Source organism: Hyaena hyaena, unplaced genomic scaffold, assembly GCF_003009895.1.
Source record: "Hyaena hyaena isolate Hyena2069 unplaced genomic scaffold, ASM300989v1 scaffold_1025, whole genome shotgun sequence".
NCBI lineage: Eukaryota > Metazoa > Chordata > Mammalia > Carnivora > Hyaenidae > Hyaena > Hyaena hyaena.
Genome location: NW_024081659.1, coordinates 17,717 through 89,805, shown reverse-complemented (window position 1 = coordinate 89,805; position 72,089 = coordinate 17,717). Strand labels below are relative to the sequence as shown.

The 72,089-nt window shown below is 39.2% G+C and overlaps 1 protein-coding gene, 1 non-coding gene and 1 pseudogene across 4 annotated transcripts; 2 read left to right on the top strand and 1 right to left on the bottom strand.

Annotated features, from left to right (window-relative positions):
* The first annotated feature begins 23,868 nt into the window (after positions 1-23,868).
* Positions 23,869-24,172, top strand: LOC120223642 (annotated as a pseudogene).
* Positions 24,173-26,385: 2,213 nt separating this feature from the next.
* On the top strand, positions 26,386-64,502 carry ZNF326 (zinc finger protein 326). Of its 3 annotated transcripts, XM_039221832.1 has the most exons (12): positions 26,386-26,548; positions 29,048-29,092; positions 37,483-37,518; positions 37,614-37,725; positions 39,863-40,268; positions 42,653-42,851; positions 47,992-48,103; positions 53,064-53,211; positions 54,285-54,384; positions 56,498-56,628; positions 57,593-57,688; positions 63,599-64,502. In XM_039221832.1, exons 1-12 carry the CDS (start codon positions 26,533-26,535, stop codon positions 63,971-63,973), a joined length of 1,776 nt encoding a protein of 591 aa, XP_039077763.1. In that variant the 5' UTR covers positions 26,386-26,532; the 3' UTR covers positions 63,974-64,502. The 3 variants fall into 3 exon arrangements, with proteins under 3 accessions (XP_039077763.1, XP_039077764.1, XP_039077765.1); XM_039221833.1 differs by lacking the exons at positions 37,614-37,725; positions 39,863-40,268 and having other exon boundaries at positions 26,530-26,548; positions 37,483-37,572; XM_039221834.1 differs by lacking the exons at positions 26,386-26,548; positions 29,048-29,092; positions 37,483-37,518; positions 39,863-40,268 and having other exon boundaries at positions 37,662-37,725.
* On the bottom strand, positions 48,336-48,442 carry LOC120223652. The gene has a single exon (XR_005526352.1). It is a non-coding gene; the product is annotated as a U6 spliceosomal RNA (small nuclear RNA).
* Positions 64,503-72,089: the final 7,587 nt, after the last annotated feature.

Below are 72,089 nucleotides of genomic sequence, written 5' to 3'. Positions count from 1 at the left end.
CCTCTAAATAGGTGTTTTTGGCCTCTTTATTTTCCTTTTTAACCTTTTTAACACTTCTTTGGACTGCCATGGACTAGGTAACCGACTTCTTGGCCCGTGGCTCCAGCTCTCCTCCTGTTTCACTCCTTCATAAATTAATAGCTCAGGTCCCTCCGAGGAATGAAAAGACATACGGTTCCTGGGTATTTGATGCTAAGTATGTGAGCAGTTATTTACTCCGCATCTTTTTTTTTTTTTTTTTATTTCTAGGAGAGAGAGAGAGAGACAGCGTGAGCAGGGGAGGGTCAGAGAGAGAGGGAGATACAGACTCTGAAACAGGCTCCAGGCTCTGAGCTGGCAGTCAGCACAGAGCCCGACGCAGGGCTCGAACCCACGAACCGCGAGATCATGACCTAAGCGAAAGTCGGACGCTTAACCGACTAAGCCACCCAGGCACCCCACATCTTTTTTTTTTTTTTTTAATGTTTACTTATTTTTGAAAGAGCCTGTGCTTGAGCACGGGAGGGGCAGAGAGAGGGGGGGACAGAGAATCCAAAGTGAGCTCTGTACTTTCAGCACAGAGCCTGATGTAGGACTTGAACTCACAGACTGTGTAACTAAAGTCGGACGCTTAATGGAATGAGCTGGTCTTAACATGTCCATGTCATGAAAGGTTCTCCTTCTCCTGCCTTAGCTGTAGCAAGGGGAGATGCCAGAGGCTAGACTGGAAGATCTCATGGTCGGCCTTCTAGTTCTAAGGTCTATTCAAACTAGATCAGTTTTAAATTGAAGCCACATCTGTGTTGGTTTAACAATCACACTAGTCACTCACTGAGTCAGTGTTTACTTAGGATCTTAGTGCCTGGTCCTCTTTTAGAGGCTGGTAACAGACCAGTGAGCAAGACAGACAAGGTGCCTGGGGAAAAAGAGACAATAAACAAGTAGACAAGACAAAAGAACCAGACCATTGCTGTGAATGATATAAACAAGGTTATGTGATAGGGTATATGAAGGGATAAAGTTTATAACTTTAGATAGGTGGCTATGAAAAGTTCTCTGATAAAGGACCTTCAGAGTTAAGACATAAACGATTAGGAGCCACTGGAAAAGGATATTCCAAGTAGAGGGAGTAGAAACTCTAAGGCTCTCAGACTGGAGTAAGTTTGGGATGTTTAAGAAATAGAATAAAGCTGGGATGATTACCATTCATTGAGTGGTTACTATGGCCCAGACATTGTGCTATGCACTTCCATATAGTATCTCATTTTAATTAATCACAGGAGCCCACAGGGTAACTGTTATCTCCAGCCTACCAAACCTAGCTCTTTGGTTCTGTTGGTACTAGAGGTTCCATTGCCTCCATGATGGCACCCTAGAGAAGTGGGTCTCAACTGGGGCTATGTGAAAATTCAAGACTGGGCTCTGCTAGCCTAGTAGGCAGTGACCAGGGAGGAGGGACACATTTCAATAAGTAAGACGTCCCACACAACAAAGAATTGTCCCTCATTACACATGATTCTCAAATATACCACCAGATCAAGGCAATTTCTTAACTGGTAAAAGCACTAGGAACATCTTTTGTTCTAATAGTTAGTCTTTGACCTTGGTTTCTCACACAGAACTCCCAAATTCCTTGGGATTTCTTATGTGATAGGAGTATCGTTTGTTCTAATGAAGTGACTCTTGGTGGGTGGGTTCCTGGATAGCTTTAGAAGATGGGGGCTGGTCACACATGATTAGAAGCTTGGAACTTTCAGCTACATTCCTGGTCTTCTGGGAAGGGAAGAAGGCCTAGAGACTGAGTTAATGATTGATGATGCCTCCATAAAAATTCCATAAGTACAAAGTTTGGAGAGCTTGTAGGTGAACCCATAGAGATGCCATGTAGAGTGGTGTGCCGTGAGAGCACGTCGAAGCTCCATGCCCCTTCTCACATGCATTACCGTGTGTATCTCTTCAGCTGGCTGTTCATCGATATCCTTTATCAAGTCCTTAATTATATAATAGACTAGTAAACGTAAGTAAGTGTTTCTCTGAGTTCTGTGAGCTGTTCTGGAAAATGATCTAATCCAAGGAGGGGTTGCTGGCGAACCTCTGATTTGCTGCCAACTCAGACAGAAATACAGGTAACCTGGGAACCTACTTCTTGTGACTGGCATCTTAAGGTGGTGGGGTGTTGTGGGACTGAACCCTTAATGTGTGAGGTCTGTGCTGACTTCAGTTAGTGTCAGAATTGAATAGAATTGCAGGATAACCAGGTGTCTTTGGAGAATTGGTTGGTGCCGGAGGGAGAACCATTTGGGATTTCAGTCCGCAACTAAATGAAGGGAAGATCCTACTTACTGTATTTGGAACTTTATCAATAAATGTTCCCCATTGCAGAAAATCATGCCACCTACCGCAGTGCTGTTCATGGTATTTGATTCTCTAGAATGATACAACCCAGCCATATCAGCCTGCCTTTGTAACTGTCGTGTGCAAATATGTAACAGAGGAGACCTGATACTCCTTGCAATTAAATTAAAAGTAAACCTTTTTAAGAATGAAAATTCAACTTTTTTATCAACAGAGAGGCATAAAATGCATTCTTATTTCTTAACGTATGCATTATAAGTTAAGTCAACTGACTACTTCAGTGGAAATTCTCACGTAATGTGCCCCAAGCAAAGGCTTCTAATACATGTCATTTTTAGTTACTTTATTTCTTACATATATGATAATAAAGAATTAGTGCTGCAAAATCCAGTGTCCCAGAAAGTTCTCCAGCCCCAGATAAACCAGGACTGTCGACCACCCTAGGTAGTTTTTTTTTCCCCCTGAAATTAGGTGTTGGTAGATTCTATTATCTAGGGATTTAATTCCATGATGGCAAAGGAAGTGTTATGAAATATGTGTTGTAAGAAAGGAGTGTTAGGTCTGGTGGGGTGGAGAACCATGCCCTGGAGAAAGCCCTGAGTCATGGCAGTTTAAGAACAGGATCTGTTTCCACAGGCTGTCCAGAATGGGGAACTCCCAGGGCTGAGTCCAGCCCTTCCTGCATAGATAAGAGTTTCACCCCCACCACTGGGCCAGTGTGTTGGGGGGGAGGGGGGTAAATCCCAGGGCATTTGACAGCTCTGTTCCTTGCACGGCAGCCTCCAGCAACGTGTCCAAATTAATGCACACAGTTATGATTTTTATTTTTGGCAAATTGTAGAGTGGGAGGAGTTTGTTTTTGCGTCCCTCTTGCCTCTTTTGACACTCCTGTTCTTGTGCTCTCTACGTCCTTGTGTTGAAAACTGTCCCCACACAGTAGCACAGTGGGCTCTGGCCTCAGACACACTTTGATTTCGATCCCTGCTCTGACCTGATCGTTCTGTGTGTAAGCTTCCTCCACTGTCCAATGAGGATGATGGTAATATATCTGCTGCATCGAGTTAATGTGAGGAATGAACAGAAGGGCTAATGTCGCTCATTCTTAGCATGACACATAGTACATGTTAATAAGTTGCATTTATTATTATCCCTTGGCCTACCTACCTTTGCCCTTCCCAGTAGCAACTTGTGAGCCAAATTACTTCTTTCTCATTCTTGCACCTCATCTCTCCCCTGTGTCACTGATTGCACATGGTTAGTTGGAGAGCATTCCATTTAATGAAGCAATTCATATTAAGGTGAAGGGTGCCTGCATTTTAAAGCTTACTTACCTCCACTGGAGGATTGTATATGAGCTATTTTTAGAATTGAGAGAGGAGTGGTAACAGATTTTCCAGGGCTCCCTGTTATGGGCTGAATTGTGTCCTCCCCAAATTCATATGTTGAAGCCCTAACCTTACCCTGACACCTCCGAATGGGACTGTTATTTGTAGGTCGGGTCTTTGATGTGGTAATTAAGGTTAAATGAGGTCACTGGGATGCACCCGAATCCCACGTGACTTTTGTCCTTATAAGAAGAGGAGGTTAGGACACAGACGTGCACAGAGAGAAGACCATGTGATGACACAGAGAGGACTTTTAACCATCTACAAGACAAGGAGAGAAGCCTCAGATGAAACTAACGCTGCTGACACCTTGGTCTTAGACTTCTAGCCTCTAGAACTGTAAGGAATTAAATTTCTGTCTTTAAGCCACCCACTCTGTGGTCAGCAGCCCTAGCAGATTGTCACACCCCCTTTTCCTGTCACAGATTAAAATTCCTGGCTCCAAATCCCAGATAAGTTCCTTGAATTCCCTGTTCTCTTTTTTTCATCCTTATGGCAAACCCTGGAGACTCAGTCTATGGTCACAATGGGGAGGAAAGGAATTGATATTTTTGGTTTCTACATGTGCCAGGTACTTAATCATGATGATGACTTACTAGTGGTTATTATTACAGATTAGGAAACTGAGGGTCAGAGAGGGTGCATATTCATTCCTTCATTCAGCAGGTATTTATGGAACACATATACCCCTACCAATATACCAGGCAATATGAAAGAGGTTGGAGATACATTAGTGAATCAAACTGACTTCCTCCTTGCTCTCAAAGGGCTAATAGGTAAGTGGAGAAACAGATTTTAAACAAATAATCCCATGGGGTGGCTGGCTGGCTCAGGTATGCTCAGGTGGAGCATATGACTCTTGATCTCAGGGTTATAAGTTCGAGCCCTTGGTTGTGAGTTGAGGATACAGTTTACTTAAAAAGATAATCACACAAATAACTATATCATTACAAATGTGATAACTTCCAAAGGAGCACAACACAGTAGGAGAGCCAGATCAGTTTAATTCCATTTAATAAAAATTTACTGAGCATCTATCATATGCCAGATGTTGTGCTAAGTGCTTGGGGACTATCAGTGAACATGACAGATATGGACTCTATCCTCTTAGTACTTGCATGTCTAGTGGGAAAAGAAGACATCAAACAAGCCTTACAAAAGAGAGAGAGAGAGAGATGTTATGAGAGATGACTTCAAGGTTACCTGGGGGCATAGCAAAAGCATATCATTCATTATAAGAAATCAAGGTAGGCTTTCTGGAGGAATTTGTCTTCTTACTGGAACGAAGAATCAGGTCACAGTTAGCCAAGCATGCAAAACTTTCTCCGGTCAGATCATCTCTGGTTCAGATAGTACCTTTCTCTCCATAGACTTTCTCAGAAGGTATCTTTTCTCTGCCTGATCATACATAAGTTGTTCAGATAGAACATCGGGCAGTAACCGAGAGCTATTTCCACAGTCTTGTTTAGAAAGGGACATTCACCTTTGAGGGTAAACCTAGGAAATTCTCATTTCAGTGGGTGACTTTAGGGTACTTTCTTTCCTCTACTATGTCTTCTGTGGCAGACACTGGGGTTTGGCATCCTGAAAGCCTTTTCCTATTGCCCTCTGCTATACAAGCCAGAAAATGAAAATATTTATTTACCCAGACTCCGTTGCTGGAATGTTTGATCATGTGGGCCGGTTCTAGCCAATAAGCAGAAATTACTGGGCGAGCTTTAGGGACGAACTTTTAAATTCCTTTTCCTTTTTTTTTTTTTAAGATTTTATTTTTAAGTAATCTCTACTTTTTAAGTAATCTTCCCAACATGGGCTCACACTTACAACCCCAAGATCAAGAGTCACATGAGCCAGAAACTTACAACCCCAAGATCAAGAGTCATATGAACCAGCCAGGTGCCCTAAGGGAAGAAATTCTTTAGTTTTTTTTAATGTTTATTTCAGACAGAGCGTGAGTGGGGGAGGGGCAGAGAGAGACAGAGACATAGAACAGGAAGCAGGCTCTAGGCTCTGAGCTGTCAGCACAGAGCCCAATGCAGGGCTTGCACCCACAAACACTGCTGTGAGATCATGACCTGAGCTAAAGTGCTTTAGGCGGTTCCCCCGTGCTGTTCTTATTTGCTACATCAACACACCCCTAACTGATTTACCCACTGCCCTCTCTCCCTGGCAAGAAAAAATAGGGGCATGGACATTCCGACCCTAGCTTTGAAGGATTGTAGATATTTTCTATATTCTGCTCCATGTCAGGATGTACCTGGTCGGGAAATTCTAGGTACTACCACAAATTCAAGCCGAATCACATTTGTTTAGACACCTGGATTCTGGACGACAGAGCCAGCCACCTTCTGAAGTTCCTGCTTTAAACACCTGGGCACTTGTATTTGAGTGCTTCGTGTCAAAACAGGTAAAAAGTATTTAGGGAGTGGCTCCTCTCCAAAGTCTGAACACAATAAAAATGATGCACATTAACTTTGCAAAAAGTTATAGCTGAAGGCAAAGATGGAAAAGGAAAAACTGAAGAGAAAAAAAAAAAAAAAGGCAAGAGTATAGACCAGTGTGGTGTAGGAGATCAGATTATCTTCCCTTTTGTGAGATCTAGATGAGTGGAAATATATCCTCCCAAAGAAAGTCTTTCTTTGAGGTAGAAAACTACTCCGGACATCTCCCTTCATCCAAACGTTACATCTTTTAGTTATAGAGAAGTATTTACAAAACAGATTTTCTAAAGCATCATTCTGCTTTGCAGTATAATTTCAAAAGCATTTTTCTTAATGAAAAAAAAAAAACAAAAAAAAAAAACCCCTGTCCTTTTGTTTATAAGAATCTTTCCCCTTGGAACACAGCCTCAGAATTGTAAATCAAAACTACATGTTTACCTTATTGTAAATTACCTTCTCTGATTCAGAAGTTTTGATCTTTGTGGAGCTGGTCTTCAAAGAACCAGACTAGCCACCTGGTCTCAGTGGTATGTTCTGTGTGCCATTGGCCTCACCAGATGAACTGAGGCAACTGCAGGGAGCTGTGTTTATTGACTTGGCTGGATGAGTGCCTTGTGGGTAGAGGGAAAGGAGAATAGCAGAAAATCTGGAAATAAGACCATCCACCTCACATAGCGGGATTGAGAGACCCATTTACCCCACTTCTCCTTTTGGGTACCTGATAGGGGCTAGTGCTTTGGGCTAAGTCAGCAAAGAACACTACAAGGTGGAAAGTGGAAAGTCTCCCTTGGTTTCAAAGAGCAGAGAAACACTGAACTAATCTAGGAAAGAAGATTTATCACAGTTATAAAACTGGAACCAGAAAGCTGATCAGGGGTCAAGGCAGCGCAAGGGACTGACTTCTCCTGGTCTCTCCCATGGCGTGTACTTTCTCCCTCTTGTGTTCTCTCTGCCTTTCCTCTAAAACATGTCTGCCCCATTTTCCTCTATTTATTAATGGACCGATTCTTCAATCCAAATGCCAAAAAGAGCTAGTCCTAATGACTTGGCTTAATCACATTGTTCCTTTGGGTAGAGCTCTTTGCCCCAGGCATCTTCATGAGCCATTAGCCAGCTGATGGACAGACTGCCTCAGGCCAGGTGTCCACCTCTAGTCCACTCTAGATCACTGATGCACAGACATCAGCCCGATCTGACTTTCCCCATCCAGCAGGCCGAGGACAGGGCAGTTTATACTAGAAGCAAGTGTCAGATAACACAGTCCCTGGGACTTTCATTTAGACCAAGACCCAATGCTATCACATGCCTACTTTGCTTGGCTCAGATTTCCTTTTCTGTAAATAGGGGATAACAATGAAACCTATTTCACAGGATTGTGGTGAAACTTAAATAGGATAGTGTATAGGAGAAAGGGCTTTGTAAATGGTTAAATATTATACTCATGGCATTGTTATCAGAAAGAGATAACCTCAAGCCATTGTGACCCATTTTGGCTTCTCAGAAAGGTTAATGGTCCTTGTAGAAAGAGAACAGTGACAGGAAACAAGGAGTGGTGAGTGTTGGGGTGGGGGGGTGCCGAAATCCCCTACTAGTGTGAGTTAAGGGGTATCCAGAGTTAGCTAACCACAGCCCTGGTCCTCACAGTCTCACAAGGCTCTGCATGCTTCATATATATGTGCTTGTGAGCGCGCGTGTGTGTGTGTGTGTGTGTGTGTGTAAAACAAGTGAGAATAGAGAACCCTCTTCTATGTCTTCAGAGCCTCTCTTCTCTTTAAAGAAGTTCCCCTTCTCTTTAAAGAATATTTTATTTTATTTTACTTTATTTTATTTATTTCTGAAACAGTGAGAGCAGGGGAGGAGTGAAGAGGGAGGGGGACAGAGGATCTAAAGCGGGCTCCATTGCTGATAGCAGTGAGCCAATATGTGGCTCAAACTCACCAACCGCGAGATCACCACCTGAGCCAAAGTTGGACACTCAACTGACTGAGCCACCCAGGTGCCCCAAGACACTTTATTTTTAAGTAATCTCTACACTCAGTGTGGGGCGCAAACCCACAGTTGCAAAATCGAAAGTAACACTCCACCAACTCAGCTGACCAGCTCCATCCCCACCACGATGGTTCCCTTTTTGCCATTAACCTCTCCAAATTTCTTTAAAGACCAGGAGAAAAGCAAACAGGAAATTAAAATATGAGAGTTGAAAAGAGAGAGGTGACAGTGAAGAGGCAGAAGTCATATGATATCGAGCACGAGTTCCCCAAAAGGGCTGGGACGTTCAGCTCACAGAACCAAACTGTGGGGGAATTCTGGCTCATAACGAAACATCCTGTAAATGCCAGTAAGTATCAAGCCCATTGTATGAAAAGCGGCCTTGACCTTGGGCAGAGTGACATCTGGACACCCCTGGAACTCCCTGACTCACTGCTGAGGTAGCTGAATGAGGGTGTGGTACTGCCAAGTGCTGTGGCCTTCCTGCTGAGCTCCCTGGGTCCCTCCTTAAAGCACAGGAGAAAAGGTAGGGGGAACGGCCTGCTGAGGTCCTTCTTCAGCAGGCCTCGTGTCCTAGATGGGAAGCCTGGCCCCTGCTTGAGGAGGCTCAGGTGGCTCACGGTCAAACTGTCATGTAAAAAGGTACTGAGGCATAGAGGAAACATTCAAAATTCATTCACAGAAGCAAAGCTCTCCAAACACACTGTAAGCTGGACTGTCACGGTCCAGCAGACTATCTACAGAATTCTGCTGGCTGAGGTGGGCCTGCGCAGGGCCTCGTGGGGCAGGAAGGTTAACTAGGGGACCAGGAAAAGTAGAAGCGAAGTTTTGATATGTTCCTTGGAGAAGCATAGAGGAAGGGCAAACAAGGGGAGATAGGGAAGTGAAGAAAGAGGTGAATCATTCTCCCCTACATTTGGCTAATTCCCTCATCGGCATTGGCGGCTCTGACCGCTGAATCGAAGTCCTGGGGTCCTTGTTTTCTTCTCCTAGGGCTTTTCGCTCGCTGTTAATTGGGACATTGGAGAAACTGTCATGATAATTATAGTGTCTAGACTTGGGGAACTATGGGAAGCAGTACGTGAATATTTAATTGCAGAGTTGAGAAGGCACATGTAGAGGAAAGTATTTTGAAAGTCTCTTCTGAGAACAATACTGCTCTGATCTGTATTTCTTGGGATTGCCTTGACATTGCCAAGTATATACGGGGACTGTTGGATGTTTCGTCTGAGCATTTAGGGTTATCAAAATTTTCATTTCCTCAAGAAGATTCCAAGGATCTGCAGAAAAGGCTGTGTTGTAGTGCTCTGATCTTTATCAGTTTTACCCTCAGAGAGTGTCGTCATGAGGTGTGGTACAGGCAGATGCTCCCAGTTTGTTTCCCAGACTAGAAGACACTGACTGATCCTCTTGGAGAGATAGGTCAGGTGATTAGGATGGAAACCCCCCACCTTGCCAAGTTTGATCATCATATTTTCCCTCCCACAAATTTAGTGACACACTTTCTTCAGCCCATCAGTGGAAGAATGGAGCTGAAGTTTTCCTTTGCAACATGGATTTTGCATCCATGCTTATTGGATTAGAAATCCCCATTATTCAGCATTTCCCACTCGGGGAGGACAAAAAGATTGGCGTTCATTGTGATGCCTGGAAGGTTCCTGGAAGGTTCCAACTGCCTTGTACTTTTCCGTTTGGAAATATCACTACTGTTTCTGCCAATTATGCACGTAAGATTGGATTATTGTAAAGGTTCAACGTTGAAAAATGGAAAGGTGAAAAATCTCTTTGTAAATGTCTCACCCCATGGTTAGCCTTCCAGGTAAATATCCTATAAACTAGTATAGATCCCTTGGAAATGTCCAATGTATATAAATATACACATGTATATAGAATGTGTTTATGCAAATGAGAGCATACTATGCATAGTGTTATGTAACCTAGCTTTCCACTTTATAGGTCAAAAACATCTATATCAAACATATAGAACTACTTCAATCTTTTTAATGGTTGCACTGTATTTAGTAATACAGATTCATCATAATTGATTTTACTATGTATCTGTTAATGAGTACTTAGATGGCTTCCTTTCCTTTGCTATTAAAACTAATTCTGCAATGACATTTTAGCAGTTCTCTATTTTTTAAAGATAAACTATTATTAAAAAAGATAAACTGTATTGCTCCTTTTAAAAAATTAATTGAAATGTAGTTTAAACAAATCAACTGAACTCATTAAAAGTGTATAGTTCCGTGAGTCCTGACAAAAGTACACACCCGTGTAACTGATCCCATAGATAAGGTCTACGTTTCCTTCACCTCAGCAATTTCCTCATGCCCATTTACAGTCACTCGTGCCTGGCCCCAGGCAACTGTTGTTCTCTTTTCTGTCACTGTAGATTAGTTTACAATTTCTATAATTTCACGGAATTATATAGTATGTGCTTTTTTGAGTCTGACTTCTTCCACTTAACATAATGTTTTTGAAAATTCGTCCACATAATTGCTTGCATCAGGAGTTCATTTCGTTGAATCGCTGAGTACTATTCCATCATATGGGTATGCCACGCTTTGTTTATCCATTCACTTGCTGATGAAAATGTGGACTGTTTCCAATTTGTGGCTATTATGAATGATGGTGCTATGAAAATTTGTGTAGAAGTCATTATGTAGACATATGTTTTCGTGTCTGTTACGTATGAACTTTATAAGAAACTGCCCAACTCTTTTCCAAAGGAGGTGTTTACTTTCCTGCCAGCAGTGTGGCAAAGTTCCAGCTACTCTATATATTTTCTCAATATTTGAATTGTTAGTCTTTCTAATTAGAGCCATTGTATTGGCTGCACAATAGTACATCATCTTTATCGCTTTAATTTGTCTTTTCCTGGCAAAAAAGAGCGTTGAGCATCTTTTCGTAAGTTTTTGGCCATTTGTATATCTTTATGAGGCACCTGTTGAAATATATTGCCCATTTACAAAAATTAGGTTATTTTCTTATTACTTCTTATTTATTCTAGATACAACTCCTTTGTCAGATGTGTGCATTGCAAGTATTTTCTCCCAATCTGTGGCTTGCCATTTTCTTTTCTTAATGGTGTTTTCCAAAGAGCAAAAGATTTAAATTTTAATAAAGCCCATGAATTATTTCTTTGAAACATAAAAAAAAGAAGAGATTCAAGAGTGGTTAGTGTAGTTTTTGCCCTGAGTGCATACAATTTCCTTGGAAACTGTCAACTGTGTGTTAGAGTATTGGATTAATCAAAACACCCCTTTTTCTTATTGCCTTGGGTAACAGAATTGGCTATGTACATGTATGCCCTCATGCAGTGACTCTGAATTTATATGTCATCTTAAGTTTCTTTCCCCTTTTAAAGTAGCTTAATTGGGCAGTGTAGAGAAAAAGGAATACAGCAGATCTCTGCTGACCATTTATACCAGAATACTTTTTCCCTAAATGAGTAATCTATACAAGTCCGTCAAGAGTAATAATAAAAGGAAATGTCAAGTGCTTACTATGTGTCAGGCACTGTGCTCAATGGATTCTTTCATTTAATCCTTACAACAGTGACTCTATCAATTGGTCACCATTGTTATTTCCGCTTTATAAAGAAACTTTTCAAGTTCACTGAACTGAATGCAGAGCTAGGATCAAACCACAGCTATATATGTGCCTATATGCTTCAACTGCCACCCACACTTTACTCATCCTGTGAGTTTTCTTTGGTGCATTAAAAGATACATATTATATGTCAATCATACAATTAACTATGAGCAATGTAGCTAATTAACAATTAGCAATGTAACTAAACTGTTGCACCCTAAGATTATTTACTACCCAATCTGTATTCTGATTTCCCAACATGTCTCCCCATATTTCTCAACACCGATATTTAGCCCGTATCAATATCATGTTTCATACTATTCATAGGCCTATAATAACCAGCTATTATATCTCAACCATATATTTTTATTTTCAAATAGCTTTTATAGGCTGTCTCATCATCCTTAAATAGGCATTTGTTGGTTTTGAGATTTTTGAATATTTAATTTCAGCCCCACAATACATTTTTTTCAATGTAGTGACTTCATTTTTATTTATTTAATTTTTTAATGTTTTTTAATGTTAATTTTTTATTTTTGAGAGACAGAGAGAGTGTGTGAGCAGGGGAGGCACAGAGAGAGAGGGAGACACAGAATCCGAAGCAGGCTCCAGGCTCTGAGCTGTCAGCACAGAGCCCAATGTGGGACCCATACTCACAAACCGTGAGATCACGACCTGAGCCCAAGTTGGATGCTTAACCAACTGAGCCACTCAGGCACCCCAAGACTTCATTTTTATTTTATTTTATTTTTTATTTTTTTTTAATGTTTTTATTTATTTCTAGGAGAGAGAGAGAGAGACAGCGTGAGCAGGGGAGGGTCAGAGAGAGAGGGAGTCACAGACTGAAACTGGCTCCAGGCTCTGAGCTGGCAGTCAGTACAGAGCCTGACGCGGGGCTTGAACCCACGAACCGCGAGATCATGACCTAAGCAAAAGTCGGACGCTTAACCGACTAAGCCACCCAGGTGCCCCTCCAAGACCTCATTTTTAAACTCACACTTGCAGGGGCTCCTGGGTGGCTCAGTCGGTTAAGCGTCTGACTTTGGCTCAGGTCATGATCTCGCAGCTGGGGAGTTCGAGCCCTGCGTCGGGCTCTGTGCTTGCAGTTCAGAGGCGGGAGCCTGCTTCGGATTCTGTGCCTCCCTTTCTCTCTGCCCCTCACCCCCCCCCCCACAAAAGTAGATAAACATTAACAAAATTAAAGTCACACTTGCCAATATTCTTAAGTAAAAAAATGAGAAGATTCTAGTATGGAAACTTCTAACTCTCTGGCAAGGTACAGCTCAAAAGACATGAATCTGGAAGGCTAGAAAGAAGTTGCTAAGAGAGACGAAGGCTGTCCCTCATAAATAAGAAAAGTTGCTGAGTCACAACTATCCTTCTTCATTTCCAGAGAAATTAATGAGAACTAGTGGAGGCATGCAGAGGCGAGGTCTCTGTGCATCACGGAGCTGACATCTAGGAAGGCGTGGTACATTTTCATCATGGGGTCCAGAGGAATGGTATTGCACATTAGCGCCTTGCCACCATGCTTCTTGATGATGGAATACGGCTTAGCTGTGAAGTTCTGCAGTTCCATCCTGCACAGGTATTCTACTGGTTGTCCCGGCGGAAACTGTCTGAGTAGAGTTATGGCGGACAATTGCAGGATGTGCGGAAGGACCTCTTCCTTGTTACTTTGTGCTTTAGAAATGAAATAAAGTCAGGCATACTGCGAACATTGTTCTTTCTCCTCTTCAGTTTCCTGAAGGAAACAAAACAAAACAACAAAGAAATTTAACGGTATTAGAAAAATGCCTCTGTCATATATTAATTACTAAACTATACCTCATAACATTATGACCTTTCTTCCCTTAATAATTTGTATCCGTGGGAGGATTTAGGTCCTAAAACAACTTTTGGGAGAATGGCGTACTCTGTACACAGGACATCGCTACCTTCTGTAAGAGCATCATTAATTTCTAGGGCCAGAACACATATTTTGTCAAAAGGACCGGAGCCAACCCACGCCATCTGTATTCTACTTCTCCCAGGCAGCTTTGGAGTAAGAGGGGGCGGGAAGGAAGAAGGGTGTGTCCCGGGAGTTAGTAACTTTGCCCACTGATCCCAGCCAGGGCAAGGAGATCCCTGGGAACAAAAACGAGACAGACCCCTGCTCAGCTACAGCCCTCTTATCTTCCTACTCCATCCTCCCCTTCTCTGCACACCTCTTTTTAGAGTTCCTGAAAGGATGTGGTTGGAGGGGAGGAAATTGTAGTGAAGGGAGTGGAAAACAGCTCTTCAAGACGCAGCATGAGCTGTGTGTCAGAAAGCTCCTTGGGTTACTCTCACTCGTTTTCTAGTCTTATTGCTTTCACTTGTTCGTTAAGTGACCTTGGAGAAGTAAGTACCCCTTGTCCTCATCTGAGAAGTCAAAGGTTTGGATTAGAGCTCCATGATCTTCAAATTCCTCTTAAGACTTGATGGCTAGGACTCTCTTCTGTAATTCTTTGGGACTGCTTACACTTGCTTCATCCAACACAATGTGAAGCAGCATGTGCTTTTTCTAGGGGTCTGTGTAAAAAGATCCAGGGCACCTTCCTTTAAAAAAAAAAAAAAAAAGGTGTATTTATTTTTGAGAGAGAGCTCACAGGGGAGGGGCAGAAAGAGAGGGAGACCGAGAACCTGAAGCGGGCTCCAAGCTGACAGCAGAGAGCCCAATGCAGGCTTGAACCCACAAATTGTGAGATCATGACCCGAGCTGAAGGTGGACACTCAACAGTCTGAACCACCTGGGGGCCCAGGGGTACCTTCTTTTTAAAACAACTCATTTTCTGGGGGGCACTTTGGTGACTCAGTTGGTTAAGTGATGGACTTCAGCTCAGGTCACAATCTTGTGGTTTGCATTTTCAAGCCCCATATCAGGCTCTCTGCTGTCAACATGGAGCCTGCTTCAGATCCTCTATTCTTCGCTCTCTCTCTCCCTCTCCCCTACTTGTACTCTCTCTCTCTCTCAAAAATAAATAAACATTAAAAAAATAAAATAAAACAACTCATTTTCCTATACTTATGTGTATCTTTGAAAACAAGTATGAGGACTGATTGGTTAGAATAATGTGCTTCTAGAAATACCTGGTAATAGGAAAGCCACTGATTAATCAAATGCACTACTTGTTTCTCCTTAAGGACTACATATTGGCTAGAGTACTACTCCATATACCTTTCTTTCTTTTTTCTTTCCTTTTCTTTTCCTTTTCTTTTCTTTTCTTTTCTTTTCTTTTCTTATTTCTTTCCTTCCTTCTTTCTTTCTCTCTTTCTCTCTCTCCTTTCTTTCTTCTCTTTCTCTTCCTCCCTCCCTCCCTTCCTTCGCTCTCTCTCTCTCTTTCTTCCTTTTAACAGGCTTTGATTCACTTCATTTTTCTTGTATAAAACCATGTGGTAGCCAGAGCTGGAGCCTGGGTCCTCTCCACGAGACTCTAGAGTGGTCCTTTATAAGATGGTCAGTGAATACAGATAGGGAGACTTGGTGGACACAGTCTCTTTCTGGAGCTCAGTGGTGAGCTAGCTGTAGGTCTTGGAAATGGCGTCAAAAGCCGCCTTGGTGAAGTTGCCCAGGGTGACAGTGCAACCAGGGTGTAGCAGTCGTCAGTACTGGCCATCATCAGTAGCTTCTTGGGCTCAGGGGCTGAGACAATGCTAGTGCCTCTGGGGGCGGGAATAAGGTACAACAGCACAGAGCCACAGCAGCCAGCCAGCTTACATGGGACCCTGTGGGGCTTGCTGGTCCCCCTTCTCCCCAGTAGCCTTGCTACACAGGGATGATGGAAAGCTTGGCGAGGATGACGACTTCACAGATGGTAGTGGCTACCTTCTTGGAGCACTTAACACCCAGACTGACATCTTCATTGTAACCTCTGATGGCAGCAAATGCCTTGAACCTGATCCCCTCGGCAGCCACATCTGCTCTTGCACAGGCATAGTCTTCAAAACCTCATCCTTCCCCTATGACCCAGCTATAGCACTGCTAGGAATTTACGCAAGAGATACAGGAACGCTGATGCATAGGGGCACATGTACCCCAATGTTCATAGCAGCACTCTCAACAATAGCCAAATCATGGAAAGAGCCTAAGTGTCCATCAACGGATGAGTGGATCAAGAAAATGTGGTACATCTGTACAATGGAATACTACATGGCAATGAGAAAGAATGAAATCTGGCCACGTGTAGCAACATGGATGGACCTTGAGGGTGTTATGCTGAGCGAAATGAGTAAGGCAGAGAAGGACAAATATCATATGTTTGCACGTAGAGGAGGATTAGGAGGAACTTGACGGAGGACCATGGGGGAGAAGAAGGGGGGAAATGGTGGGGGAAAGGGGGAGAGGCAAACCATGAGAGACTCTTGAATGCAGACAAAAACGGGGGGGGGGGAGAGGAGAAGCAGGGTGATGGGCATGGAGGAGGGCACTTGTGGGGATGAGCACTGGGTGTTGTATGGAAACCAACATGACAATAAACTACTAAAAAAAAAAAAACTCATCCTTGAGGAATGCCCCCAGGAAAAAGTCAATGATCTCAGACTCATTGATGGGCAAGGAGGGAGAATCTTCCGGGGACTTGATCTTCATGTCCTTGATCAGGTAGGCCCATCTTGGTGACCAGGTTCTATTCCTTTTCTTTGGCCAGGCCTTGACCAAGGTGACAGATGCAGCTGCCTAAGCCTTTGTGGGAGCCACCGCAGCCAGGGCCCCAGGCCCTCCTCCCACCCCGCCCAGAACCTTTCTGCAGCACTCGCCTCATCTGCTATTTGGTGTTTTTCTCAGAGAAGAAGCTACTTTCCTTTCTTTGAGCCAGATCTTAGCTGGCTCACTCTGCATCAGGGCTGAGTACGAAACTGTACAGAAGGCAAAGTAAACTTCTTTTTCAAGACAGGAGAATGAGCCTACGTGCACTTAACCTCCTTGCTAAGACTCCACTGGAATAAAAGTAAATAAACACTGGGAAAAAGTGTGTGAGGGGAAGGGGTAGAAGCCAATGGAGTAGAGAAATCACAGACCACCCATGAAGCAAACTACATCCAGGCATGAATGTGTGCAGTTAACAGAGTATAGAGAAAAGGCAATCAATTTGACCTTGATGCTAGAAATGGCCTTATTAGAGAGACCCAGGGGTTACAACACTGGGTTCATGGAACATGTCATCCTAGCATATTGATATTGAACAATGTCTGTATCGATAATAAAGTATATGTGGCATATATTGTTTCCATTATTTTATATTTTGATAAACTTCATTTTTAAAAACAATTTTCAATTTATAGAAAAATGTAAATACAGCAGAGAGATCCCCTATTATTAACATCTTATGTAAGTATTACCCATTTGCTATAATTAATGAATGAATATTGATATGTTATCATTAAAGTTCATACTTTATCAGATTTCTTCAGTTTTTCCCTAATGCCTTATATTTCCATTACATTTAGTCATCCTATCTCCTGAGGCTCCTCTTGGCTGTAATAGTTTCTCAGACTTTCCTTGTTTTTGATTACCTTGATAGGTTTGGGAAGTACTGGTCTAGAATGTTCCATCATTTGAGATTTGTTTAATGTTTTTCTTATGATTAGATTGGGATTATGGGTTTTTCAGGGAATACCCAGAAGTCAAGTGCCATTTTGTCACATCAAACAAAGGGTACATACTGTCAACATGACTTATCGACTTAACACTCTTGTTGACCTTGATAACCTGGCTGAGGTTGTGTTGACCAGGTTTTCTCTAATGTAAAGTTACCTGCTCTCATTCACATTGTACTCTTCGGATGAAAGTATACATAGTCTTTTTAATTTCTAAAGTCAACCTATAGACAAAGTAGAAAGACTTTGTTATGGTTGCAGTGAAGAATGTAAATAGTAAGAATTTTGCTGGTGGTACAGGGGGTGCTGATGAAAATGAAAAGGAAAGGCAAAGTAGAACGATGGGAAAGGAATCCAATGCCTTCATTTTACAGAAGAAGAAATGCAAAGATGCTCTATTGAAAGGAACAGAAATTTGAGTCCTTATTTGAAAACATGAAAGATTAGTTCTAATAGAGGAAATAAAAAATTGTCACTACTATTAAATGTTAGGAAGAGAAGGGTAGTAAGAAATACATGCTCATTTTCATACTGTGGAATCAACTGATATTGACTAAAGTTGGTAATCTAAGAAGAGAGATACAGAGTGCAATGGAAGGAAACACCAAATAATCTCACGTCAGATTGTAGCAGGATTCTTTCATAGAGAGTCGTGACACTGAGGCTTTTTAATTTCCAGGAAGCAACTTTATTCATGCCAACACTGCTCAGTTGGGTTCATACCCAAAGAACTGAGCACTGAATGTCACGTGGCATAGTTTTTTCTGTATTTTCTATTTCTTTGTCTCCCATATATGGTCATACACAGACATGTAGTTTGATTAAGCAGTCTCAGCTTACAAGGTCATGAGGGATGTTGTCGTGTTTTCTCTCCCTTTTTTTTCTCTCTCTTTAGGGAGGAGACCCTACCACAAGATGAATCCAGAGTTTTCACCTGTAGAGGGGACGAGAGCTAAGCAAGAAGAGGAAAGACTGTTGCTTTTCACTAGAAGTCCTTTTATACTATTTCATTTATTACCATTTGCACAAATCTTTTGCTTTATTTATTTTTTGTTTTTTATTTATTTTTGAGAGAGAGAGATAGAGACAGCATGAGCAGGGGAGGGTCAGAGAGAGAGGGAGACACAGAATCCTAAGCAGGCTCTAGGCTCTGAGCTAGCTGTCAGCACAGAGCCCAACATGGGGCTCGAACCCATGAACCGTGAGATCATGACCTGAGCTAAAGTTGGAGGCCCAACCGACTGAGCCACCCATGGGCCCCACAAATCATTTGCTTTAAAAACAAAGGTGATGTAGGGCGCCTGGGTGGCTTAGTCGGTTAAGCATCCGACTTTCGCTTAGGTCATGATCTCGTGGTTCGTGGGTTCGAGCCCCGCGTCGGGCTCTGTGCTGACTGCCAGCTCAGAGCCTGGAGCCTGTTTCAGAGTCTGTGATTCCCTCTCTCTCTGACCCTCCCCCTGCTCATGCTGTCTCTCTCTCTCTCCTAGAAATAAAAAAAAAATTAAAAAATTAAAACAAACAAACAAACAAACAAAGGTGATGTGTAGGGTCGTGCCAAGACTCATACTAGACCACCTAACATGACCCCTTTTGTGTAGAACCCACCTTCAGTGATCCAATCCAACCAGCCATTCACAGAAACCCTGCAGTGTTTTGTTGAGGTGGAAACTTCTGAGAAAGTAAATGGTAATCTTCTTAGGTCTTTGATTTGTAGGAAAGACATTTAAGAAAAAACTCCTTTTGTTTCCCTTGAAATAAGGATTAGGGAGATTATATTTATTTATTTATTTTTATTTATTTTTTTAGGATTAGGAGATTTTAGTTGCAAAGGGGAAATTGGCTGAAAGATACATCAACTGTCTCTGGTTGAAAAGGATTGGCAGTCAGTGGAAATCCTCTGTGTGTTCCTGTGTTTAGCATTTATACAACATGTTTCAGTTTAAAAGCCCTTTGCTGTCATTAGTTAATTACCTCCCAAGGGCTGCAGGGTAGTTACAGGGAATACTGGAACCAAGCCAGCTTTTAGAGCTATAAGATGTATAAGTATCTGTACCAGCCCCAATTCAGGGTGTAGTTGTTACACCATTTCCCACACATGGATCGATTGGTTAATGTGTGGTTATCCAATCTCTAAATTTCCTTTTTTAGACTTGACATTTTCTCAATAAGTGCAAGTTACTGAAACAGAAGAGAACTTATTCCAATACCTTATCTTGTTAGTGTCTTGAAAATCAGCGCTGGTAACAGTTTTAGGTTTATCATTAAATAAGAATCTCCAAAATGAAGGCTAAATACCGGCACTTATTAAAAGTGCCTGAATGATTCTAGAGTAGAGCCAGACTTGAGAACCATTGACTTAAATGACCAATAGAGACAGGCTCCTTCCTCGGTTCCCAACAATATCTACAAAGAAAATGAAATACAGCATTTGGCTAAGTAGAACTACTTGTTAATACATGCTACATCTTGTTTTGTATCATATATATATTATTAATGTATATTATATGACATTATAAAAGTGCTAATAAAATTTGGAGAATATAGAAGACTGTGCATGGCTGTGAGTACATAAAAAGTCATCACACACACAAAATCACTGTTCATGTTTTATAATTTTTCTTTCCATTTTATCTTTCTGCTTTGTCTTTTAAAAATTATTGGTATTGCTATTACTAGATTCCATATACAACTTTGTATCTTGTTTTTCAAATGTACCATTATAATAAGTGTTTTCCATTGTTCCATGCTTTAAAAGATCATCTCTAAAAACAAAAGCTACTGAAGTGAGGCAAACAGGGAAATTTATATCCACGATTGAACCAAAATAGAAATTCAGGTACTTTTAGAGCCCAGGCTCATAGGAATATTTTCTACTCTGTGTCCTCTTAGCAGGAGCTAGATAGACAGGGGCTCCATTTCTGTAGCCAAACCTTGACTATATTTGGTGTGTGGTGCCCTCTACTGGGCCTCCTAGGACTGTGACCTTTTTCTGCTTGTAAACTCTATGTGTTGGGTTAGGACTCTCAAGAAGGGGGTTAGGTTGTATGTGTACATGTTTGAATTTTTTATGTTTGTATTTTTATTTAAATGTGTTTCCCTAATGCAGAACCGAAGCTATTTAGAGACAGGATCTGACCGTGGGTCTCTTCCCTTCTTATTCATTCATTCAGCAGACACTTTAGAGTCTACCATGTGCCAGGTATGGTTCTGGAGGGCTGGAGACACAAAGGCGAGATCTCCACCGCCAAGTGGCTCATTATCTAGTGGCAGAGACACAGCCAGGTGGTAGAATCTACTTTCCAAGTTCTGTATAGTCTCCCAGGAGAACTTGACCCCTTGGAGATCCTTGTCCTCCTCTCTCTAGGAAAATCATCCTCTTCAATGACGCGTGCAGCTTTCGGAGAGACACGTGTGGCAGAGCCAGGGAGAAAGGGGACACCTTTCCAGCAGGGAAGATCTACCACGTCAGTTCTGGCAATCAGCGGGGTTGACAGCTGTCGCTGACAGCTTGCTCTCAATTTACTTAGAAAATTAAACCTTATGATGGACTAAACACATTAAGAAGATGAAATGAGTAGAAATAATTCAGAGGTTTAATTGAGCCCCTGATAGGGAATAAACCTCATTTTCTAGAAATGTATACGCTATATGATTTTACCTAAGGAAAGCATGTTTGCATTTGGAATTTCACCTTGCTTTTTGGGGAGGGAAATGCATATGAAACCAGTTGAGTTTTTATGATCTGAGGAAGGCCTAAAGCACAGGATGAAGTGGGGGAATCTCCAAAGCACTCAGGATCACTTCTTTTGCTACAAGCCCTCCTTGACTGTGTTATGTACAATTATGCAAGATCATCTATAGATTGGCAAAATCTCCACCCCCCCTTTTTGAACCTGAGGACTTTGATGATGATATTGAGTCTACAAGGTTGACTCTGTACAGCTATAGACCATGATTGTATACTGTTTTTCATGAATATGGAACTGGTAGTTTCTTGTTGTACGGTCTTGTACAAGTAGCTTAACTCTCTTTAATTTGCCTCATTTGGAAGGGATATAACCTATCTCCTTGTAAGGATACAAATAAGGCATATAAAGAGTCCATCAAAATCCCTGGCACACGAGAGCTGCTGAGTAGAAAACAGTAGGCACTTCAGAATGATAGACAGACACATACGGGCTCTGGAGCCAGGTGGCTGGGGTCTGAATCTTGCCTCTCTTCTTTTTTTTTTTTTTTTAAGCAGTGTGACCTTGGCAAGTAACTCAACCTTTCTGGGTTTCAGTTTCCTTATCAGTAAAGTGGGGGCAATACTACTACCTAGATCATAGGATTCTTTTTTTTTTTTAATGTTTAAATGTTTATTTATTCATTTTTGAGACAGAGAGAGAGAGAGAGAGAACATGTGTGCACGTGCAACCAAGGAGGGGCAGAGAGAGAGGGAGACACAGAATCCAAGGAAGGCTCCAGGCTCCAAGCTGTCAGGATAGAGTCTGACGCAGGGCTCAGACCCATGAACCTCAAGATCATGACCTGAGCCAAAGTCAGATACTCAACCAACTGAACCACTCAGGCACCCCTACATCATAGGACTCGTAAGTAGATAAAAGGAGTTAATGAATGTAAAGTGCTTTGGAACACTTATTAATATATAGGGCTTGGTAAAAGCTAATTACTATTTTAATTGCTATTCCTTTTAGCTTTTAGAGACACCTGCATCTTTTTCAAGTTGTATATTAAAATTGGAGAGAGACATCTTCTCATAGGTATAAAACACATCTATTCAGTGCTGTTAACACCAGCTGTTTTCAGCAGATTTCTATTGCTGTGGTTCTGTAAGCAGCTCTCCTTTGATAAGTCCTCAGAGCCCTCAGTAGGAATTACTTTGTTTATGTTAAGTTTGACTGCTCTGCCTTAAGACAGTCATTTTTTAGTTCTTGAACTCCCTCTCTAAGTATTTATGAATTCCCTAAAGAACACGGAGAGGAAGAATTATTTGGAGCAAACAAAGAAGGCATTGTGAAATCAGAACTCCCCTTTGGAACCCTACTGTCACTTATTCTCCAAAATAATCGTAAGATGCTGTGATTTTGTGCAGAGGAAGCTCTGGGCACTCACTTTCAGTCAGGTTCAGTCTTTTCGTCAGTGGTGATTTTGCTCCTATACAGCACCAATGTGCTACCTAGAGGCCATAGAAAGGAGGTACAGAGAAGGGTGTCCGTTCCCAAAGAGAATGAACAAAGAGCTAGACAAGGAATACAACTAACAAACTCACTACAACAAGAAGCCAATTGTGCTAACCACTATTAAGGTGACACAGAGGGAAGGGGATTCTGACTAAGAGCTTAGGGAGAGGTTTCCAAAGAGGCAACATGAATATCGAACCTTGAAGAATAGCAGAGGAGGAAAGAAACACAATAGAAGCAGAGAGAACAGGGTGAGCAAAGGTTTATGAAAATACATGGCTTGTTTGGGTAACAGCAGATGGTCCTGTGTTGTTGGAGCAGAAAGTATGTAGGTGGAGGGTCAGGAGATGAGGAACAGTGGTCCCTGAGTCCTCAGGGAGTCTGCACACCTCCCTCTTCTCACATTCTGGGGAGGGGGGAGGGCAATGGTGGGGCTTCTTTGACAGCTCCCTCAGGATCAGGTATAAGGTAGCCTCCCCCCCCCCCACCCCCGCCATTTCCTCTTTCTCCCTGCAGGCTTCTCTTGACCTCAATCCATACATCCTTTTAACCTCTGCACTTAATAAAACATATTCTCTTCTGCTTTCCCAATAGGCTTTGCTGCTCTGGCATTTACTAATCTGCCACCTATTGCGAAATAAATGGAGGATGAAATAGTCTAAGACTTTGAACAAAACCTTGGCCCCTCAGGGTAAAATATCTAAGCCTCAACAAGTGGGAATAGGCCCGGTTGCCTGGCTAGTTTCTGGGGGACTGGAAAGAGATGACAGTGAAGGAAGAAAATGATGTTTGGCACATAGTTGGTGCTCAATCAATATTGCTTCAGTAAAGGGATGACTTGATGGACTCTCGGGTATTGCAAGGCGTCTGAGGTATTGTGGGGTATCTAGGTATGGCCACCTGCCTCTGCCCTGGGAGAGAGGAAGGGGAGAAGATATCTGGGTATTCTGGCTCTCCATGCATTTGTGCTGAGGCCAGTTTTTTTCCTCGACGTAGAAGTTCCATGACTGGTAGTTTACACTTTCAAGAGAGAAAGAAGGGTGAGAGTGAGTGTGTGTCTGTGTGTGTGCGTGCACGCGCGTGTGTGTGTCTGTGTGCGCGTGTGTGCTGACACACATGCATATAACACACAAATACAAATAATGACCCAATACTTATTTCCTTACACTCATGCCAAGGCCTGAATACCATAGGTTACAAACCATTCCTTTGCCACGATACCAAGAAAAATAATAAGTTAAAAATGTCAAGTGAGGGCTCTTTCTGGCATTTAGGATCCACTTTCATGGTCCTTACGGTCTCTGTTAGACCCCAGCTGCCAAAATGGCAAAGCAGATCGAGAGCGAGTATGCTTTTCAGGAAGCCTTGAACAGTGTAGGGGATAAACTTGTAGTAGTTGACTTCTCAGCCATGTGGTGAGGGCCTTGCAAAACGATCAAGCCTTTCTTTCATTCCTTCTCTGAGAAGTATTCCAACATGGCATTCCTTGAAGTAGACGTGGATGACTGTCAGGATGTTGCTTCAGAGTGTGAAGTCAAATGCATTCCAGTTTTTTAAACAGGGACAAAAGATGGGTGAATTTTCTGGAGCTAATAAGGAAAAACTTGAAGCTAATTATGTTTTCTGACAACATAGCCAGCCATTGGCCACTGAAAACTTGTACATTTTTTTTTTTTATTTATTTACGGGAAGGAAAGATCAAGTATGAAGACTGTCTACCCAACTGCCATCTGATTATTAAGTGACAATAAAATATTAAGTCTGCTCTTAAAAAAAAAAGTCAAGAGAGTTCAGTTTTACTTAGTAAATATACGTGCTCAGCACTAGGATACAAAGAAGACTTGGTTCTAATCTCATAGGGCTCAGAATATGGGTGGACATAGAGCCAAACAGTATTTACTACAAGGGAGACAGTGCTGTAACAGAGGTTAGCTCGGGGCCTTGCTACTCCACGTATGGTTTGAGCATCAGCAGCAGCGTCTCCTGGAAACCTGTGAGGAGTACAGACTCTGGCTCCAACCCAGACTGACTGTGAATGTGAGTTTTAATGAGATTGCTAGGTGAATCAGATGTGCATTAATATTTGAGAAGTACTGGCCTAGGGTGCGGGGATGGGATGTGGGAGTGTTTCTTAGAGGAAGTAAATCCTGAGCTATGTTCTGAGAATGGGTGGGGTTAACTGGGTGGTATCACAAGCACAGAGAAAAGCATAAGTAAAAGTTGAGTGGCATGAAAAAGCATAGGGATGGTTTGGGAAGCAGCTTAAAGCTGATCCACAAAAGGGAGAGAGTATAGGAGAGAGGAGGAGGGAGAAATGCAGGAAGTCGGCAGGTCAGGCAGTGGCCAGATCTGCACGTGCTCTAGGTTACGTAGCTTTGCCTCGATCTAATCCATGATAGAGATGCATGATGAGATGTTTGGGTTAGTGTTTAGAACACTGCAGCCCCGAGAAGCCTGGGAAGTCAAGGCCAAAGGGCAGAGAAATTATTTAGGAAGATACAGCAACAGTTTGGGAGGGAGAGAATGCGTAAGTAGGAACCGCAGGTAGTGCACTGGGGATGGAGAGAAGGGAACAAGTTGAAGTAAGTTTAAGAGGTAATAAACAGATGAAAGACTTCAGTATGAACTGGCGTGAGAGGATGGGAGAGGGCTGTGTCTTGACTAGATGAATCGTGTAGGCTTCTGGCTAGGATTAGTGGGTGGTTGCTCACAACACTACTAACAGATGAAAGAATAAAGGAGGATAAGCAGGTTTGAGGGGAGAAATTATGAGTTCAGTTTTCAACATGTTCAGCTCAGGTGACTAGAAAACACGTATAGGATGGGAATAAAAAGAAAACAAGGGTGGATCATGGCTGAATCAATCACGGCAGGGAAGGAAAATGATGAGGAAGAAACCATGCCGCGTCCAGGTTTGGGGTTACGGTAATACACATAATATATCCCTGAGTTTTTCCTCCAGTCCTATTTCCATAGGCTGCCTTCTTAGAACATGGTTCCAGAAACTGGTTGGACCTCGAAGAAGAGCAAATGCATGATTCATGATTCATGGTTTCCTATCCTATGATCAACTCATTGCTGACGCGATTTGCTCTACTAAAAGAAAAATAAAAAATCAGACCTGGAGTTCAAGGTGCTCCAGGGTCAGAAAGAACAGTTGTCTTTTTCCATATTGACCTGTGGGGTGAATAATTCTGCCCACTTCCCCAACACTACTTCCAAAGTAGAGGTAATACAATGCCAACGTGCGTGGAGGTTTGTGCATGGTCATTCTTCAAGTTGTGGATGCCTTCTGCCACACATGCCTGCTTTTGAACTTGTACAGCACTTTCATTTTGGACCTTAAAATTCAGAAATTGGTAATCGCTTGTTTTGGATCATTTCCATAATGATTTCCTATCTTGCAATCTGTTCTCTGCTCACAGAGTTGTAAAAATCGTCTGGGACTTCTGCGTCTCCACAGCAAAAAGTCCAAAAACACTTTAACATTTTCGGTACAGTTATCACCAGCCAATAAAAAGCAAAAGGTCGGCACGTGGTTTATTAGTTTGGGCAGGAGGAAGGTATACCAACTAGATCCTTTCGCTCTTGCCAGGATCAAACATGGCGGGCCGCAGCAGAATTTCCCGAACACCCGGTTCGCTTTCCCGTGACCCCATTCAGTCTTTGGCACTCCTCTTTCCACCTTCCTTCCTCCTCAGCCACTCCCAGAGGGTCAGCACCCGGGAGCGCGACGGCTGACCTCCTTCCCGCCCCCACTCGAGGGCCCGCCCACCATCCCGCGCCAGCCAATCGCAGGCCGCGCTGCGGCGGCTGGCAGCGCCGGCTGGCCCCGCCCCTCAGCCTCGCTGTGGCCTGCGGCTCCCGGGCCGGTAGCGCCGCTCTCGGTCGCGAAGACTGGTGGTGTGGAGCCGTGGGTCGCGGACGCTCGCCGCCGGCCACAGCTCATTCCAGCGTCGCCGAGGCTGTGAGCCCCGAGGCTCCGCCATGGACTTCGAAGACGGTAAGCGGCACCCCTGGCTGGTCGCCACGGCGGGCGGGAGGCGGGGTGGCCGCCCCGGGGGTCTGTTTACGGTCTCAAGATGGCCGTGTGGGCTTTGTTCTGCGGGCCCGGAGGCCGCCCGCCCGCCGCGGGCCCAGTGCCCGGAATCGGCCTGTGTGGGAACCCGCGCGCCTTGTCGCGCCCTCCCGGCGCCCGCTGCCGCCGGCGACCTGGGAGTTCCGTGCCGGCCTAGGGGAGGGGAAGGGCGCGCCCAGAGCGCCACGGCCTCCGGACTCGGGCCCCGGACTCGCGCTCCGGACTTGCCCGGGCCCCGGTGCGTGGCAATTGCCCCGACGCCTCCCAACTCCCCGGTCTCGGGCAGAGGGGCGGGTGGGGCCTCCCGGGCCTCGTCTTACGTTCGCCCCCACAGGGCGGCGACCCGGCTCGGCCGTTTAGTAAATCCCCAACCAGGTTGCTCCTTAACAGATAGGGTTTTCAGATCACGGTGATGTTTCTCATCTTAGTTTTAAGATGAGTTTAAAGGGCGTGTGTAAGTGACAAGTGTAGGTAGATCTGTGTGCCGAATGGAAACCTAAGCTATTACTGGCTAGCAAACTAGGGTGTTTATCCACCCACATTGCCTGGTCGTTAATCCCTAATTTGAAATAGCTCTGTGAACCTAAGCATTTTTCCTCTCGATTGTGTATGGAAAGGACTTAAGTTAGAATTCTGGCACAGCATCACATGCCCTTCAAATTCAGTTCTTTGCCCAGCCGCCTGCGTTGGGCTGAACGTTTAAATAAACCGTATTTCCGCAGTACCTTTCAGTGGTCGCTCACACTAGTTCTTTAAACCATTCTCCCAGACTCCCAGAGTAACATGAATTTGCTTTTCACCTTGTCTTCAGATCTTGCCCAACTTTTATAGGAATTGGTGTCAAGATAAAATGAGTCGGTAACGACAGCATTAGGGAGACGTAAAAAAGGGTTTCAGTGATTAAACCGGACTTAATCCCAGGTAACCGGACGTTTCTGATTAAAACCAGCTCGCTGACGAGTTGTAAGCCCCTAACCCAACTAAAACAAATATATTTAACATCGAATGTACCGTGATCTCAGCGTGAGATCTGACCAGACGGTCTTTTGATCTTTGATTTGATTTCATGCCAAAAAGAATTAAAGCTGCCAACTCTAAGTATATGAAAAAGGGGCTGAAAGAACCCGTGTTTTAAAAGAAAGTTCATTTCTTTGAGAGAGAGAAAATCCCAAGCTGTTGGTGCAGTGCCGGATGTGGGGGCTTAATCTCAAGAACGGTGAGATCATGACCTGAGCGGAAATCAAGAGTAGGCCCCTTAACCAACTGTGCCACCCAGGTGCCCCTGGGATAACCCTTTGGTGGATCCTTTTAAATTACTTTGAAATAGGAAGTCCAGCTGTTAAGAGTTGCACACGCTGGCGTTTTTTGTTTGTTTTGGTTGGACATTGACTCATTTTGATATAGATACCTTAAAACTATGTTTATTTGAATTAGCCAAGCTGGGAATGAAACTTAAAAATATATTGCTATGTTTTCATAACAAAGTTTGGTGACAGTGAGGACACTCAAGGTATAGCAGAAGTTGCCTAGGTGAGGGAGGGAACAATGGGAGTGGTCCCCGCCCTCTCCCCAGGCGACTCCATTTTCAGTAGAGAATTGAAAAACAATAATAAAACTTAGTATGCTTCCTTTTTATTATCACCATGTGCCTACAATTCCAAGCAGTGTCAGTGATAAAATTATAAACAGTGTCAGTGAGAAAATACTCCCCCTCTCTCTGGCTTCTTTTTTTCCTTTCACTGCTGTATTTGGGAGTGGAATTTGACTAACAGTATATCTGAATCTTATCCTATGTAGTGTAGCTGAATTCTGTTGTAGTCAAAGGATCACTGTATTAACTTGCTTACTTTTAGTATTTTTTTAGTAAAATTAATTAAAGGATTTAACAATTGCCAAATCTGTGTTGACGGAAATTGCCAATATGGTTTGGTGATGTCACATCCTGGATAGATGCAGTAAAGGCACACATATATGTATATGTATATGCATTCTCAAATAAGATCTTGAAAACTTTAGAGAACAAATAGGTAAAAGAAATACATTAACTTTGAAAAAATTATATATTACATGCAGTCATTTCTCAGATGGCCCTTTTTGCAATATTTGATACGTAATTTAGTCTGTCTGCCTTCCCTTTGTTACCCTGTATAAATCAGTACTGGATTCCCTTTTTGGGCAGTTATTATATGCTAGGTGTTACAGGCTAATTTTTACATTATAGTAATTTGGATGGTAAACCTGCCTCTTGGGAAGATAATGAAGAGAGATATATGTTTTTCCATATTAATGTTTGTAATTATTTACACTACATTTTTGTAGATAATGGCATTTAAAACATTGTGTTTGATTTGAATAGATGAGTATGTAATTTCAGATTTTTGTTAATATTGCACTAATTTCTTTCTGTTAAATGTGTCTTCATAGATTACACACACTCTGCTTGCAGAAATACTTATCAGGGCTTTAATGGTGAGTATCCCCTTTTGTTTGCTCTTTTATGTTAAAGGAATGCATTTCAGTTTTTCTCTAGTGTGCATAGTAACTGTAAAAAGACAGTTCTGCCTTGTTTCAGTCATTGTTTTGTCTTTTAATGTATCATTGCTCAGTGTTAATGTTGTCATACTATGTATAATTTTTGAATTAAGGGATTTGGGATCAGAAAACCTCAGGGCTATTCATTGTAGATTGACTCTTTGTTTTATCTGAATTATGATTCTTTTAATTTATTCCAGAAGGCCTTGACTACATTCAGAGTGATGAGTTACAAGAAACTAGTCGAGTTATTTTTGCTGACTGAGAAGCTGTGGCATTAAATAATGTAGATTAAGTGGATTATTGTCTTGGCTTTATACAGCTTCTATTGTAATACATTTTGACTTTGTTTTTGAGGTCGTGTGCTTTAATGTGTCTAAATGTGTTAGTATCTAAAGAGCTGTCTAGAGGAGCACATGAAGATTATTTATTGACTTGAGCATGACATTAGAGTTGTGATTACAGAGCTAGATAAAATCATAAGAGGTATGCAGAATATTGGATGTTATTTGGATGGTTACTAAAGTTAAAGGTCTGCCAGACAGGATGATAACACAAAAAAGAATGTGGAAGAATTCAGTGAGGTTAAAGAAGGACCCCCAGAGAGTGGAAGTAAACATCCTGATTGCCAGAGAAAAGGAAAATTCAGCTGTGTACAGAATATAATATATTCACAAAGTAAAACTGAAGCAAGCATACTAAATAAGATTGTGTGCCATTTTATGAAAATAGTTGCTATCCATTTAACTTCTGTGTATCCTTTCTAAGAATTTAGAGAAACTTTGTATTTGATGTGGGCTAAAGAGGCTCAACATATAGGGAGTAGCATATATTGAGTGCCGAAGAATATTTTTTTTTCAGTTTATTTATTTTGAGAGAGAGAGTGTGAGTGGGAAAAGGGCAGAGAGAGAGAGGGAAGGAGAGAATCCCAAGCAGGCTCCGAATTGTCAGCCCAGAGCTGGACACAGAGCTTGATCTCACAAACTGTGAGATCATGACCTGAGCCGAAATCAAGAATTGGATGCTTAACTGACTGAGCCACCCAAGTGCCTCTGTTTTTTGTTTTTTGTTTTTTTAAATATTTTATTTTTAAGTAATTGCTACACCCCAGCCTGGGGCTTAAACTTACATCCCCAAGGTCAAGAGTTGCATGCTCTACTAACTGAGCCAGCTAGGTGCCCCTGAAGAACACAGTTTTGAACAGGAGAATGTCATAATAAAATTACCAGAGGAACTTTAATTTGTATCCACATTTAGGTAGATTGAAAACTGGAAAGTTAGGAGTCCCTGGCTGGCTCAGTTGGAAGAGTATGTGATATGACTCTTGCTCTTGGGGTTGTAAGCTCAAGACTCATGCTGGATGTAGAGAATACTTGAAAAGAAAATCTTAAAAAAAAAGAAAGAAAAACAAAGCTGGAAAAGAAGCTAAAAGCCATTTAATAAATTTAGGTGTTAGGATTTAAAGACCCTAAACTTGGGAGTTGACAGTAGTAATTTTGAAAATATTAAGATGTTTTTAGAGAAAATTAATGGAACTTGCAAGCTGACTGACTAGTAGTGAGTATAGGGCTCCTGGGCGGCTCAGTTGGTTAAATGTATGACTTCAGCTCAGGTCATGATTTCATAGTTTGTGGGTTCGAGCCCCATGTCAGTCTCTGTGCTGACAGCTCAGAGCCTGGAACCTGCTTTGGATTCTGTGTCTCCTTGTCTCTCTGCCCCTCCCCCCTCTCAAAAATAAACATTAAAAAAATTAAAAAAAAAGAAAAGAGAAGGATGAATAAAAATGAATCCAAGATTTTAAACTAGAGTGAGTAGGACTAATATGTTCACCAGAGAGAGATTTGGAATGATAAAAGGCTTGATTTCTAGTAGTGTTTACCAGAGAGTTGGATTTAATGTCTAAATGTAGGACTTTGACATGTAGGTCATACCAGGCCAGAAGTTTATTTTCTTTTTATTATTTATTTATGTATTTATTAAAAAAATTTCTTTTAACGTTTTTTTATTTTTGAGAGACAGAGATAGAGCCCGAGCTGGCAGGGGCAGAGAGATGAGGAGACACAGAATCAAGCAGGCTCCAGGCTCTGAGCTGTCAGTATGGAGCCTGATGCGGGGCTTGAACTCACAAACTGTGAGATCATAACCTGAGCTAAAGTCGGATGCTTACCCGACTAAGCCTCCCAGGTGCCCCAGAAGTTTATTTTCTTAATGTACAATGATGCAAAAAGAAATTTAGAAATGCCTGTCACAGTGATGACTTTTTGTTTAAGCAATGCACTTTATTTTTTATTGAAGTATAACTGACATACAGCATATTAATTTCAGGTGTACAACATGATTCACTATTTGTAGACATTGGAAAAATGATCACTGCAATAATTCTACCATCCATCACCATATATAATTACATTTTTTCTTATAATGAGAACTTCTAAGATTTAATCTCTTAACAGTTTTCAAATGTACAAAAAGTTCTACCAACAGTAGTCATCATGCTATATGTTATATCCCATGATTTATTCCCCCCATGACTTATTTTTTTATAATTCGATGTTTGTACCTTTTGATTCTCTTTGACCACCTCCGCTCTCCACTCTGGAAATCACCAATCTGTTCTTTCTATCTGTGAGCTTGGCTTTTTTGTTTGTTTTGTTTTGTTTAGATTCCATGTGAAATCTACAGTATTTGTCTTGCTTTGTAACTTAGTTCACTTAGCATAATGCCCTTGAAGTCCATTCATGTTGTTGCAAATGGCAAGATTCCATTCCTTTTTATGGCTGAGTCCTATTCCCTTGTATATGTGTGCCCCATCTTTTTTATCCATTCATCCTTCAGTGGACACTTAGGTTGTTTCCATACCTTACCTATTATAAATAAAGCTGTCGTGAACATGGGGGTGCAAATATCCTTTTGGATTTATGTTCTACTAATCTTACGCGTTTTATTTTTTCTCTTAATTTTAGTTCCAGCAGTGGTTCTCATCTGAGGGTGATTTTTAGATTCCCCTGGGGAGCTTTTCCAAAGTGTATCTGTTCAGGTCACACTCCAGTCCTCTTGAATCTTAGCTTTAAATAAGTGATCCCTGGTTGTGCATGTTACGAAAAGTACTCTACATGATTTTGGAATGCACTGCTGGTTAAAGATCATTATTGACAACACTTTGAGGTCTAGGTTACCTGCACTTCATAAATGAGGAACTTAATTTCAGAGATGTAATTTGACTTCATTCATTTAACAAATATTTCTTGAGTGACTGCTGTGTATTAGATACTATTCTAGGAACTGGCAATATAGCAGTGAACAAAATGGAAAATAGTCTTGCCCTTGTGGGGAGTGTACAATCTAGTGGGATGAAGTGGAAAGTAAACAAGATAAAAAAGTAACACATATCATATATTAGATGGTATTCAATTCTTAGAGAAAAATGCTACAGGGGAGGGTGGTAGTGGTGGTGTGTGTTTGTTGGGGAAGGACTTGCTAAGAAAGTGACCTTTGAGCACAGATTTAAGAAGGTGAGGATGCAAGCCATGGCTGTCTAGAGGAAGAATGCTGTAGGCTTTAGAAAATAAAAGATGTGTCATTACCAAATGAAGCCAATGATACAATTCATTGTTAGTGTCTTTTCCAGCAACGAAAATGAAGTAGAAGGTACTGGAAAACATGTCAGGTTCTAAATTTCCTCCACACCATGTCTTGGAAGGAAGCTGTATTTTCAACGATTCCATATTTCCTTCCTGCTTCATAATAGCTCTTCTTACATAAATAGCAGGGGAAAAAAGAGGAGAGCATTCCAGATAGAGGGAAAGCAGGAATAAAGGTACAGCTGAGTATGTTATGCTTCAGAGAGACTTTAGGAGAATGTTGTGACTAGAGCTGATGATTTTTTCTGAGCAGACTTAAGACAGAGTGGTGAGGTGTAGCGAGAGGCCTTGAAAATCAAAGTTAAGTTGTTTATATTTATGAGACAATAGAAGATAAAGACCTGAAAGAGTGGAGGGATTGAGCAGTGCAGATGCAGAGAAAAGAGCATTTCAGGCACAGGGAGCGGCAGGTGCAAAAATGGGTGTGGTGTGCTGCGTTCGAGGAATAGCTGAGGGCCCAGTGTACCTAGAGTGGAGCGGTAAAGGAGGGAACGGTAGACGGTAAAGCTAAGAAGTGATGAGTACACATAGGGCAGGGTTTCTCAGATGTAGCAGTTGACCTGTTTTTTTTTTTTTTAATGTTTCTTTATTTTGAGAGAGAGAGAGAGAGAGAGAGAGAGCATGAGCTGGGGAAGGGGCAGAGAGAGAGGGAGAGAATCCCAAGCAGGCTGTGTGCTGTCAGAGCCTGATGGCAGGACTCAATCCCACAAACTGTGAGACCATGACCTGAGCCAAAGTCAAGAGTTGGACGCTCAGCCAAGTGAGCTACCCAAGTGCTCCGCAAGTATTGACATTTTGGACTAGATAATTCTTTGTGGGGGGATGTTTTGTGCCTTGTAGACTGTTTAGCAGCATCTTTGGCCTCTGTGCACTAGATGTGAGCAGCACCTGCCCTTTGGTTGTGAAAACCAAAAGTGCTTTCAGAGATTGTCAAATGTCCTCTGGAGGGCAAAATTGTCCTTGGTTAAAAGCCACTCGTATACAGCCTTACGGATTATTTAAGGGTTTGGCTTTTACTTTAGGCAAAATGGGAAGCCATTGAAAGTTAGTGAACATTGAACTTTATTTATTTATGAAGTCTCTACACCCAGTGTGGAGCCCTGACTCACGACCCTGAGATCAAGAGTTGCATGCTCTTCTGACTGAGCCAGCCAAGTGCCCTGAACATGATTTAAATTCACATTTTAACAGAATTATTCTGGCTGTTTTCTGCAGAATAAACAGAAAGGAAGCAAAAGTGGAAGCAGGAAAACTAGTTAGGAGGCTGTTGCAGTAATGTAGGTTAGAGATGTTGGTGGCCTGTATCAAAATGCTAGTAGTGTGGAGGTGCTGGAAAGCTGTCCCATTTCAAGACTTGGTGTCACACAACTTGTTAATTATTTTGATAAGTCAGTTGTTTTTTCCTGTTATTCCTCAGCTCCTTCCTTATGATTTAATTGTAACTGAGTTTTAACATTTGTTGAGCTTATAGAGTCATCAAAGCAATAGAATAGATTTGATTTAAAATATTAGGTGAGTTTTATTTTTGAGTGAATTACTTTGATTTAATAATAATATTAAAGATATGTTATATTCTTCCAGTTTTGTTTTTAAAGTTCTAAGTTCATTTGGTAACCTGGAAGATATTTTTTATCTGGAAGCAGTCATCTTACACAATCTATATCCCTATAATCATTATAAAGACTTCCTTTTTTCCTTTTTAATTAACTGAATAGTAGCTATTCTGTGAATAATAAGCCAAAATTATTGCTATGTAGCTTTCTTAATTTTTGTGTACTCTTACAGTGCCTGGTATAAGGTGGGTGTTCAGTAAATATTTGTAATTTATGATTCCGGAGTGAAATAAAAAGACACAGAATAAAAACTAAAAGATTTAGTATCTAAAGGAAGCCTCTGCAAGCTCAAAATTGAAACAAGCAGAAATAACAAAAATGAAACTTTTTGCTTTGTGCATCTATCTGAACCTAGCTCTTAAGATTACTTTTAATATAAGGCTTAGAGGAAGGCTTTTTATTTTGAAAATTTTATTTAAATTTCAGAATTGCCCTCTGTCTGAGATAATGTAAGAATAAATTACCAACTCTAAAGACAAATATTGATGTCAGACTCTGTGCTGTGCGTGGAGCCTACTTAAGAATTTTTCTCCCTCCACCCCAATACCCCTCTCCCCCACTTGTGCTCGCTCTCTCTGTCTCAAAAAAAAAGACAAATCGATGACAGTTTTATTAAGCTAGAATTGTGTTGTCTAATATGGTAGCCACGAGCCACGTGTGACAGTATTGAGCACATGAATGTGGACAGTTGGAATTTAGATGTGCTATAAATGTAAATTATACACCCCATTTGAAGTCTTAGTATGAAAAATATATTGATAAACTTTTTGGGTTCTGTTATGCTTATTGGTACTTACAAGTTTTATACAATTCTGAATTTCATTGAAAAGATCAACTTTTATCATTGGCAGCAAATGCTGTTACTTGTTTTCCTTGACGTGACAGTTTTACTATGTTCATTTTTGAGAAAATGCCAAATGCTCAGTTAGTCTGTCTATCTAGTAAAAATAGTATTCCTTGTAAAAGTGGCTAATTCAGTTCACAACCAAACACTTGCACAGTGGCTTTTCCTGGCAGGAACTGTGATACTTTGGTATGCAGCAAAATGGCTTTATGTGTACTTCCTATTTCACTACACAGTATCAGAAACAAAGTGTACTCAAAAGTCATGGTTTAATAAAATTGATCATTCTTACTGCTTCACCGAGGACATTTTTAAGTAGAGATGGCACTTTTATTTTAATACTTTTTACTGCAAGTGTGCAGTATTAAGGACTACAGTGACTGCTAATACAGTTTGGTGCCGTTGCCTTGATATGTGGCGTGGGATCTGCAGTTTTACCCACCATTGCTTTTGCATCTTCAGTGTAAATATCAGCGCTGTGAAAAAGGCAAGTAATGTTGCAGTATTATTTATGAAAATAGTTTGATCTCATGGATCCCTGAAAGGGTCCTAGCAGCTTGTGGAGGGGAAGAGACTATTCCTTGAGAACAGTGGCTCAGGGGTATATACAAAATGAGTAGAAATCAGACCATGTCCACAAGATGAGTATACATTTAGGATGCGGCCACAAATAGCAGAATGTGAGGCAGGGTAACATAAGCACCGTGTCAGAGCTATAGTCTTGCAGATGTTTAGAAGAAAGAGATGATGATCAACTGAGACGGTATCATTGAATTTGTTCTTAGAAGGGTTAGTATTTGAAATGGAATTTTAAAAGATGAGAAGATTTCAAGAAGCAGGTTTTTGGGGTGTTAGCTGAGAGTGTTTCACATAGAAGCAACAGCATAAAGCTTGAAGGGTGGATACATATTGGACTTTGGGAAAATAATGTCATCTCTGGACTTTAGTTGCCTAATCTATAAAATGAGGAGAGTGAATTTTATCATTTAGGTTGCTTCCAGCTTTAAAGTTGGAAGATTCTGAGTGGTATTTTTGTGAAGTTGTTGCTGTTATTATTAGGACCAGAATATTTAAGTGATTGTGATTAAAATTCAGTGTTTTAAAAAATTTAAATTAAGGTATTTGCTCTGTATATATTGTATTTATTAGTGTATAAAATTTGAGGAGGGTGGTAATGAAGGATTTTAAAGGACTTTATAGGACACATTCTAAATAATTTAAACATTTTTTTCATTTTTTATGATCATAGTAAATTTATTTTATTACCTCTTGTTGTATTTTTCATGTCAGAGTTTGGGATTAGGTGGAATTGCAGTGTAATAAAATATACTTAGTATCCTTAATATATTAGAGTTTTTTTTAGTGTTTTGTATTGCTAGAAATCCCATTCATTCCCTTTATTCAGAGTATTTGAGGATTTAAATATTTGTTGAGTTATTATTATTTATAGGGGTAGTACCACAGATTGGCCCCCTACTCCACGATTTTACTTTCTAAAAATGTCTATTTTAGTTAATATATGAACAAATTTAAGTTAGGCTAATTGAAAATGTGGCTGCTTCTGGGTTTTTAAATCTTTTGAGGCAGTTAGATGCAAAAAACTATACTTACAACAAACATTTTTCTTTTTGACATTAAATCCTGACTTTTTGAGAGTAGGGATTATTTATTATTAACTATATACTACGTAATACCTAATACAGAACCTTAAAGTAATACCCTAGTCAATAGATACTGGTTAAATTTAAAATAATTCTAATATGGAACTTTTTTAGTTGATAATGTTTTTTTGAAAAATTGGGTTTTTATTAGCAAATCTGGTTTTTCAGTAGATTATCATCTGTGAGGTTTTTTTCCTTCCATGTCTACTGTGAGTTTAGCTTAAATGTTAATGATGAATTTTTTTAAACATTTTTTTAAAATGTTTTATTTCTGAGAGAGACAGCGTGAGCAGGGAAGGTTCAGAGAGAGAGGGAGATACAGAATCTGAAGCAGGCTCCAGGCTCTGAGCTAGCCGTCAGCATGGAGCCCGATGTGGGGCTTGAACCCACAAACCGTGAGATCATGACCTGAGCCAAAGTTGGACAGTTCACCAACTGAGCCACCCAGGCGCCCTAATGATAAATTGTTGTCTCAGATCATTGATACATGCATATGTTGTGTTTTATGCAAAGATTCCCAAAGAGAATGGTATATCTTACTGACCTTTTGTTACTGACTCTGTTTTAGGAATGGATCGTGATTATGGCCCCGGATCTTATGGAGGTCTGACATTCAAGGATATTTATCTAAAAATTCTTCTTTTGAGTGCCAGTAAAGGTGAGCATCATTTAATTTTTTTCTTTTTAAACTCTTTATAGGGATGGACCGTGACTATGGCCATGGATCCTATGGGGGTCAAAGATCCATGGACTCCTACCTAAACCAGTCATATGGCATGGACAATCACAGTGGTGGTGGTGGGGGTAGCAGGTAAATTGCTTAATCACTTGGCCAAGTAATTAGATGACTGTAAGATTCTGGATATTTTAACTTAAGTATTTGTTAGGCATGTTATGATGCTTGAACTTCACTGTTTGGTATTGAATAATCACTTTAAATGTTTAGAGGTGTTAATTAATGGTTATAAAAATTATCTCAGGATTACTGGTAGACATTATTTTAGGAAAACTTCTAGTAGCTATTTTCATTTCACTATAATGGAGTAAGCTTTTCTGTCTTTAGTAGTGAACTATTTTTTTTTTACTTTTATTTTTAACTCCTCATCAGTCAGACTGTTTTGAACAAATGATATAAAAATTTTATTGGAAATATATTATCTGTGAAGCTTTTTCTTTTTCGTTTTTAAAAGTGTCTTTTCTGATGTGGGGTGTTCTGTAAAGCAGGAAAGCAGTCTTCACTGGAATGGATTTAACTGAACCAGTCTAGCAACATTCAGTTTTCTGAGGAACATTTAAGATAGTTATTCTTTTAGTTTTAATTTTAGAGTGAGTTGTAAGAACATACTGTAATAATAAAATGTTCTTAATTCCATGTCTAGGTTATATATTGGCAGATACTACTTAGACCAAAAGCACTTGTGCTCTAAGCTAGGAGCATTGTATTAAAGCCATGAATACTATACTTTTGCTTATTTTAATGCACTAGAGTTTAGATTGTTTTTATATTCCACTGTTGATAGTGTGTAAAGCTTAACACTAGTTGAACTACTCAGGCCTTAGGGTTGACCGCATTTTAGGCAAAGGGGTATACCTTTTGAGGGACAGATATTTCTACTAAGTATAACTAGTTAGGTAACATTTGAAACTATCCACCTTCTTCATAAATTGAAGGATCCGGATTCCTTAAGGATGGACTGAATGATGCTTTACTTTCCTTCTTTCTGCTTTAAGTGTGCCACTATGGTTTAACAGTAGAGGAAACTCAAGTTAAATGCATAGATACAATTTTGCTTATGTGATAGATGTTTTAAAAAGAGTTGGAAAGAGGAATAATTCTTATATGGTTACCAGGATTCGGAAGTAAATAGTACATTCTATTTAGTGATCTATAAATAATTGAAGTAATAATAACACATTTAACTGTTTTAATATATCCGTTATTGCCCTATTGCATTGTAAATGTGATGTGGATAAACTATGTAGATGTTATTGTTTATCTCATGTGTGATTGTGGGCCTTATAAAACTATGTTGTAAGCTATGAAGCAACTTTTGTAATCCATGTTTTGGATTTGTGAGAAGTAAGATGATTTGTTTCTTTTGTTGATGCTATTAAAACCTTGAGGAGTCTGTGTGCTCCCTTTTTTAGAGTAGTTTTATGTGATAATTTTCTGCCAGGAAATAATTTTTTAAATAATTGAAGACGTAAAACGTATTCTTTCTCATCTGCCTTGAAAATTCATATGCAGAGGGTATATGTTGGTGGTGTTTTACTTTTATGTTCTATTATATGTGCTTATCCTTCTAGATTGTTAGATTTGCTAGTCTACAAGTAGAAAGTGACTGAGGATTGATTATTGACCTTACCCAAAGTTGGACAGGATATCAAATTTCATAACCAGAGCTAATTCTCCAAATTTTGACTGCTGCAGACACAATGAAGCAGTTTTGTTACATAGATTATTAGGGTTGCAAAAAGGATCTCTTCTGTGTCACAAATAGCCTATATTGGTATAGTCTTCAATTTATGTCCCTGTTGAAAGCCAAAATATTGTAAATATTCGGTATTTTCCAATACTAGGGATGGATTCAAAAAAGTTTGAGTAGTTTGTGAACTTTAGCAAATGACTTTTTCCAAGACTAGGGCTGGGCTTAAATACTGACAGACAAATCTTTTTAATAAAATAGAGAAGCTGCTACAAAGCAGATTTTTAAGCTAAGGTTTACTTAACTCAATTCATATTTAAGAACTGACTCAGATAGCTTTCTATCTGGTCTCATGTTGAACTGCCCAGCCCTAATCAGGGTGTGAATGAAAGTAGAACTGTGCAAACCAGTATGGTATAAATGAATTTTAGTTGATAAATGTCATCTGATAATTTGTCTTTTGAATTGTCTAACATTAGTAAGCTTACTTTTGTTTTTTCCCTCACTGTGCAACTTTTCCAGGTTTGGACCTTATGAGTCTTACGACTCCAGGTCTTCTCTGGGTGGGCGAGATCTGTACAGATCTGGCTATGGTTTTAATGAACCCGAACAAAGCCGCTTCGGAGGTAGTTATGGTGGTCGATTTGAGAGCTCCTACCGGAATAGCCTTGACTCTTTCGGAGGTAGAAACCAGGGCGGGTCTAGCTGGGAAGCACCTTACTCCCGTTCAAAATTGAGGCCTGGGTTTATGGAGGACAGAGGAAGAGAGAATTACTCTTCCTACAGCAGTTTTTCTTCACCCCATATGAAGCCTGCACCTGTAGGCTCTCGGGGGAGAGGAACGCCTGCTTATCCTGAAAGTACGTTTGGAAGCAGAAACTATGATGCTTTTGGAGGACCATCAACAGGCAGAGGCCGAGGCCGAGGAGTAAGTACAACAGAATCTTTTCAGATTCTTTTCACTAGTCACTCTTTTAAACCCTTTCAAGACCATGGTTTTCAACTAGAATAAGCACTGTTCATCCCAGTGTGTTTTGAAGCAAAAGCTGAATCATAAGCATAATTTTTAGGTTGCCTGTAAAAGTTTTTCCAGCACTTCAGAAACTAAGTGGCAGTGTGAGATGATTGTTCATAAGTTTTGCCAAATCTCCCTTTATTAAAAAGGTGAGGATATTAGGTTTTGGTCTAAAAGGGGTTAAAAGGAGTTGCATTTTTCCTTGTAAAACACTAGCAATTTTGCTGGTGGGACAGTTCTTGGATTATTGTAAAAGGTAACAAACCCTTCGGAGTTTTGAGTAGGTTAAAGGTGCAATGTATGATAAAATGTTTATACTTTGCTGCTGCTAACTCTAGCACATAGAATTTCTTCAGAGCTCCATATTTCACATTCAACACAAGGGACTAAAAGTTGGTAATAGATGAGGGTGGCTTAGCCATGTTTACACGGTGAAGAAGTTGATATGTTTAATAGGTTGTAGAATGATTTGTGGTCAGTATAATTACTAACTCACTCTCTTGCAATATGTCCTGTTGCTGGGTGTTCCGTTTTCCCTTGTGTCACTAGTTTTTACTATTGAGAAATAAGCTCCTTCTTGTACAGACATGTCTCTGGCTCCTTACTAGGAAGTAATCTTTTGTAAATTATTGCTTACATGAGTAGATATGCCAGTCTTAAGTGTTTCATTTCAGGACATAGAATAAAGATGATGACTTATGTTCTTAGGCAACTTGACTGACATGAAATTTTACTAGTAAGTGTATGTAGATTGTGGAGTTAATGTAGTTTGGTCCTATGAAAGATACTGTATTTTTGCTTTAATGTAAGAAATCATTTTTTTAAGTCAGTTAATCTTAATATTCTCTTTGTAGAGGAAAGTACTTCTGATAAAAAATGTAGTAGGGCACACATTTTTGTCTCTTCATTGGCCTTTGGTACATCAGTGTAGTTTGTCCTTTTTGTGTAGAAATTTTGCATTTATAACAGTTAACCCTTTACTGATGTAAAATGCATTGCACCTTTAATGGATAATTAATGAAGATATTTCTAATATGACTCTATAAACTACCTGGAAACGCTAATCTATTCAAGATTACTAGGTTAGATAGGGATTCCAAAGCATAATATACAAATGTAAGCAACTGATATGTTGCTCTTCCACCATAATTAGTGACTGTAGGTTAATTGAAAATTGTTGGGTTAGTAGGCTTTGGGTCTTGAAATTGAAAATTGATTCCAGTTTGAAAATTTGGGAAACACTTAACATTTTTCATGCTGTATATTACTTGAGGCAAATGATTGTTTTTCTTAATGAGACTTCAAATACCAATTTTGTTTTCACAATAGAAAAACAGGTATTCCTGTACTTTGGGTTCAACCATTCTAGTCTGAATGGAATTTTCGGTCTTTCCTTCTGTTAATGAAGTAGATGAACCAACAGGACTTTTCTTTTTTAATCTTCACTTGTACAATTCCCATTGGATCCTTCTCTTCAGATTACTCCTGAATCTTTATCTTCTAAAAGTAGGGTTAGCAGAATAAATTTCTATGGACATGTAGCCTCTTGGTGTAGTGGATTTTGTTAATGATAAGAGAAGAGGAAGGGACACAAGAGTCGTTCGGTTGCATGACTCTTCGTCTGTAAACTTTTGCTTCTTGGGCTTCCGGGTCAGAATATGTTTCTCTAGGTAAGAATGTGAATGGAACGTCAGATGTAATTCTTTATCTGAAGTGTGTCCTGGAAGTTGATGCATGGTTATGCTTTAACTCTCCTATTTCATACTAATGTTCCATCTCGCCTTCTCATTCCCTTTTTCAACAGGGAGAAATCCTAAATGATTTCTGGATCTTTTTTACTTCAAACCTCAAATATGGTCTTCTTTATGCATCTTAGTTTTAAGCCAGGTTTTAGTGAAATAAAGATGTCTTTTTAGGTCTTTTAATGGGAAAACATCAATTAGGAACTCTGAAGAGGAGTTGTCAGAGAGTTGTACAAGTGGTAATATTCTGACAGGCACATTTGCTGTTTATGATCTCAATTTTGAATGGTAAAAATAAAAAAATAGGTAGGAAATATCCATATTTGTTCTACTGGAAATAAAAATACTAATTCACTGGATTTGAGTTTAATAATTTATACATGTAATAACTTACAAAGCTTTTCAATGTGTTCAGAGTGGACATATAAAATTTAGTTCAGTTCTGGGTAATTTTCAGGTGAAAATTATTAGATAGATAACAGGTAAAAATTTGTATGAATTCATACTTTATCTTTAGATATTATGCTAATATTTCTCGATTTCACAAATTTGCAGCATATGAGTGATTTTGGAAGCATTCATAGACCTGGAATTGTTGTTGACTATCAAAACAAACCCACCAATGTGACAGTTGCTGCTGCAAGAGGAATAAAGAGAAAAATGATGCAACCATTTAATAAGCCCGGTGGAACCTTTATCAAGAAACCCAAGCTAGCAAAGCCCGTGGAGAAGATGAGCCTCAGCAAATCACCCAGTAAGTACAGTATTTCCAGTTTTTAAAAAATGTAATGCTTTAGATAATTTTTTCGTGTTCATATGACAAACTGCATAGTAATTACAATTGTAGAAATTAGATCTATGAATCACCTAGTGTAGTCACTAATCAGTCATAAACATGAAAATTACCCAGAGATGCACAGGCCCTGGTCCACCCCTCTTCCCTAAATCCTTATTTAGGGTGGAGTCAGAACATCTATAGGTTTTAAAAGGCTTCACACATGATTTTAATTCAAGTTTTGTCTTGGGTGTTGTATTTGTTGTTGCAAGGTACTGTTGGTTGGAAGGTACTGTTGAGGATGTAGTATTGTCACATTACACAGGATCCCTTTATGAGGACAAAGGGAAGAAATTTTTCATGACTTTTGGTACCAGGAAAATGTATGTTTCTTCTGGAAATATAGTTTGCTTTTAATCTTGTGAACTGATGACTCTTAGAAACAGTCATATTTTCTTTCTGTACATTGTTAAAAAATTGAGAGTCAATCTGAAAATGAAATTAAGAAAACCATTTCATTCATATAAGCATCAACAAGACTACTCAGGAATAAATTTAACAAAAGTAGTGTAAAACTTTAACAGTATTTAAAAACCTACAAAATGTTACTGAAATAAGTTAAAGAAGATCTAAATAAATGGCAAAACTAAACAAATGGTTCAGAAATCAGAAGAGTTGATGTTGTTAAGATGATTATACTCCCCAAACCGATGTACAGATTTATTAGCATAGTCGCTGTTAAAATTCCACCTGGCTTCTTTGCAAAAATTGACAAGTTGGTTCTAAAGCTTGTAAGGAATTGTAAGGGATCTAAAATAGTGAAAATAGTCCTAAAAAAGTGAAACAAAATAGACTCACACTTCATCTTACTTGGAAAAACTCAACATTTCTCAGTCATCAAGGCAAAAATAAATGTAAAAAAACAAAAAGTAATTCAGGGTACATGTAAAAATAGACAAAATATTTGGTGTATATTATTTTGTTGTATGTTTTCACAAAGAAGTCTGAAAAAGATGTTTCCTTAGCTTTTATTTAGGCATATCCTTGATGTCATCTAATTTAGTCAAGTGTACTTGATTTCTTTTAGAGCTATGTTACCAAGTTAAAAAACAATACAACAGCATAGGTAAGTAACAGTAGTTGCCTCTGAACTTTTTTTTTTTTTAATGAAAAAAGCTTTGTTGAGATATAATTTCATACCCTAACAATTCACCCATTTAAAGTGTGGAATCCATTGGTTTTTCACCGTAATCTATTTGAGAACATTTTCATCACCTCACAGAGACTTGGTACCTTTTAGGCATTACCTCCAACATACCCCACAGCCTAGAGCAACTAATAATTTACTTTCTATCTTTATAAATTCCTGTATTCTAGACTTTAATATGAAAAAAATCATACAAAATGTGGACTACTGTGATGCACTTCTTTCACATAGCATAATCTTTTCAAAGTTCATTCAAGTTATAGCAGGTATCAGTGCTTCATTCCAGTTTCTGGCTAGAAATATTCCATTGTATGGGCAAATAACATTTTATTCACTCACTGATGAGTATTTGGTTGTGTCTGCCTTTAGGCTACCATGAATAATGATGTAAGCATCTGAATATAATTTTTGTGTGAACCTGTGTTTTCATTTTTCTTGGATATGTATCTAGGAGAAGAACTGCTAGATCATATGGTGTAACCATTTGAGGAACCATCTGTTTTCCAAAGCATCTGCACCATTTTACATTCCCATTAGTAGTGGATGAGAGTTCTGATGTCTCTGTGTCTTTGCTGTGGCTTGTTATTATCTGTCATTTTGATTCTAACCATCCAGGTAGTATGAAGTGGTATCTCATTGTAGTCTTGATTGACATTTCTGTAATAACTAGTGGCAGGGCATTTTTTCTTGTGCTTATTGGCTCTTCGTATATCTTTCTTGGAAAAATGCATGTTTAGATGTTTTGCTCACTTTTTAGCTGGGCTATTTGTCTTTTTATTGAGTTGGAAAAATTCTTCATATATCCTAGACATAGGTCCCTTTGCAGATGTAGGATTTGTAAATGCCACCTCCCACTCTCAGTTGCCTTTTTACTTTCCTGATGAAGAATGTTCTTTGATGCACAAAAGTTTTATGTTTTTGTTTTTTTATTTTTACTTTGATTTGTTTATTGATTTATTTTAATGTTTATTTATTTTTGAGAGCGAGAGAAACTGAGCATGAGCAGGGGAGGGGCAGAGAGAGGGAAACACAGAATCCAAAGCAGACTCCAACCTCCAGACTTGCTGTCAGCACAGAGCCTGAGGTGGGGCTTGAACCCATGAACTGTTAGATAATGACCTGAGCCGATATCAGATGCTTAACTGACTGAGCCACCCAGGTGCTCTGATTTTTACTTTTAGAGATAAAAACACAGGCTTAAACATTCAACCTTTACATGAAACAAAAATTTTAAACTTAGACGATAAGAACAAAGGATAAAATTAAATATTGTCAGACTGTTGCTAGCTACTCTGATTTAATTCTATGTGTTTTGATCATTAATGATGAATTTTAATAAACTTTTGCCTAAAGAAAATTATAAGCAGTGTTGAAAAAGATTAGCTCATTTACTCAACTAGTTTTTGTTTTTTTTCTTAGAGAGAGCATGTGTGTGGGAGAGAGGGGCAGAGGGAGAGGGAGGGAGAGTCAGAGAGAGGGAGAGAGGGAGAGAGAGAGAGAATATCCCAGGCAGGCTCCACGTTCAAATCAGGTCCCAGTGTGGGGCTTGTTCCCATGACCCATGACCCATAACCTGAGCCAAAACCAAGAGTCAGATGCTCAACTGACTGAGCCACCCAGGTACCTCTTAACTTAGTATTTATTAAAAATGATCTATTTGAAAGCACTTTAGAGACAAGAGGTCATACTGCCAAAATTACTTCCAGATATTTCTATAAAAGTTGAAAATCAGGAAATGCCAACTTCATTGATAGATATAAACAATAATCAATAAATCACAGACATGACACATCAAAATTAAAATTTTACAAGGTAAAATAGTATATAACTTAATTTCAAAAAGTTTCAATGACAGAATAATACCTTGTTTTATTATACAAGTGACAGCAAAAGCAAATTAAAATAATAAATATTATGTGGGGCACCTGGGTGGCTCAGCCAGTTAAGTGTCTGACTCTTGATTTCTTCGGTTCAGGTCATGAACTCATGGTTTGTGAGTTCAAGCTTGTGTCAGGCTCTGTGCTGATGGTGCAGTGCATTACTTACTTAAGAGAAAAGAACCAGACATGTCCTTAAGATAAAAATACTGAATCATTAGGAATGTGTGTTCTCAGGAAGACCAGAAATAGTTTCTAAGTCCCTAATTCTGCTTAGACAGTCTAAACTCTGACCATCTGACTGTGTCTTTGATTTTTCTAAATTCAAGCTTAAGAGGCACTATTTTGCTTAATAGTAGGCCCAGCTAAGTTATAGAAGACATTGAGAGTCTAGAGTAAGATCTGCTATATTCTTAGTCTCTCCTCCATTAAAAGAAAGGGTGAGGGAGGAGGGCTGTGGGAGCACAAAAGTTTTAAATTTTGATAAAGACGAATTTATCTATTTTTTTTCTTCTGTTGCCCAGTTCTTTCGGTTTTACATCTAAGAATTCCTTGCCAGATTCCAAAGTCATGAAGATATGCTCCTATGTTATCTTATAAGAGTTTTCCAGTTATACTTCTTGCATTGATGTACTTTAGTGTTTGCATGTGGCTATCCAGTTGCCCAGGACCATTTGTTGCAAAGACTCTTCTCTCCCAACAGAATAATTTTGGCATCCTTGCGAAAAACCAGTTGGCCATAGTTTTATGAGTTTATTTCTGGACTCAGTTCTGTTCTGCTGATCTGTAGGTCTGTCCTAGTACCAGATACCATAGTATCTTGATTATTGTAGCTTTGCAGTTAAGTTTTGAAGTCATAAAGTGTGAGTCTATTTTGTTTTTCTTTCTAGGATTGTTGTCATTACTTTAGATTCCTTGGCAATTCCTTATGAGATTTAGAATCAACTTGTCAGTTTTTGCAACGAAGTCAGGTAGAATTCTGAGAGGGATTGCGCTAAATCTGTAGATCAGTTTGGAGAATACAACATCTTAACAACATTAAGTCTTATATTTGAACCGTTTATTTAGTTTTGCTATTTATTTAGATCTTCTTTAACTTCTTTCAACAATGTTTTGTAGGTTTTTTTTTAAGTTCGTCCTATCTGCCTCTCTACCTGTTTATTTATTTATTTAATCTCTGCACCCAACATGGGGCTCCAACTCACCACTCTGAGATCAAGTCTTATGCACTTCCAACTGAGTCAGCCAGTTTTTGTAGTTTTTGAAGTACTGTTTAAGTTTTACACTACTATCTTTAAATTTATTCCTGAGTATTTAGTCTTGTTGATGCTTATATGAATGAAATGGTTTTCTTAATTTCATTTTCAGATTGGCTCTCAATTTTTTAACAATGTACAGATAGAAAATATGACTGTCTCTAAGAGTCATCAGTCCACAAGATTAAAAGCAAACTATATTTCCAGAAGAAACATACGCTTTCCTGGTACCAAAAGTCATGAAAAATTTCTTCCCTTCCCCAAAGTAATGTCACAGTACTGCATCCTCAACAGTACCTGCCAAGCAACAGTACCTGCCAACAACAAACACAACACCCAAGACAAAAACTTTGAATCAAAATCATGTGTGAAGCCTTTTAAAACCTATAGATGTTCTGACTCCATCCTAAATAAGAATTTAGGGAAGAGGGGTGGACCAGGGCCCGTGCATTTGTAAGAAGTGTCTCTGGGTAATTTTGATGTTTATGACTGCTTAGTGACTACACTAGGTGATTCATAGATCTAATTTCTACAGTTGTAATTACCATGCAGTTTGTCATACAAACATGAAAAACTTATCTAAAAGCACTGAAACCATGATAATATTCAACTGAATGAAGTTTCAGAAATAATGGTTAATCTGAAACTGATTTTTCTCGTGAGTTCAGTTTAGATTGTGATCACCAAATAAACCTTGCATGTTTGTGCTTTATGAAGTGGAAACTGGAAAGGGAGAATGGGAAAATGATACTCAGTTTTGACTTTTGCTGATACTCTAGCAAAAACTGATCCTAAAAATGAAGAAGAAGAAAAGCGACGAATTGAGGCTCGGCGAGAGAAACAAAGGCGCAGAAGAGAAAAAAACAGTGAGAAATATGGAGATGGATACAGGTTTGTACTTAGTAGAGTCTGAAAATTGGTCTCATTAAAAAAGTTTCCCAGAAAATGCAATTACATCAGTTGGAATGTGGGAAAATTCATGAGGTCAAATGAAAAGGCTTGATCAAAGGTATATAGGAATGCTTTTTTTTCCCCCCTAGTGAACTGTCACAATGTTATTACTCAGTGTTGCACGTTGTGCTTTGGAGGTAATCCTCAGAGTACCAGTTCACCGGGAAACTTGCAAAATATGGAACGCTTCACTAATTTGCGTGTCATCCTTGCACATGGGCCATGCTAATCTTCTCTGTATTGTTCCAATTTTAGTATATGTGCTGCCAAAGCGAGCACTATAGGAATGCTTTTTTGATTTTTGGTATTTGTGTGCAGTCACCACTGAGAAAAATAAGAAAAAAAAGAGTTCCATCCCTATTGGTAATCTAAAAATAAAAAATACCCAGAAATACAGGTCATAACATGAAGAAAACCATGAAGTCTTGAGATTTGACTACATGGAGACACAGTGATAGTCTTGGATGGGAAAACTAAATAGTAGAAATGTAACAGGTGTTGTCAGTCTTGATTCCAAAGAAGAATAAATGATTAGGTGCTAGCTTTTCTAGAGAATCAAAACATTAGAAAACTATAAAAATTAAAAATATGTGGTACTAAAAAAAGGCTATTAGTGTAATAGAAGTTTAAAATATTTTTTAAATGTTTATTTGAGAGACAGTGAGAGGCGGGGAGAGAAGAGAGGGAGACACAGAATCCAAAATAGGCTCCAGGCTCCGAGCTGGCAGCACAGAGCCCGACGCGGGGCTCGACCCCACGAACCGCAAGATCATGACCTAAGCGAAAGTCGGATGCTTAACCAACTAAGCCACCCAGGCGCCCCTAAGAAAATTCCTTAAAAGGACAGTCATTGGTATTTTTTTCCATTTTCTTTGAAATTGCTGCTTTTGCTAGGAAAATAAAGATTATAAAATTTAAAAAGTAAATTCAGTGTATTTTCTGTTTAGAGTATAGTTTTGCTCTTTAAAAGTTAACGTGGTGTAGCATGAGGGGAATGAAATATCACACCTAAGTGAATTTTCTAGATGTCTAAAATTTATCTTAGTTCAGAAAATAATATTTTAAGATCAGCAACTGGAGACCTTTCCATGGAGATAATGTTTTAAATTGTCTGTTTTCTTTCATATTAAACTAGATATTCTTTGTTACTACTTAGTTTTAATATATACATTGATTTTATTTATGTAAAATGTAGTAAAAGAAAACTCAGTGGCATCTGAATTCCCAGATTTCTTTTTGTTTCGTTTTGTTTTTTGGTTTTTTTTGCTTACACTGTCTTTGATTTTAATGACGTAGGTATTGCATGGCTCATAAACCACATGGTGGTTCAGGGTACCAATCTTCCACAGTTACAAATCTGTGTAACTTTGGATTCCTCCAAAACTTCTAATAGCTTTCTGATGACTGGAACCCTTACTGATAAACAGTCGATAAACATATTTTGTATATTACTTGTATTATATACTATATTCTTAAAGTAAGCTAGAGAAAAGAAAAAAAATATTTTAGTTTATTTTGAGAGAGAGTACATGCCAATGGGGAAGGGGCCGAGAGAGAGAAAGAATCCCAAGCAGGCTCTGTGCTGTCAGCGTAGATCATGGTGTGGAGCTGGTGTGAGATCATGACCTGAGCCAAAAATCTAGAGTCAGACGCTTAACCCACTGAGCCACTTCATTTTCCTAATGAGGAGGAAATACATTTACAGAACTGTACTGAAAAAACTCTACATATAAGGGACATGTAAGTTCAAACCCCTGTTGTTCAAGGGTCAGCTTGTGTTATCTTTTTGTCCAGCTTTAATAACCTTTTTCTGTGCTCTTTCTGATTTGTTACTCCTAATTTGTTGGGGCTTGAGAAACAGTAGGATTAAGCTTATTAAGAATTATCCCATGAAAAGAAATTCTAGTTTTAAGAGGCTGGTAGTTTTGGACCTTGACAATATCTCTGCCACTGTGGATAGAGTTCCTTCTTTTTTTTTTTTATAAATATTTATTTCTAGGAGAGAGAGCGAGACAGCGTGAGCAGGGGAGGGTCAGAGAGAGAGGGAGATACAGACTCTGAAATAGGCTCCAGGCTCTGAGCTGGCAGTCAGCACAGAGCCCGACGCGGGGCTCGAACCCACGAACTGTGAGATCATGACCTAAGCGAAAGTAGGACGCTTAACCGACTAAGCCACCCAGGCGCCCCTAGAGTTCCTTCTTTTGACAGGGATAATGGGGTTAGTGGAAACGGATTGAAATGAACTCTTTGTTTCAAGTGTTTAGGAATCTGAAGATGATTTTACATTATGAGATTAGTTTTTCTATTTACCCTGTGAATACTTCTCCCTTTAAAAATTATAGCTTTGGAGGGTGCGCCTGGGTGCCTTAGTTAAATGTCTGACTTTGGCTCAGGTCATGATCTCATTGTGGGTTCATTAGGCTTCCGTGCTCTCAGCGTGGGACCCATTTCAGATCCTCTGTCTCCCCTCTGTCTGCCCCTCCCCTGCTCGCACACACATGCACTCTCTCTCTGTCAAAAACAAACAAAAAAAGTTTAAAAAATTATAGCTTTGGATATGATATATCTGTGTTAATATATATAATACACGTACGAATTGGAGAAAATTAAAGAACTGAACTTTGATTTAGCTGTAAATATAAATCTGATTATATAAGCCAAAGTATGTCAGTTAAATTAAATTTGCCATTTCAGGATAAGAATCCTTTAAAATAGTCTAAAATTTAATTTATCAGAACAGTTTTGCTTTGAGCTGGGAAGTTAAGAGAATGACAGTAAATAAGTATTCTTGTGATACATTCTTTTTGGATTTTGAATACTTTCAATATAATAGAGAAGAAGGGAACTGAGGGGAGAGGGAACAGGGGTATGGGAGCTATAAACAAACAGTAGTAGAAGAGGAAGAGTGCCAAAAAAGAGGTACGGAGTGGCCTTACAGGAGATGCCTTCTCAGTAGGAGTGCAGGAGAATCAGAGAAGTGGATGGAGGCAGTATTTGAACTGACTCGGGAGTGGTAGGATAAATAAAATAAATGGTAGGAGCTGTTAGGCAGACCTGGTAGAGAGCGTGGCTTGAGGTCAAAGCAAGGAAACGGACATTTCATTCATGTTCAGGAAATGGAAAGCTCTGTAGATTGAACAGGACTCTAGTTCTGGTTGAAAAGTGAAATTTAATTTAAACATTTAATGAAGACCTACTGTGTGCCAGATACTGTTAAAGCATTTAGTCGGGGGTTGGGGGGGGTGGGCAGGGTGCCTGGGTGGCTCAGGTTGAGTATCCGACTTCAGGTAAGGTATGGTCCAATGGTTTGGGAGTTCGAGCCCTGTATCAGGCTCTGTGCTGACAGCTCAGATACTGGAGCCTGCTTCGCATTCTGTGTGTCTCCTCCTCTCTGCCCCCTTCTCTCTCCATCAAATAAACATTAAAAAAATTTTTTTTAAATTATTTAGTAAGGGTGTGGCTGCGTGGCTCAGTTGGTTAAACGTCCGACTTGTGATTTTGGCTCTGGTCATGATCTCACGATTTGTGAGATCGAGCCCCACTTTTCAGACTCTGTGCTGACAGTGTGGAGCTCGCTTTGGATTCTCTTTCCCTCTCTCTCTGCTTCTCCCCTGCTTGCGCTCGCTTGTGCACATGCACTCTCTCTCAAAATAAATAACTTAAAAAAAAATTAAAAGTATTTAGAGGGTAAAGCCAACAAGATATAGGAGAGATTAGGAGCTTTCTTTAAAGGCAGCTGAAAGTGTTTTGACCTTGTTTTATGATGCTTACGTCAAGTGAAGTGCTGTTGTCTCCTTTAGGAAGTGACAGTAATTAATTGAATTATTACTGTGTGGCAGGAACTGTTCTAAGGGCGTTATATATATTAATGTTTTTTCCATCCTCAGTGATACTTCTGTAAGAGTTCTTATTTCATTAAGATAAAACGAAGGCCTAGAGAAGTCAAGTAATTTGCCCAGTGTCTCACAACGGGGCTCGAATATAAACCCAGCAAGCCAAAGGCTCCAGATACCATAGTTTTAATTAGGAAAAGTAATATAATAGTGGCATAAGGAATTAATTGGAGGGGTACCTGGGTGGCTCAGTTGGTTAAGCATCCGACTTGGGCTCAGTTGCGGTTCGGGAATTCGAGCGCCGCATCGGGCTCAATGCTGACCGTTCAGAGCCTGGAGTCTACTTCAGAATCTTTGTCTCTTGTCTCTGCCCCTCCCTGGCGCGCGCTCTCTCTCTCTCTCTCTTTCAAATAAAGAAACATTAAAAAAAAAAAAGAATTAATTGGAAAATGGAGACTGGAGATGAAGCCAGTGAAGAAACTCTTGTCATAATTCTAGGAAAAGGAAATAAAAGCAATACATAAGATAGGAAAACTTTATAGGGGAAAAGAGGGGAAATTCATATTGGAGTGGCTCCTGAGCTTCTAAATTTGTCTAGTCCAAGTTTATCAGTCATTCTGAAGTAGTCCTTAGCAGGTACAGCTTCTGGTCACCCTACAGCTCCAAGGGAGTGAATTGTCTTATGTTCACCTGGCTTTGTTGGTATTACCTTAGTGGACTGCTGGCTTGAGAGTGGAACAGAGTATAAAATAAGTAGTGGAACTGTGGAACTTGGTATTTTTAGACGTTTGCTTTGGCTTTATAATGGGTCTAAAGTTGAAGTGGATAGCTTGGGACTAGATTAAATAGATCCACTGATTCTGTTATTTGCAAAGTAGTATAATAACAGTGTTGGCCAAATAGATCTATAAAGAAGTACTATTTTTTTTTTGACTTCAGCTAAATTTAGATCAACCATAAGATGGAGTAAAGGAAATCATTTATTTGCTAAAATTGGTTTTATTGGCATGTCTTAGGAACTCTCAGTAAATAAGGTAATATTTAAAGAAAACTTTTTTTCTTTATAGAATGGCATTCACATGTTCATTTTGTAAATTCCGAACATTTGAAGAAAAAGATATTGAATTACATCTGGAAAGTTCTTCACACCAGGAAACATTGGATCATATTCAGAAACAAACCAAATTTGATAAAGTAGTTATGGAGTTTTTACATGTAAGTAGCTGTTTTTAAAGCAAGAAGCACTTTATTTGATATTTTAACTTCTTACTTTTTCATAGTTTCCCACTTCTCTTTCATTTTAAGTTTCTACACATTTAATCGGCTTCTTAAAGAGTTTAAAAAAAAAAATTAGCCCAGAATTAGATGTGAATTCCTCTGTAAAGATTTTAGATTGTAATTTGAGAGAATATTTTGTGTTTTACACAGTAGTTTCTGGCAGAGGTGTGGGGAAAAGAAATCCTTTAACACTGTTTATTGATGAAGAATCAGCTATGATACCTTGAAAGTCTACTGTGTACCTAGTGTTGTGCTGGGTACGTTCATTCAGTATTTCATATGAGCGTCATCACAACTCCTTTTTATCATGAAAGACCTTGCTCACAGCAGTGTAGTGACTCTTCTAGTTCAGTGGAAGTTGGAATTCAGAGCCCGAGAGCTGATGTCTGTTTAGGGTCCTTTCTGTTGTCGGTGTGTGGTCACTAGTTCAAGCTTTTCTTGAATACTTAACAAAAGGCGCTATGCAAGAACTGAAGACACAGATACCACCCTCAGTGAACTCACAGTAATTGGTTAAGAGAACACATAGATACACAGACAACACAGTTAAGTTGAAGGGCCAGGAGTGAGTGTGTAGGCAGGCAGGGTTGGAGAAGGGGAGGATAGTTCGGGTCAGGGATGCTTAAGGAAGGGGCTAGAGCTGGACTGCTGATTTGTAGTACAGATAGTTAATTTGGGCAGAAGACATGGAATTGTTAGGAGGTTAGAAATATAATGATCAGTCATTCTTCCCTATACTTGCAGAATTGTGTACCTTTACAAAAATTTCTTTCTGTAATTTCATTCCTTAACTGGTTCCTAACTGTCATTCACACTTTGAAAGTGAATACTTTTTGTAAGTATCCTAGTCATTTATTTGTATTTATTTTTCAACTGAATTGTAAGCTCCCTGAGAACGGATATTAGTTTTTATATAGCAGATGTTATCTTTCATTGGCTGAGTTTGATGCTAAGCATATACTAAGTGCTCACTGAAAACTTATTGGGTTTCTTTCTATTTTGTTTGGTAGGAATGTATGGTGAATAAATTCAAGAAAACATCTATTCGTAAGCAACAGACAAATAATCAAACAGAAGTAGTTAAAATAATTGAAAAAGATGTTATGGAAGGTAAGTATTTAAACAAAGTATTTTAGAAATTTACACGTATATTTTACTTACCATAATCTGTTTCAATGTAGATGCTGCCCACTAGAGTGATCGAGTCATATGTGGTAGCCGTGAGTAGGTCATCACAGATGAACTCCTTTTCCTCTTATGTTTATGAATTTATGTTTAGTTTATGAACTGTATACCATTATGTTTCTCACTTCACTTTTAGAAGAAAAATCAGCTTTTCCTCTAGGTGGAAGTGAATTCTTCCATTCTGTCTTATTTCTCCTCATCTCTTTAAGGACTTTTGCTAAAATAGCGAACTCTTCTGTTTTTCATTCTTTTTGTTCTCTTTTGATTCTCTCCCTAAAGCCTTTGCTTTCATCTTTGAAAAGGAAAAAAAAAATCTCCCTCTTTAAAAAAGAAAAGAAAAACAGATACTAGTTCCCCTAAAACTTGCTTTCCTCTTAAACAACCATGCTTCTTTAAGCATAGTCCAGTGATCTGTGTCTTCACTACGTATTACTACTTCCCCAGAGTAGACCACTGTATGCTGCCACCGGTCTGCTCTGACAGATTCCTGACACCAACTTCTTTGGTTCTTTGAACCATTATCTTACTTCTGCAGCATTTTCCGCTATTCTTTGTGAATCTGTTTCTACCCCCGGTTATTCTGGTATCTTACTGTCCTGAGGTTCTTTATTCCTTTTTTTACTTGTGTTTTTATTTTATTTTAATTTTTTGTTTTTTTAAGAATGTTTATTTTTGAGAGAGAGAGAATGTGTGCAGGCAGGGGAGGCGCCAAGAGAGAGAATCCTTAGTAGGCTCCGTGCTTTCAGCGCAGAGTCTGTCTTGAAGCTTGAACTCATGAACTGAGATCATGACCAGAGCTGAAATCAAAAATCAAATGCTCAACCAACTGAGGCACCCAGTCACCCCTCTCTTTGAAGTTTTTAGCAGTTGATATTTTCCATTGTTCCAGCCTTGGTTCCATTATCTTCTCTTTTTAATATTCCTTCCTTAGGACTCATCTATTCACAGAGTTTAAACTAACCCCTTTATGTTGATTACTTATACACTTCTGTCTCTAGCACAGATCTGTCTTCCGAACTCTAGTCTTGAATATCCAACTACTTATTGGCCTCTGTCTTCAGCAGTCTCACAAAATGAACGTATAAGAATTTTTTTGTGTGCTCTTTGGGCATCCTCCACCCCACCCCGTTAAGAAAACAAAACAAAGACCCAGAAGACCAGTCTTTCATTTACGTTGGAAGGTGACCCCACTGCCTAAGCCAAAAATACGAACTTAGTTCTAAGTAATTTTACTTTATTATATCTGTAACATTTATCTTATTGGTTCTGTATTTTCAATATCTTCCAAGTCTGCTCTTTAAATATTGCATCTGTTCAAATTTTTATCTGTTCTCTTGGCAGCTATATTATTTTCCTAACTAGCGTCCTTACTTCCAGTCTTATCTCTAAGTCTACTGCATGATTGTATTACTTTAAAAATTTTAGCTGGGTCTCGATCCTCTAGAAGATAAACTTCAAATTCCTATGCCTAGCATGCAAAGTTCTCCATTATTTAGGCCCTGCTCTTTTTCTCTCTTTTGTCCCTTCCTTATTCTCAGTGCCCCAGCCGTACTGAATTATTTGCAATTTGCACAAAGTGCCATTTTCTCTCACCTTTCCCCTGCATATAACTTCACTTAGTAAATCTTGATCACAGTTTTCAAGGTCCAACATACATTTTGTTTTTTGTGAATGCCAATTTTGACATTTTTCCCTATCCCTGCCCTCCCACATTCATTATTATGGAAGAACATTTGTCTTATATTATATATTTGGGAGACAGAACCCTGGGACTCAGAGCAGGATTGTATAACATGATAAGGAAATATAATGTAATTATACTTTATAATTTTAATCTGTTATCCATACTTTAAATCTGTATATGCAGATTTATGAGATATAGTAGAAAAACTCAATATAACCTACATATTTTTATCCTCTTTTTGGAAGAAGTATATAAATAAGCATGGAAACGAAATAATAAATAATAAAAACTTCGCTTTGTCAAAAATAAGAAGGTATGAATCTTTTCTTAGTAATAACTGGCTTTCTTTTGTAGGTGTTACTGCAGATGATCACATGATGAAAGTGGAGACTGTTCACTGCAGTGCGTGCAGTGTGTATATTCCTGCTTTACATAGTTCAGTTCAGCAGCACTTAAAATCTCCTGATCATATCAAAGGGAAGCAGGTAAATTTCAGTCTGTCTTAATGAAGTCATTGAACTATTCAGTAATCCTTTATTGTCCTTCAAAGGCTATTGTTTCACACCTACCTGCTTACGTACAGTCGTGTTAATCTCGTGTGAAAACCTGTAAAGATAAGTAGACCGTGTAGCATAGTAGTTAAGCATGGTGGTTAGGATTGGGCTCCAGAGTAAGAATTCCTGGGTTTGAATCTTGGTTCAGTATATAATGTGTCAAGCAAGTAAATTAACTCTTTTTTATCCAAGTTTCCTTATTTGCAAAATGGGGATAGATAATCATTCTATTCTTACATGACTGTTTAAAGATTAAGTTGTTAAAATAGAAAAGACACTTAAACTAATGCCTGATGCATAGTATAAGCATTCAGGAAATCATAGCTGTTGAACTGTTTTTTTCATAAACACTTTAAGTTGGTACAAAGCAGTTTTATGAGAGAGAGAGTGAGTTTTAGAACAAAAAAGAAAGGAAAGTCTTTCTCTTTTGGTATTTCCTTGTCACTTTTTTGGTAACGAGACATTTCATATTAACCTGTCTTCCTTTGTATAATATAGTCTTATGCTAACTTCAGCCCAGAGGAAGACTGTTCTAGCAGTATGAAAATTTATTCTTTCTCTTTTGATAACATGAAAATTAGTAGTTAGAATAGTTGGGGTGGAGGGAAGTGCATGTCGAGTAGAAAGAAGAGAGAGCAACTGTTTAGTACACCTAGATGTGTGGTCGTATGGAGTGTCTGGGTGTTTTTTAATGAGTGATTGGCTTATTGAATCTTCATTGTTTTAATCCATAGATGATTTAGATTGTGGTCACAGTAATTGTTGCTTCCTAGCTTAATTTGCCAGGAAATAAATAATTTAAATCTAAGAAGTTGAACATACAACATTGTTTTAATTACAGAAATATTTTCATGGCATGGTTTTCAGGTACCTAAGTATGATCTATTTTTCATAGGCTTATAAAGAACAAATAAAAAGAGAGAGTGTCTTGACCGCTACTAGCATTTTAAATAACCCAATAGTGAAGGCGCGATACGAACGTTTTGTTAAGGTAAGACTTTAGAGCAAAACCTTTTTAGGTTATATTGTAGTATCTTTATAATTAAATGGTGACATAGTAACTGTGATATTTAAATACAGTGCAACATTGGGAAGAATATTGCTTGATATCTTGCATATAGGTAAAACCGTTGTTTTTCCTAATTGTTGGGATTTGTTGGGAGAGGGAACAATAAGTCATTCCTCTCTCGTCTCTCACCCTGGATCATTTGAGAGATGAACTCAGGAGTCTGATAGCAGATCATAATGTTGGCTTTAGTCTTGATTTTTAAAGAAAGGAGGATTTGAGGGATAAGTCTTAACAGATGTAGTTACTGTGGACCTGTATTTCACTTTTTTTTTTTAAGTTTATTTATTTTGAGAGAGAGAGAGGGAGAGTGGGAATCCCAAGCAGGCTCTGCATTGCCAGCTGTGGAGCCTGATATGGGGCTCAAACCTATAAACTGTGAGATCATGACCTGAGACTAAACCAAGAATCACTTAACTGAGTCACCCAGGTGCCCCCCCTGTATTTCCCTTCTAAATTAGATAATCTTGTTTCTCCCCAACCTCTGTTACTGGTTCAGCTAGACAGCAGTAGGCTTCCCTTAGTTTACCACATGGCCTACAGTAGACTAAACTGTTGCTAGGAAGACCCAAAAGAAGGGCCTCAACAAGTACAAAATTGAATATGCCCATATTCATCTTCCAAGCATAGTAACTGATAAGTCATTGTTCCTCGGATAAAAGTTGGAGGTGTAGTGGGAAGTTAGAGATGCTGCTTCAGAAGAAGTTCCCGCATGGAGTCCGCAGGCCAGGAGAGAGGAGGCTTGCCCTGAATGTTAGTAAACTCAGGTATGAACAGCTAGGTACACCCGGCACATGGCTTCTTAGGCTTTTTAGCCATCTGCTGTTGTGGTAGTCTTTCTTCACATAAAATTCTTTGTGCATTATTTATACTTAATGTACAAATAAGAATTTACTATTATTCAGGAAATTAAATACATTTCAGAGGTTTGGTTTTGAGTCTTTGTAAAATAATACCTCATTTAAAATCATCATAAACTGAAGAGAGCTGTTATGTTGAAACTTTGTAAGTCTGTTATTTACATTTGTGACTAAATTTTTATTTTATAGATTAGAGACATTTCCTTTATTTTGGCTGTTGTAGTGACTAACACATAAACTCTGAAGAAACCTGATAAATAGTCAAGTTATCCTTCAACCAAGTGACTTCCAAGCTGACTATATCCCAGTTATTTCAGCATATTCCTGCGGGTCTTATTTTCTGATTTGTTGTATTTGTCACTTTTACTGCATTCTTGTCACTACTTTTACAAAGTTAGTGCAGATATTGTAACAGAGCAATGCAAAACACAGAGCTGTTTAAAAAAAACCCCGAAAAACAAAGAAATAGTGAATGCATTCTTAATTCAAGTTCAATTTTGTGGGGGGTATGGCATCGAAAAGGTAAGAGCATCATTGCTAAATTAGGAAAAATTAGATTTTTTATCCTTGGTATATCACAAACTTTTGAGAAGTTATTGGTTTCTGTTGATGTGTCAAATATTTAATGAAAGAAGAATACAAATGAGAATTTCTGTGTAAACTTTTCAAGCTACACTTGAGAGTCACTTCGTGGAATGAGAGACATCACCGGTGGGAGTGTCTAGCTCATGTGCATATTGTTTAGAAAGTACCTGAACTGAGGAGAACTCTTCTAGAATTTTTTTACTCTGAATGTGATCCATGGACCAGCAATATCAGCATTTCCTGGGAGTTCATTAGAAATGGAGAGTTGCATTTGAACAAGAGCCCAGCTGATTCATAAACATGTTAAAATTCAAGGAGCACTGGTGTCACATTACTCATTGGTACCCCTTTGTTCAGCTTCCCTGTCTGCTCTGTTCCCTGCTGTTATTCCCCACAACATCCTCTGCCTATGCTCAGCTCTGGTCATGGCTTAAAATCTCTTTCAACTTTAAGCGCTCGCAGTCTGACAAAATATCTTTTTTTTTTTAATGTTTTTTATTTATTTCTAGGAGAGAGAGAGAGAGACAGACAGAGTCAGCAGGGGAGGGTCAGAGAGAGAGGGAGTCATAGACTTGAAACAGGCTCCAGGCTTTGAGCTGGCAGTCAGCACAGAGCCCGACGCGGGGCTCGAACCCACGAACCGTGAGATCATGACCTAAGCAAAAGTCGGACGCTTAACCGACTAAGCCACCCAGGCGCCCCCAAAATATCTTTTTTAATCTTTGTCCTATGAAGATATCATCAGTTCATCAGTTTGTCCCTTTTCTCCAACTTTATCCACGTTCACTCCCTGGCCTGGATACCCTTGGTCAGTCCTTAAAACAATGCGTTGCTGCCATTCCAGAAGTCCTCACCTATTCGTCGCTGACCACTTAACCAGTTTCCAGCACCATGCCATCTGTGGTTAGACTGTCTCGCTACACATACCATAGAATTGTACCATTGCCATGTTTGCCGGATTTCCACTGCAGTTCAGTAATTTTGCCCATTACCAGTCAATGTAATGTGCTTCCTACAGCGACTGTTTCAAAGCTTTTCCACTCTTTTTTTTCCTTTAAAAAATTTTTTAATGTTTGTTTTTGATGTAGAGAGAGCATGAGCAGGGGAGGGGCAGAGAGAGAGGGATATACAGAATCCAAAGCAGCCTCGAGTTCTGAGCTATCATATCAGCACAGAGCCCAACACAGGGCTCGAACCCACAAACCGTGAGATAATGACCTGAGCTGAAGTTGGACACTTAACTAAGTGAGCTACCCAGGCACCCCAAAGCTTTTCCATTCTTAACATGTCTAGATTTCATCTTCTCTGCCTTCCCTTGGGTTCTTATTGCTTCCCTTGCTTTGGAGAGATTGAGACCAATAGATGTAAACTGTATGTTTTCTCCTTTTTGCCTTAGATTTATGTACCTTACGCTCACCTTTATTGCTCTCTGTAAAGGAAGCTACTCCTTTTTTGCCCTTCACCTGTGTTCTTGTTTCATCAGTTGTCTCTCCTTGCTTGCATCTGACTTTCCCCATTTACTATTTTATTTTCCTACAGACAAACATGCTTATAAGTTCCCTAAACTAAAAATGACTTCATTTTTCCTAGACTCTGCCCCTTCCCATCTTATCTTTGCTCTTCTCACCGTACTTAAAAAGATAGTTTACCCTGCATTGTGCTCTTCTTCTATATTACTCTTTTTGTAAGGCTAAAATCAAATTAAAAACTGTCTAGGCCTTAAAGACCTTATGAATTAGAATTTCCCCAACTACTCTGATAAGCATCCCCTGAAATTCTTCTTAAATATGCAGGTTACCAGATCTCTTCCCTGGAAATTTTCATTCAAGAAGTCAGAAATTAATTCAGGAACTTGTGTCTTTAGCAAGAGCTTTCGTATTTGACTAAATTAAAGTCTCAGAGTCTGGGACATGGGCTTGTGGTTTTTGAGAGCTAAGAGAAAATTGTGAAGATTCATTCCTGGGCAGTCATTGCTGTCCACCTTCCACTTAACATCATACTTCGGGAAATGCTCTAAGATAACCAGTCTTAATTTTATTTATTTATTTATTTATTTATTTATTTATTTATTTATTTATTTATTTTTACAAATAGTTTATTGTCAAATTAGTTTCCACATAACACTCAGTGACCAGTCTTAATTTTAAATACAATTTCTTAAACATTTTATTGTTTACTGTCTTACACATACAAAGCTAAAGGGCATAGTGTCATACATTCCTCAAATACCCTCACTCAGCCTTAATAGTTATCAATTCTAGTGACCTTTCAGTTTTTCTTGACACGGTTAATCTGTCATTTTTTCTTAAAACTTTGTCTTGCCAGGTAATATTTTACTATCCTGGACTTCTCTGCACTGAGTATTTTTTCCCCTAACTTCTGTCCCTGTGTATAGGCATTTTCAGTAGGTTTTTTCATCAGCCCTTTCCCTGGCCCCAGGCTTGGGCTGTCTTGTTGAAGACCCTGGTTTCACTATTCACTCTGTGCAAACAATTCATAAATCTACGTCTTACTTTGAACTCTATTCTCTTTCAAGTTGTGAATTTAAAGCTGCCTCTTAGACATTTTTTTTTTTTTTGGCATTTTGTAACATGTTAACATTTTACTTTAATTTTATTTTACATACAAGTTAGGTAGCATATATATGTGCAATAATGATTTCAGGAGTAGAATCCAGTGATTCATCGTTTACATATAACACCCAGTGCTCATCCCAACAGGTGTCCTCCTTAATGCCCCTTGCCCATTTAGCCCATCCCCCACCCCAGACCCCTCCAGCAACAACCCTCAGTTTGTTCGCTTTAAGAGTCTCTTACGTTTTGTCCCCTCCCTATTTTTATATTATTTTTGCTTCCCTTCCCTAATGTTCATCTGTTTTGTATCTTAAATTCCACATAGGAGTGAAGTCATATTTGTCCTTTCTTTGCCTGACTAATTTTGCTTAGCATAATACACTCTGGTTCCATCCATGTAGTTGCAAAAGGCAACATTTCATTCTTTTTGATTGCCGAGTAATATTCCATTGTGTGTGTGTGTGTGTGTGTGTGTGTGTGTGTGTGTGTGTGTGTGTGTGTGTATACACGCCACATCATCTTTATCCATTCATCATCGATGGACATTTGGGCTCTTCCCATACTTGACTGTTGTCGATAGTGCTGCTATCAACATTGGGGTGCGTGTGCACCTTCGAGACAGCATGCCTATATCCTTTGGATAAATACCTCGTAGTGCAATTGCTGGGTCATAGGATAGTTCTGTTTTTAATTTTGAGGAACCTCCATACTGTTTTCCAGAGTGGCTGCACCAGTTTGCCTTCCCACCAGCAGTGCAAAAGAGATCCTCTTTCTCCACATTCTCGCCAGCATCTGTTGTTGCCTGAGTTGTTAATGTTAGCCATTCTGACTGGTGTGAGGTGGTATTTCAGTGTGGTTTTGATGTATATTTCCCTGATGATGCGTGATACTGAGCATTTTTTCATGTAGACGTCTTAAATTCTAATTATATATAGCATACATCTGCTGCTTCCTCTTTCCCCATCCTAATTTACATATTCTGTTAATGGTGCCACTACATCATTTACACTTTCCTCTCCTGGATTATTAGAGTAACCCCTTCACTAGTATTTCTTCTCCTGCTACTTCATTTGATCCTGTGTGTTCCTCCGTGATTTATCTTGAAGTGTCCTATCACTCTTCTACTTTGCTGTTCAATAATCTTCATTGCTTCTTCACTTCTTACTATATTAATATAGCCTTCTGATATGGTCTTGTTTATGACACTTAATCCAGACACATAATTCAAGTATTTACATAAATTAAAATATTAAAACAAAGTTGTACCTGTGAATATTTAGTGAGTTAAAGATTTATTTACCTTTCTAAAGTAAAAGTAAGGCATGATATCTAATAGGTACCTGATTTTCACTTATTTGAATTTTGAAAAAGACTTGATTTTCATTTGAGTGTTTTCATTTTTTTTAAATTAAATTAAATTTTAATATTTTGAGTGTTTTCAAATAGATCCTACCGTAGTACTACATTGAATCCTGGTGTAACTTAATTACATAAGTAGGACATAAATCTTTATCTGCTTTGTTTCTACCAAAATCCACATATTTTGCTTTTGTCCTGTGTATATGATTTTAGAAATTCAGTTAGGAAAACGTGGCCTTTATGCGTTCCAGTTTGTGGAATATAAAGAAATGACTTCAGTAATTTATTTACCTACCTTGGTATGAAATAGATACTGAACAAATATGTTGTGGATTTGTCATAAGTTAAAATAAAAAGGTTCAAATTATATTTACTTTTAATATTAAGTGAATAACAATTTCATTGGTGACAAAAACGAATATGCTCATTTTAAGAGCTGCTTTTCCTCCTGTTTTTAGGGTGAGAATCCTTTTGAAATTCAAGATCATTCTCAAGATCAACAAATAGAAGGAGATGAGGAGGAGGAAGAAAAGATTGATGAACCTATTGAAGAAGAGGAGGAGGAGGAGGAAGAGGAGGAGGAAGTGGGGGAAGCAGAGGAAGTGGAAGAAGTGGAGGAAGCAGAGGAAGTGGGAGAAGGAGGAGGAGGAGTGGAGGGAATGGGAGACACAGAGCAAGCAGGGGACCAGGAGGCAGTGGGGGAAGGAGAGGCAGCGGGGCAGGGAGAGGCAGTGGGGGAGGGAGAAGGAGTGGGGGAAGGAGATGAAGGAGAGGAAGAAGCAGCAAAGGAAAAGCCTGCTGACTTCCCTGTTGACCAGCCTGAAGAAAATTAAATGTAAGGTATTAGTCAGATTTAAAAGAAGCTTTAAATTTCTCTTGTAATGTGGAAAAGGGTAAGAATTTTAATAGTTTAAAATATGAGAGTTAACACCCATGTTGCATGCATTCCACACATTCAGATTTGTTTTATATAATTTCTAAATGTTTGGCATTTGTTTAATAAAATGAGGGTAAGACTATTTTAGTTTTTATAGCTACCGACTTAGATTAGATAAATTGTTTGTATAATTTTTAAGCTTAATTTTTATTACTTTAATTGGTGTTAAGGATAACAGATGTGTATTGTTAGTATATCTATTCTAATCATTTGAACTTAAATGCTGCTGTTGGGAGTATATATTCAAGTGTGCATTAATGTTTTCAATACTTACCCTAGAAGAGATAAATTGGGCAAGTATTTTGTGCTCTGACTGTGTATTTTTTTACTGCATTGGACATTGAATAGTAATTTGCGTTAAGATACGCTTAAAGGCTTTTTGTGACCATGTTTCCCTTTGTAGCAATAAAACGTTTTTTACAAAAGCTCTTTCCCTGGATTAGCAATTTTAAATGAAACGATTCATCAATTAAATGAGTATTTAAAATGAGATTTTGCCTTAATGTAGTTTAGTTTAGTTCATGGTATTTCAAGATGATTGAGAGGAGTTGAAAAAAATTACTTCCATCATTTTAAAAGCACCGCTAACATATTTTGTAGCCTATTTCAAGTTGAGGTCAGTCTGTAACTGACTTGTTTATACTTGTTTTAATTCCTTCCTTTTCTTTGTGCCTATGTCATATCTTGAAATCTTGAAAATACATTTGAATACAAATAATTTTTTACAGTTGTGTTAGTTCTTTTGTCATGTCTGTTTGTAGCTGAAGAACCAAGAAGCAAAATATCACTTTTCTACAAAAGAAGTATTTCTTTTTAAACTTTTTATAGTTTGTAGGCTTACATACTGAAAAAGAGAAGATGAGACCAAGAGATGGTCTGTTATCTTTAACATTGTTTTAAATGTTTGTTTATTTTGCGAGAGAGAGACAGAGAGAGAGAGAACAGAGACACAGACCATGGGCAGGGGGAGGGGCACAGAGAGAAGGAGACACAGAATCCAAAGCAGGCTCCAGGCTCTGAGCTGTCAGCACAGAGTCCCACTTGGGACTCATGAGCCACGAGATCATGACCTGATCTGTAGTTGGATACTCAACCGACTCAGCCACCCAGGCACCCCCAGATGGTCTGTTTTCAAATGACCATCTATGTCACTGAAAAGTAGTGCTCTTATTTCTTTTGAATTTTTACTCTGGAGGGGGACTGAGTGAAATAAACAAGCTTCTCAAAATATTGAGGCATTGAATAGATGACTATATAGGAATATTGAGTAATTTTAAGGCATTGAGTGTGTGAATGTATAGGCATTTGTAGAATTTCACTTTTTTTGGGGCCAATATGGGTTCATATTGTGAGCTAGATTTGCTTATCTTTAAGCTTTAAGTCATTTCTACCCACCTAGGAGGATTTAGAGCCAATTAAGAGAAGGTTAGTTGAAGACTGGAGAAATTTGGAATCCTATCTATGAGTATGTATTTACTTAAATAGGCTTCAGAAAGTGTTTGCGCTCAGTGTTAAAATTTTAAGGGTAGTAGGACTTGATCGATCTTCTTGTTTCTCATTTATTTAGTTTCTACTTTATTTTAAAATATTTGAAGGGTATGGAAACCAATTTGACAATAAACTATCTGTAAAAAAAAAATAAAATAAAAAAAAAATTTGTGGAAGGGTAGGGTAAAAAGAGAACAGATCCCTTTGGGGTATAATTAGTAGGTTCTTTTTGGCACTAAGTGGGTGTTTTTTATTTTATTTTTTGTAAAGAATGTCCCTAGTAATTTGAAGTTTTCAACATTTGGAAAGAATCCTGTATAACAAGAATCTGTATAACAACTTCTAAGTAAATGTTTTTATTTGATTTAAGTTTAAATTTATTTTTAATGTTTATTTACTTATTTAGAGAGTGTGCATGTGCAGAAAGGGAGAGAGAATCCCAAGCATGCCCTGTACTGTCAGCAAAGAATCCAACTTGGGGCTGGATCCCACAAACCATGACGCCAGGACCTGCGCCAGAATCAACAGACACTTAACCAACTGAGCTACCCTGGCACCCCAATTTTATTTACTTTTTAAAGATTTTAAAGTAATTACTACACCCAAACAACCCTGAGATCAAGAGTTGCATGCTCCACCCACCGACTAAGCCAGCCAGGCCACCTGTAAATGTTTCAGAGTAAGAGAGAAAGAACATCTAAGTAGTAACATCTGTGGGAAACATGCGAAAAGCTTTTTTCAGATTAGCTTACTTTGCAGGGTATCATTAATAAAGTGTATTTTGTTAATTGTACTTAATTTAGAAATTCAGATTTATGTATATCAGATAATTTGTAGTTCAGTAGTTTAATTTTTTTAAAATGTTTTTAATGTTTATTTTTGAGAGAGAGCAAGTGGGAGAAGAGCAGAGGGAGAGACACAGAATCTGAAGCAGGCTCTAGGCTCTGAGCTGTCAGCACAGAACCCGATGTGGGGCTCAAACTCACGGACCACGAGATCATGACCTGAGCTAAAGTGGGATGCTTAACCGACTGAGCCACCCAGGCGCCCCTGTAGTTAGGCAATTTAATTTGTGATCCTTAGAGTTTATATTTTTAGTACTTTTCTGGTAAGGGTTTGTATGATATCTTTTAATAATATTATTATATGTAATAATATGCAATTATTACATATTCTGTAATCCAAGTATTGTGTTTATTAACAAGCAAATCGTGGGGTGCCTGGGTGCCTCAGATGTTTAAGTGTTGGTCTCTTGATTTTGTCTCTGGTCATGATCTCATAGTATGTGAGATGCCTTCCCCCACTCATGTGCACTCACACATTCTCTTTCAAAATAAATAAGTAAACATTAAAAAAAGCAAAATGTAGTTATAATAACCAAAGAAATTTATATACAACTTACACAGTTGTTTAAGCCAGATACCTGGGCACCATCCAGTATTCTTCCCTTTTTATCACCATCTGCCTCCAGGCTACCACAAACCAAGGGGTTACTGCTAACCCCTTGAATTGGGGTTAGTAGTAGCAGATGTGGGAGAGGGCAGATAAAACCCCATCATCTCTTACCTGGACTATTAAAATAGTTTATTAACTAATCTTGTTTCTACTCTTCCCCTGCTAGATTCATTTTTTCACGCACAAGTGTAATCTAAAAATGGAATTACACACAAGCGTAATCTAAAAATGGAATTCAGATACTAGCCTCCTGTTTCTTTTTGTATCTGTACAATTTAAAGTCCTAGCAATCAACCTGGCCTAGCATTCCTGCTTCATATCATGCTATTCTTCTCTCCAGTCATGCTTGTCTTCTGTTTAAAAAAACTCTTCTTTAAAAATTTATTTTGAGTGAGAAAGCATAAGTGGAGGAGGTGTACAGGGAGAGGGAGAGAGTGCTCGGTGCTGTCAGGTGGAGGCCAATGTGGGGGCTTGACCTCACAAACCGTGGGATCGTAACCTGAGCCGAAACCAAGAGTCCAGCACTCAACCAACTAAGCCACCCAGCACCCCTCTATATTTTACAAAAATATTAGAATGACCTGTTAAAAATCTCTAGGAGTCAGAACTGGGCCTTGTTCTTGTTTTTGATCTTTTTCTTTCATTAGATTATGTAATTCATACAAGTATGTGAAGTTTTGTTTTTTTTTTATGTTTGTTTATTTTTGAGAGAAAGAAAATGAGTGAGCAGGGGAAGAGTGGAGGGAGACCTAGGATATGAAGCGGGCTCTGTGCTGATAGTAGAGAGCCCGATGTGAGGCTCAAACTTACAGACCACTAGATCATGACCTAAGCCAAAGTCTAATGCTTAACCGGTTGAGCCACCCAGGTGCCCCTGTGAAATAGTAGGACGTACAGTTTTTCCACATAACAGGCTCTCGGTTGCATCATTCCTCTGCTTGACATCCTTCAGTGGCTTTTTATACATGTCAGTGTAACATCCAGAGATCCTTTTAGTATGACCTCTGTGGTTCTATAGGTTTTGTTCCTTGCTTGCTTCTCCAACCTTGTATCTTAGCCTTAACGTGTTTATATTAACTCCCTGTGCCTGTAAACATTTGAATTTATGATCCTGCATCAGGAGGCAGAGTGGATCCTAGAGCTGCCAAGATTTAACTATAACCTGTATTATAACATCTAGGTATTATATTTATATTTTATAATACTATAGCATATTATAAAATATGCTTACTTGTATTTTATAATATACCTATTATATATATATCTAATAATATATTATGTAACATCTAAAAAAACCATTAATCCTGTCTAAGAATGAGGTGAAGAAATACCTGCAGAAATTTGTATGCCAAAAATCATGGACATAAAGAAAAAACAACCACAAAAGCAAATGTTGGTAATACATGTTGAAAAGTATTTGAGAATTCCCTTTTTATTGGCAAGATTGTTCTTAATTAGAGATACATAGTATCAGTTTGTCTCATTATCAGACTTACAGTATTTGACATTTACTTTGCCTGCCAAATTGTCCTTACTGTGAATACAAACTTTATGTATATTTAAAATACACAAAACATAAGATTTATCCCTTTCAGCCATTTTTGAGTTTACATTTCAGGGGCATTAATGACAAACTTTTTATTTTTTAAAAAGTTTTGTTAATGTTTAATTTTGAGACAGAGAGACTGAGCATGAGTGGGAGAGGGGCAGAGAGAGAAGGAGACACAGAATTGGAAGCAGGCTCCAGGGTCAGAGCTGTCAGCACAGAGCCCCATGTGGGGCTCAAACTCACAGACCAGGAGAACTTCAACCTGAGTTGAAGTCAGACGCTTAACCAGTCAGACTGAGCCACCACCCAGGTGCCCCAATGACAAACTTTTTAAAAGAAATGTTTATTTTGAGAGAGCACAGGTAAGCACACAAGTGGGAAGGGGCAGAGAGAGTGGGAGGGAATCACAAGCAGGCTCTGCACCGTAAGCCCAGAGCCCAATACTGGGCTTGATCACATGAAATCAAGAGCTAGACATCTAACCCACTGAGCTACCCAGGTGCCTGACAAACTTTTTATTACTATTCGGAATCCCTTGGAGTTCTGCTGAGGGACAGAAAGTGGAGTAATCGTACAGGCAGAAGTGTTTGAGCTCCTGTGACCGTTAACAGTTTACATTATAAATGAACAATGTGACTTTAGTTGATAGTTAGTCCCTACCCTGATAGCTGGTTCTCTATTTGATATGCAAATAAAATCAGGGGACCTGCAAAACTGGGGGTAAATTCAGTCCCTGCTGCCACCACTTTGGACCTCCTCAGAAGCAGTCATGCTGGTCTCTTCCTGCTTTCCCTTCCCCTTCTGATTTTCCTAGTTTTCTTAAAAGTTTTAAATGTTTATTATTTTTAAATTTATTTTTTAATTTACATCCAAGTTAGCATATAGTTCAACAGTGATTTCAGCAGTAGATTCCTTCATGTCCCTCACCCATTTAGCCCATCCCCCCTCCCACAACCCCTCCAGCAACCCTGTTTGTTCCGTAAGAGTCTCTTATGTTTTATCCCCCTCCCTGTTTTTTTATATTATTTTTACTTCCCTTCCCTTATGTTCATCTGTTTTGTATCTTAAATTCCTCAAAAGAGTGAAGTCATATGGTATTTGTCTTTTTCTGACTAATTTTGTTTAGCATAATACACTCTGGTTCCATCCATGTAGTTACAAAAGGCAAGATTTCATTCTTTTTGATTGCCGAGTAATACTCAACTGTGTGTGTGTGTATACCACATCTTAATCCATTCATCATTGATGGACATTTGGGCTCTTTCCATACTTCGCTATTGTTGATAGTAATGCTATCAACATTGGGGTGGATGTGCCTCTTCGAAACAGCACTGCTGTATCCCTTGGATAAACACCTAGTAGTGCAATTGCTGGGTCATAGGGCAGTTCTATTTTTAACTTTTTGAGGAACCTCCATACTGTTTTCCAGAGTGGCTGAACCAGTTTGCATCCCCATCAGCAGTGCAAAAGGGATCCTCTTTCTCCGCATCATCAGAAACATCTGTTACTGCCTGAGTTGTTGATGTTAGCCATTCTCACAGGTGTGAGGTGGTATCTCATTGTGGTTTTGATTGGTATTTTCCTGATGATGAGTGATACTGAGCATTTTTTCATATGTCTGTTAGCCATCTGGATGTCTTCTTTGGAGGAGTGTCTAATCATGTCTTGCCCATTTCTTCACTGGATTATTTGATTTTGGGGTGTTGAGTTTGATAAGTTCTTTGTAGATTTTGGATGCTAACCCTTTATCTGGTATGTCATTTGCAAATATCTTCTCCCATTCCATTGGTTGGTTGCCTTTTAGTTTTGCTGACTGTTTACTTTGCTCTGCAGAAGCTTTTTATTTTGGTGAGGTGCCAATAGTTGATATTTGCTTTTGTTTTCCTTGCTTCTGGAGACATGTTGAGTAAGAAGTTGCTACGGCCAAGGTCAAAGAGGTTTTTGCCTGTTTTCTCCTCGAGGATTTTGATGGTTTCCTGTCTTAAATTTAGGTCTTTTATCCATTTTGAGTTTATTTTTGTGTATGGTGTAAGAAAGTGGTCCAGGTTTATTTTTCTGCATGTTGCTGTCCAGTTTTCCCGGCACCATTTGTTAAAGAGACTCTCTTTATTCCATTGGACATTCTTTCCTGCTTTGTCAAAGATGAGTTAGCCATACATTTTTGGATCCATTTCTGGGTTCCTTACTTTGTCCCATTGATCTGAGTGCCTGTTTTTGTGTCAGTACCATACTGTCTTGATTACAGCTTTGTAATAACAGCTTGGCTTGAAGTCTGGGATTGTGATGCCTCCAGCTTTGGTTTTGTTTTGTTTTTTGTTTTTTTAAATTTTGTTTAATGTTTTATTTATTTCTAGGAGAGAGAGAGAGAGAGCAGGGGAGGGCAGAGAGAGAGGGAGTCACAGACTCTGAAACAGGCATCAGGCTCTGAGCCGGCAGTCAGCACAGAGCCCGACGCAGGGCTTGAACCCACTAACCACGAGATCATGACCTCAGCGAAAGTCGGACGCTTAACCGACTAAGCCACCTGGGCGCCCCTTGTTTTGTTTTTTAAGATAGCTTTGGCTCTTCAGGGTCTTTTCTGGTCCCATACAAATTTTAGGATTGTTCCAGCTCTGTGAAGAATGCTGGTGTTATTTTGATAAGGATTGCCTTTAAAAAAAAATTTTTTAAAAGACTGTTAGAGGTGGGGTGAGTCAGAGTTGCTGGTAAGAGATGGCTTTCTTGGTGACTAAGAGTATGTAAGGGAACAACTCTAAGCAGTTAGTTATTATAGGAATATAATTTATGAATATGGGGAGAGGTCCAGATCAAAGTGACTTACTGGATTCAAGTCATTATCTTCTGAAGTTATCTATTAAAATTACAGAAGAGATACAATGATAGAAAATTAAAGTAGTAAAAATAAATTCATGACCACAATGGAAAGACAACAAGGTTGCTGTGAAGCATTTCTAGAAGATATAAAAGAAGGAACCAGATCTTGGTGAAACAGAGAGGCACAGTCACATTGAGATGAAAGTTCAGGAAGTACTTCTATGTTTTAGAGGCAATTGTGAGAGTGGGTGGCTGTCGCATGGGAAGTCATGTTACTGAAGGACTGAATAGTTATGCTAGTCCCTGGCTCATAAGTCTTGGTCTGTGATACTCTTCCAAGATGAAGTCACAGCACAGCTTGCTGCTTGCCAGTCAGAGTGTAACTTCTGATGTAGCAGACACCCAGAGCATATATATAGCAGCCATCAACGTGTGGTAGTGCCCTAGGTATTTCATGGATCCCACAAGGGGCTCTGAGTCCTCATACTTAGAAAACAGGGAAACAGGAAAACCTGGTGGCTGTCCCTCCCTCCTCTTGCACACAAAATGTCAGGTTACTTGTAATCAAAATCTGCCAGGGTGTTTCACTCAAATTGAGAAAAATGAACTCCAGGTGTTAAAACTGAAAAATCTAGTAGTTTCACAAACTACCATCTGTAAGCCTCCTACTGTCTGTTTTTGTGTGGAGTTTACATTTTTAAAGGAT

Excerpts from the sequence above, each read along its gene's own strand:
- ZNF326 (XM_039221832.1), top strand. Across the intron at positions 29,093-37,482 it reads TACTTATCAGGGCTTTAATG|GAATGGATCGTGATTATGGC; the intron begins GTGAGTATCCCC and ends ACTCTGTTTTAG. Across the intron at positions 54,385-56,497 it reads TGAAAAAGATGTTATGGAAG|GTGTTACTGCAGATGATCAC; the intron begins GTAAGTATTTAA and ends TTTCTTTTGTAG.